Below are 70,969 nucleotides of genomic sequence, written 5' to 3'. Positions count from 1 at the left end.
TAATGTAACCCAGGGGTGGCCAAACCTGCTTAACATAAGACCCACACATACAATAAACATCAGATGTTTGAGAGCCACAAGTCATGAAAGTCAGATATTTGAGAGCCACAAGAGGAAGGAAGGAAGGAAGGAAGGAAGGAAGGAAGGAAGGAAGGAAGGAAGGAAGGAAGGAAGGAAGGAAGGAAGGAAGGAAGGAAGGAAGGAAGGAAGGAAGGAAGGAAGGAAGGAAGGAAGGAAGGAAGGAAGGAAGGAAGACAAATAGATGGTGAGAGGTGGAAAGAAAGCAACTTTAACTTTAAATGCATTCCCAAACTACTGGCTGGCTTGGCTTGGAGAAGTGATTTAAAGAGACAAATGCTCCTTTCTCCAAGTCAGCCAATGGGTCAGCCGCAGTGGGGGCTTTGAGAGCCACATACTATGTAAAAGAGCCACATGTGTCTCCCGAGCCGCAGTTTGGCCACCCCGATGTAATCCAACAACTCTGAAAATGTTCAACACTGTTCATATTTTGTTTATACTACAACACAGTTGGTTTCCTTTTTAAATATTAACGTTACAGGCAATTGATACAACTATAATATATGTTCACACTCAAGCTCAAAACAGTAAATACAAAATTGCCATTCATGTGAAACAACGCGAAAATATATACCAGGTTCCGCTCCAGCCTAAATATTCATTTCCAAAAGTCTCAAAAGATTTCCATAACGCACTCCATGTGTTGCAAACACGCCTCCCCACAAACTGAAAGGCTGAATGTGGTCCCACTCACAATTTCCATAAAGAGGCCACTAGTTTCGTGGGTGAACTTGATCACACCAGGGCTTCTTTTTTGTAGCAGGAACTCCTTTGCGTATTAGGCCACACATCCCCGATGTAGCCAATCCTCCTGGAGCTTACAGTAGCCTCTGTAAGAAGAGCCTTGTAAGCTCCAGAAGGATTGGCTACATCAGGTGGGTGTGGCCTAATATACAAAGGAGTTCCTGCTACAAAAAAAGCCCTGAGCTATTTTCTCTTCTCTCCAAAACTGCTGGCACATTTCTTCCCACTTACACTGGGACCAACTGCTTCAAATCTTTCTCCATACCCACAGCCCACATCATCATTTTCGTCGTCGATGTCCTCATTATTATCATTGTTCTAATCTCTGCTTCCACAAAGCAGCAGCATAATTAATGCATCTTAGAAACCCTTGGAAATTAAGGTTGTCTCCATGCCCGCATTCTAATTAACTGAAAGTAATTTGGGTGCCCCCCCACCTAGGGTTGCCAATCCCCAGGTGGGGGAAGGGGATCAATTTTGGTCACCACACCACAAAAAAGATATAGCACTGGTGCAGAAAAGGGCAACCAGAATTAAAGGGTTGGAACACTTTCCCTATGAAGAAAGGTTAAAATGCTTGAGGCTCTTTAGCTTGGAGAAACATCGACTGAGAGGTGACATGATAGAGGTTTACAAGATTATGCATGGGACAGAGAAGGCAGAGAAAGAAGTACTTTTTCCCCTTTCTCACAATACAAGAACTCAGAGACAATGAAATTGCTGAGCAGTCGGGTTAGAACAGATAAAAGGAAGTACTTCTTCACCCAAAGGGTGATTAACACATGGAATTCACGGCTGCAGGAAGTGCAGTCTCCATAGGGAATAATTGCCCAGTAGACATTTCCCTCCCCCCCCCCCCGTCACTTTCTGATGACCCTAAAGCTGAGGGGGGCTCCAAATCTGGGGATTGGCAACCCTCTCTGTCTCACACACTCAGACACTTACTGGGTCTAGTTCGCTGCTCCCTCCGTCCCTCCCTCCCCTCTCTCTCTCTCTCTCTCTCACACACACACACACAGAGTTGCTCTGAAATGAAAGCAAAACAAGCCGAGGGACTGTGTTGCTGACCCTTTCCATGAAGTACTTCCTGCTCAACTTTAAAGGCACACACACACACATTTTGAAACAGACCTGTTTGCAGGTTTCTAAACCTGCCCAAGACCTAGAGCTGCATGATGGCTGAGGGGGCGGGGGAAGCTTGTAAAACCGGGATTCCCCACTGGGACCTGGGGTTATGAAGACCTAGTTTCCAGGTCCCTGCTGGCCACTGGCAGGGAATAGGGAGGTAGGGTTATTCCAGATTAAGAAACTCCTGGAGATTTGTAGATGGAGCCTGGGGAGAACAGGGACCTCAGTGGGGTTCAATGCCACAGAGCCCACCCTCCAAAGTATGCCTTTTCTCCAGGGGAACTGATCTCTGTAGTCTGGAGATGAGCTGTAATTCCAGGGGATCCCCACGTCCTACCTGGAGTTTGAAATCCATAATGCAGCTCTCAGGAAAAAGAAGGAAACCCCCAGATAGCTCAGAAAGAAGAGGGAAACCCCCAGATATGAAGCCAACTAGAGCAAAGCAATCAGTAGTACAGTGGTTAGGGTGTTAGGCTAGGTCTGAGGAGGCTGAGACAAATTTTCTTTCTCTGGTGAAACTTCCCAGCGGTACAATACTATGCAGTGTTGTGAGGAAAATCCCCTTTACAGAACATCGGAATCACCAACTTGGTTGCCAGAGCACCTGGAGAACTAGCTCACACACGTCTGGCCAGAGAGTGTGAGTGAACCCATCCAGGGGCGAAAGGGACTTATGCAGTACTAGCAGCCATAACGCTACGAAGGCACTCAAGACCGGTCCAAGAATGTCTTCCAGGAGAACAGAGGACTTTCCGCCATTCTGTATGATGTCCATCTCGGCCGTGGAACGGAGGAGACTGCGCTGCCAGGAGCTATCCAGGCGAACGGTTTTGAAGCACCGACCATGGAATCCACTGTGGAGGGCTAACACCACACGCAGCCATCTTCCTACCAGGCCAGACTCCATTCCAGCTAAGCGAACGGCTCACGTACTCGCCAGATATTACCTGTGATTGTAGGCAATCTACCCACCTTAGGCATGCCTAATAGCCCAACCACCACTGTCTTTGTCCAGCGGAACCCAAGACAAAGACTGGTGCCAAGAAGAGGACAGAAGAAGAGGAAGACCATCTTCAGCCAGAGCCAAGTTCCTCTGTGTAAACCGGGTGTTACCTTAGATAACAATTTGGCCCTCTATTGTCACTTTTTTAGATAAGTGTGATAAACTCAAGCACACCTCCACCCAGTGATTTCCCCCATTCTTCTCTATACTGTCCCCTTGGAGCATCCCCACCCTGGTCCATTTCAACCTGAAAGTTCACTCAGGTATCCAGAATCCAAGCCTGTTCATTGGTCAGGAATGGGCACCCAATTAGGTGCCACCAATGAACTTTCTATTGGCTATCGCAGTAGTCCAGCCCTTATGGTCACTGCGAAACCTCCCCTTTTTGGGAGGTCATGCATCAGCTGACCACCTTCCTCCTCCCTCGTACCTCCCATCCCCTAAGGGCTCAAGATAGTCCTTATAACCTGTGGACTAGCTACCCACAGGTGTGCTTCTAGCAGTATTCCAATTCCGCTGTCTAGATCCATCCCCGATTCCTGATCAGTTTCGGGTCCCCTCTCCCACTTCCTCATCGCCATTGGAGCCTTCCTTGAAGACTACAATCGGTAAATATCACGCTGTTCATCTACCCATGTGTTTCCCTATTTCTCTCTCTATTTTTCTTAGGACTGTATGTATGATTTTATGAGTATTTGATCTTGTATGGAAGCCTATATTTTTTCTGGAATAAATTTTAATTGTTTTACTTAATTAGAGTCCCTAATATTTTTAAGCATTAATTTCTGGACGTGGAATCCTGTATACACAGGTAAAAGATTCTGATTAAACCAGGTGCCCACCTGACAATTCCCCAACCTCGTTTTGAGGGCATTTTGGTTTACAGTGTTACTTCTCCCATCTTGTGACCTGGATACAAGGGCTGATAGACTTGCATTCTTATTTGTATCTGACAGTTAGTTTTGACTCACAAAAGCTTATCTCCTGAAAAAAAATTGTTCACCTCTAAGGTGCTAACGAACTCAGATATTGTTCCACAGTTCCACTAAAATAATGGTCTCTGCATAGAATTGCATTCTGAGAGTGACCTTGGGCCAGTCATTCTTGCTCAGCATCACTTTCCTCACCGTGAGGATAAAATGCATTATGGGAGAATCGAGCGAACTATGTCACCCTGAGCTCCACTGAAAGAAATTGCACTTTAAAACCCCCAAACAAAAACATATTGCTCTAAACTGATAAATAATTTGAGTTACTGCAATCCTAAACAGAGTTTTTTGTGCATGTTATTAGCCATCAAGTTGCTTTAGATGTATAGCATCTCTAGGAATTCATGACATCCAAAACTTCCTATCATTAATAGGGTTGCCAAGTCCAATTCAAGAAATATCTGGAGTCTTTGGGGATGGACCCAGGAGCAAGGGTGTGACAAGCACGATTGAACTCTGAAGGGAGTTCTGGCCATCACATTTAAAGGGACTGCACTTCTTTTAAATGCCTTACCTCCATTGGAATAATGATGGATAGGAGCACCTCCTTTGGGGGCTCATAGAATTGGACTCCCTTTTTGAAATTTGGGGAGCATCTTGAGGAGAGGCACCAGATGCTATGCTGAAAATTTGGTGCCTCTACCTAAAAAAACCCCCAGCTGTCCCAGAGTCCCAGATACACACAGATCAATTCTCCATTATACTATAGGAATTGGTCTCCATAGGGAATAATGGAGTGCCCAGCAAACTTTCTAGCTGTATCTGAAGAAGTGAGCAGTGATTCATGGAAACTCCTACCCTGCCACAAATTTTGTTAGTCTTTACGGTGCCCATGGGCTCTTGCTCTTTTCTACTGCTATAAATGAAGTTGTTAAGAGTTGCCAATATTTAGGCAGGAACTGGCGATCTCCCAGAATTACAACCAATCTCCAGACTAGAGATCAGTTCCTCTGCAGAAAATAGTACAGTCCAGTAGCACTGTAGCACCCCGGGGAACCCCTCCCGGTCTCCCGGTGCTGCCGTCACCCCTCCCGGGCACTCTGGGGCGTTCCCCGGAGGTCTCAGAAACAGGGGTGGGAGCCAGGTTACTTCACCACAGGCCCCCGTTCCCCTCCTGGCTGTGCCGCGGCTCCTGTCACTCTCTCGCGCGAGGCAGCCTCAATAAGCACCGGCCAGCTTCCTCCCTGACCTCCTGCCTCCCTTCTTTTATCCTCCCGTCCCAGTCCTCCCCTTTCCTGTGTTCTGCCCCTCTCTGGCTCCTCCCCCCCTTCAAAGCCCCAGACGCCTGGGAGAGGCGTGCTGGGGCTGGGCTGCCTGGGCGTGCCTCGGGCGTCCTGGACCTCGGCAGCGCGCTGGGGTGCGGCGTCTCTCGCCGCCATGGGTCAGGCGGCTCTCCTTCTCTCTGCGCAGCGCTGGGCTTAGCTTCTCCCTCCTGCTCCACGACGTCTCACTCCGGCCAGGCTCCTCGGACCCGGAGACGGGCTCGTCGGCTGTGAGGCGTTGCTCGGGCGGCTGTCGGCGCCCCGTCAGCCCAGGTGAGGGGTGGGGCCACCGTGGGGGCTTGGGAAGGTGTCGGAGGCTCTCGGGGCGGCGCCGGGGGGTGGGAATGGCTGGCAGGCGCTGGGGGGTCTTCCTCGCGCAGTCCTCGCCCGGGTTGGGCGGGACACCCCCCCCTGTATCCCTTGCTTCTCAGCCTCCTCCTCAAAGATCCGAGAGAGGTAGTCAGCCACGCGATGGTCCGCCCCAGCTTGATGGTGCACTGTGAAGGAAAAGGGGAGAAGAGACATACCAGCGAAGGACACGGTCGTTGGAGTCCTTCATTCTCGACATCCACAGCAGGGGGGCGTGGTCCACCACCAACCGGAAGGGGTTGTTGGTGAGGTAGAACTTCAACGCCCCGACGGCCCACTTGACCTCCAGGGCCTCCTTCTCTACTGTGTAGTACGCCCGCTCAGCGGGCAGGAGCTTGCAGCTGATGAATAGCACCGGGGGTTCGTCCCCGGGGCTCCCCTGGAGCAGGGCCGCCCCGATACCGGTCCCCGACGCATCAGTGTGCAACACAAAGGGCTGCGAGAAGTCTGGGTTGTGCAGCAAAGGGTCGTGGGAGAGGCTAATGCGCAGCGTCTCAAACGCTGCGTCCTGGGTTGGCCCCCACTGGAGGACGTTCGGGCACATCTTCCGCAGGCTGTCCTTCAACGGGGTGGCCACCATCGCGAAGTTGGGGATAAACTTACTGTAGTAGCCCGCGAATCCCAAGAAGTGCCGCAACTGCTTCTTGGTGCGTGGGCGGGGCTGTTGTTCCAAGGTGACGATTTTCTCCGGCAGGGGTCGGAGTTGGCCCTTCCCCACTAGGAATCCTAGATATTTTAACTCCTGGAAGCCGAGGCGGCTCTTTTGTGGGTTGGCGTGGAGTCCGGCGGCCTGCAGGGCTTGGAGCACCCGGCGGAGGTGGAGCAGGTGGGCCTCCCAGGTGGGGCTACACACCACGATATCGTCGATATAGGCCCGAGCGAAACCCTTGCACTGGGCCAGGGCCCTGTCCACCAGCCGTTGGAACGTGGCCGCAGTCCCATTCAAGCCAAAGGGCATGCACTTGAATTGGAATAAACCTTGTGGGGTGGCGAAGGCGGTCTTTTCCCTGTCAGCTGGGTGCATGGGTACCTGCCAATAGCCCTTGGTGAGGTCCAAGGCGGAGAGGTAACGGGCCTCCCCCAGCTGGTCAATCAGGATATTCGCCCGTGGCATCGGGTAGACATCGAATTTGGCCAGTTTGTTCACCTCCCAATAGTCCACACAGAAGCGCACGCTGCCATTGGGCTTTGGCACCAGGACCACCGGACTGCGCCACTCGCTCTGTGATGGTTCGATGACGTCGAGGCGCAACATCTCCTCCACCTCCCGGGCGATGACGTCCCAGTGCTTCTGTGGCACTGGCCTCCAACGGGCGTGAGCCACCTGGCTTGCGGGGGTTACTACTCGATGCTTGACCAGGGTGGTCAAGCCCGGCTGGTCGGAGAACACCGTTGGGCACTTGGCCAGGACCTTCTGCAGATCGTGTCACTGGCTGGGGGTGAGAGCGGCATCCAACACCAGGCCTCCCCCGGCGCCCTCCGCGATCGTCCAGGGCAGAGTTCCATCCTGGAGCTCACCCGGATCTTCGGCCAAGAGCCCCTGCTCAGTCCCCGCCTCCCGCTGCACCCAGGCCTTTAGGCTGTTCACATGGAGGGTCTTCCTTTGGTGGGCCCGGGGCCCACATTGGATTTCGTATGTCAGGGGACCTAGGACTCGGGTGACTTGGAAGGGTTCCCACCACGGGTCCCCTTGGTTCTGGCCCATCGCTCCCCTGTGGACCAGGACATCGTCTCCCACCTGGAACCCACGAGCCATAGCGCTCTTGTCGTAACGCCTCTTCTGGGCTTCTTGGGCCTGTGTGAGGTTCTCCCGGGCCTCCCGCCACACATCTTCCAGGCGCTCCTGCAGCTGTCTGACGTACTCCTCCGGGGTCTCCTCTGGCCCTCCCCTGCCTTGTACCCACTGTTCCCTGAGCAGGCCCAGGATCCCCCGGGGTTGCCTCCCATACAGCAGCTCGAACGGGGAATACCCCAGGGACGCTTGGGGCGTCTCTTGGATGGCGAAGACCAGCGGGTCCACATAGAGATCCCAGGCTGTGGGGTGGTCGTATGCTGTTTTCCTCAGCATGGCCTTCAAGATCTGGTTCATCCGCTCCACCAGCCCGTCAGTTTGGGGGTGGTGGACGGAGGTGAAGAGCTGCTTGATGTGCAGCGTCTGGCACACCTGTCGCATGAGGCTCGCCGTGAAGGGCGTGCCCCGGTCTGTGAGTATCTCCCGGGGCAGCCCTACATGTGCGAAGTAATGCATCAAGGCCCTGGCCATACCAGCACTCTTCATGGTGGGCAGGGGGATAGCCTCAGGATATCGGGTGGCGTAGTCCATGAGGACCAGGATGTAGCGGGCCCCCTGAGGGGTGCGGGGTAGGGGCCCCACAAAGTCCATGGCCACCCGCTCGAACGGGACCCCCACTACCGGCAAGGGGGCTAGGGGGGCTCTGCCCTAGATGTGAGGCGTTGGCAGATGTTGCAGGAGCGACAGTAGGCCTGGACCTCCCGCACTACGGAAGGCCAGAAGAAGTTGGCTAACACCCGGGTCAGAGTACTCTTCAGCCCCTGGTGGCCCGCCCATTGGTGGTCGTGGGCGCCCTTCAGGACTTCGGGCCTGTACCGGTGAGGGACCAACAGCTGTTTCCCGGGGCCCAGCCGCCCTTTTACCTCTCTAAACCAAGCACCTTCTTCCCTGATGATCCGAGGCAGGTGCCGGCACCGGCGCTCATCCACGACCACCCCGTCCCGGACTGCTTCGTGCCGCCGCAACGCCTCCAACTCCTCGTCCTCGGCCTGAGCTTCCATGAACTGCGGGTCCGCCGGCCACGTCTCTCGGCCGCCCGTCATGAGACGTTCTGTGGTGGACGGGCCCTCCCCTGGGTCGGTATCCTCTGTCTCCCCAGCAGGAGCGACGGTGTCATAGCCGGCCCCGGCGGGCTGGCCCGGCTGGCCGGGGTTCGCTGCCTCTACTACATCGCCAAAACACAGAGCATCCCGCCCAAGTAGTACTGGGTAGGGCAGTCTGGTTACCTTGGCAACCGGCACGCTCCAGTAGCGACCCAAGTACTTCAGCGTGATGGACACCACTGGGCTCCTTTCGACATGCCCATGGACGCACTTGATGGCGGCGGTGCGGATGACAGGCAGCTGGGCGGTCACCAGGTGGGCCCGTATCATGGACAGTGAGCTGCCGTTGTCGACCATGGCCTGCAGTTGACGCCCTCCCAGGGACACCGGAATCGTCCAGGGGGGCGGGTGAGCCCCCGCCTCGGCAATCTGCCAGGACTCTTCCCAGCTCACGTCGCACTCCATCAGGGGGCACTCCCGCTTGAGATGGCCCCACTGGCCACAGGTGAAGCAGGGCCCTACATCCCCCACCGAGCGTCGGGCCTCCGGCGGCGGGCGTCCCTCCTTCTCCCCCTTGCGGCCTCCGGGGCGTAGACTCAGTCCGGGTAACGCCGGGCGTCCTCCGGGCCCCCACCACCCACGCAAGGCGCGGGCCGGAGGCAGTCGCGCCCGGCCTCCGCGTTCTCCGGTTCCAGGCGCCTTTCCTGGTGTTGCTCTTGGGGCGGCCCGTCTGCCGGGCTGGGGAAGGCCCTTCCCTGGCTTACCGCCCTCCATGCAGGGGGGGGCAGGCTGCGGTGGTCGGCGGCCTGAAAGTTCTCCCACAGCTCCTGGACCTGAGGCGAGTTGGCTTCCAAAAGGCCACCCAATGGCGGGTACGCGGTGGCAACACCTGCAGCAGCTGCTCCACTACCACCAGCTCCACGATGTGCCGCCCGTCGCTGGTGGTGGGGCTGAGCCAAAGGGTGGCGGCGTCCTTGAGGGTCGCTATCGCCGAGCGCGGTCGAGTCTTTGCCGTTGGAAGCCAGGAACAAAGCTTCTGGTGGTGGGCTTCGGGTGTGATCTCCAGGCGGTCTAGGATGGCTGCCTTGAGCACTGTATAGTCCGCAGCCTGGGCCCGCTCCAGGGCTTTCATGGCAACTTGGGCCTCCCCGGTCAGGTAGGGTCCCAAAATAAAGGCCCACTGCTCTCTGGGCCAACGAGCGGCCTCAGCCACTCGCTTGAATGACTCCAGGTAGGCCTCGACATCGTCCTCCGCTCCCAGCTTCGTCGGAGGGGGCCAGGGGCTCCTTCCGGCGCCAAAGGGCATTGGCCCTGCCGGCTCCGGGCGGGCCAGGAGCGCCTGGTGGAGGTCCCGCACGAGGGTGGCTTGAGCCGCCGTCTGCTGCTAGGTGACCTCCCGTAGGAGCTGCGACTGGTGGTCTGCGAGCCACTGCCCAAATTGGGCCAAATCCACAGGGGTGAGGTTGGTGTCCATAGTGGACGTCAGTTCCAGGTTTATCCCGGAGTCCTCACTTGTTTCATCCGTTGACGAGTCGCTGGACTCCGGCTCGATGGGTGGGGTCGCCACTCGACTCGAGTGCCACCTGGGCGGGGCCGGAATATGGGTGTGTGGCCGTCTTAGGCTCAGGAGAGTGCCCGCATCCTCCACCACGTTGTCGCACCCCGGGCACGGTCTCCCGGTGCTGCCGTCACCCCTTCCGGGCACTCTGGGGCGTTCCCCGGAGGTCTCAGAAACAGGGGTGGGAGCCAGGTTACTTCACCACAGGCCCCCGTTCCCCTCCTGGCTGTGCCGCAGCTCCTGTCACTCTCTCTCGCGAGGCAGCCTCAATAAGCACCGGCCAGCTTCCTCCCTGACCTCCTGCCTCCCTTCTTTTATCCTCCCGTCCCAGTCATCCCCTTTCCTGTGTTCCACCCCTCTCTGGCTCCTCCCCCCCTTCAAAGCCCCAGACGCCCGGGAGAGGCGTGCCGGGGCTGGGCTGCCTGGGCGTGCCTCGGGCGTCCTGGACCTTGCCGCCATGGGTCAGGCGGCTCTCCTCCTCTCTGCCCAGCGCTGGGCTTAGCTTCTCCCTCCTGCTCCCCGACGTCTCGCTCTGGCCAGGCTCCTCGGACCCGGAGATGGGCTCGTTGGCTGTGAGGCGTTGCTCGGGCGGCTGTCGGCGCCCTGTCAGCCCAGGTGAGGGGTGGGGCCGCCGTGGGAGCTTGGGAAGGTGTGGTAGGCTCTCGGAGCGGCGCCGGGGGGTGGGAACGGCTGGCAGGTGCCAGGGGCTCTTCCTCGCGCAGTCCTCGCCCAGGGTGGGTGGGACAAGCACCTTTAGGACTAATGAATTTTATTGTAGCATAAGCTTTTGAGAAACACAACTCTCTTCTTCAGAATGTCTAGAGGAGTAGCCATGTTAGTCTGTTGCTGCAAAATAGTAAAGAGTCCAGTAGCATTGGTTGTTGTCAATTTTCCAGGTTTTGTAGCTGTAGTCTTGGCATTGTGAAACCTGACGTTTCACCAGCAACTGTGACTGGCATCCTCAGAGGTGTAACCCAGAAAACTGGAGTCCTCTCTGGGTCAAATTTGAGAAGAAGTTATATCTACTCAGGCAGGCGGGGCAGGGCTGAGTCATTATCTTGTGGGAGCTTCCTGGGCTGTGACATGCTAATGGAGGAGCTTACCTGAGAATTGGCTATTGAAATTCTAATCTTATTTGTAGTGCTGTTGTAAATTGTAGAGCATTTTCAGGACTGGAAGCTATGTCCTATCCATTTTTAAACTTCCTTCCTATTGAAATTGTGTTTATGTTTATGGATTTTAATGGCTTCTCTGTGTAATTTAACATGGCAATTGGATGTGTCGTCCAGCATTACAGCATCTTGGAATAAGATACTCTGTCCTGTTTGAGTTAGGCTATGTTCAGCCACTGCTGATTTTTCAGGGTGGCCAAGTCTGCAGTCTTTCATGTTCATTTATCCTTGTCTGGATGCTACGTTGTGTGGTCTCAATGTAAACTTGTCCATAAGAACATAAGAGAAGCCATGCTGGATCAGACCAATGGCCCATCCAGTCCAACACTCTGTACAGTGGCCAAAAAACCAGGTGCCATCAGGAATTCCATCACTGGGCCAGGACACAACTGCAGGGTATGCAGTATACTCCTGCAGAAGTGAGGGGGTCTCTTCTGTCTTTTGCTGATCATAGCATCTGATGTACTTTTATAGTGGGTCTGAACACTGTTAGTCGGTTATGTTGCTTCATAAGTTTTCCCATATGATCAGTGATGACTTTAGGCTTCTTTTCCTGTTGTTCCCCAGGAAGCCTCCTTCTGGTAGGCATTCTGGGAAATCTCTAGCCCAATACCCTCTCCACTCTGTTTCCTGCCTAGAGGAAAAGAATGCCCATTGTCTCTTCAAGTAGCTGTTATTAGCATCTCTTAAGAGATGGCAAGAATACACAGAAGAATTATACAAGAAGGATCTCAATGTCCCGGACAACCATGACAGTGAAATCGATGACCTTGAGCTAGACATCCTGGAGTGTGAAGTCAAATGGGCTTTAGAAAGCATTACTAACAACAAAGCGAGTTGAGATGATGGTATCCCAGTTGAGCTATTCAAAGTCCTAAAAGATGATGCTGTTAAAGTGATGCACACATTATGTCAACAAATTTGGAAAACACAACAGTGGCCACAGGATTGGAAAAACTCAGTTTATATCCCAATCTCAAAGAAGGGTAATGCCAACGAATGTTCAAACTATCGCACCATTGCACTCATTTCACATGCCAGCAAGGTCATGTTAAAGATCCTACAAGCTAGGCTTCAGCAGTATGTAGATCAGGAACTACCAGAAGTTCAAGCTGGGTTTCGGAGAGGTAGAGGAACTAGAGATCAAATTGCCAACATTCGATGGATTATGGAGAAAGCATGGGAGTATAAGAAAAACGTCTATTTCCGCTTCATTGACTATGCTAAAGCCTTTGATTGTGTGGATCACAACAAACTGTGGCAAGTCCTTAAAGAGATGGCAGTACCAGACCACCTCACATGTCTCTTGAGAAACCTGTGTAAGGGTCAAGAAGCAACTGTCAGAACGGGATATGGAACAACTGGTTTAGAATAGGAAAAGGAGTTCGACAAGAATGAATATTGTCACCCTACTTATTTAATTTATATGCAGAGTACATCATGCGGAATGCTGGCCTTGATGAAGCAGAAGCCCGAATTAAGATTGGCAGGAAAAACAACAACAACCTCAGATATGCAGGTGATACCACTCTAATGGCAGAAGGTGAGCAGGACCTAAAGAACCTCTTGTTGAGGGTGAAAGAGGAGAGCACAAAAGTAAGCTTGAAACTCAAAATAAAAAAACCTAAGATCATGGCATCTGGCCCCATCACACCTTGGCAAATAGAAGGGGAAGACATGGAAGTAGTGACAGACTTCACATTTCTGGGATCCAAGATCACTGCAGATGGTGACTGTAGCCATGAAATTAAAAGATGTTTGCTCCTTGGGAGGACAGCTATGGCGAACCTGGGCAGTATAATAAAAAGTACAGACATCACCCTGCCAACAAAAGTCTGTATAGTCAAAGCGATGGTATTCCCAGTAGTAATGTATGGCTGTGTGAGCTGGACCATAAGGAAGGCCGAGTGCGGAAGAATAGATGCTTTTGAGATGTGGTGCTGGAAAAGACTCTTGAGAGTCCCTTGGACTGCAAGAAGATCAAATCAATCAGTCCTAAGGGAAATCAACCCAGACTGTTCCCTGGAAAGTCAGATGCTGAAGCTGAAGCTCAAATACTTTGGCCACCAAATGAGAAGGGAGCACTCCCTGGAGAAGATCCTGATGCTAGGAAAGACAGAAGGCAAAAGAAGAAGGGGACGGCAAAAGATGAGATGGCTGGACAGTGCTACTGATGTAACAAACACATATTTGAGCGGACTTTGGAGGATGGTGGGAAGACAGGAGGGCCTGGCGTGACTTTGTTCATGGGGTTGCAAAGAGTCAGACTCGACTGTGCGACTGAACAACAACAAGAGGTAGCCAGATGCCAGGGGCTACCTTTCCCCCTACCCTTCCTATTTGTCTCTGAGCTCAGACACAGAACCTTTTAACAAGCCAGCCAAGGCAAGGCATTTCTCCACAATGACTAACAATTTTTATTGTACCATAAGCTTTTGAGAAACACAACAGAAGACAGCTGTTTCTTAAACGTTTACATTACAATAAAAATGTTAGTCTTAAAGGTGCTACTGAACTCTTTAATATTTTGCCGCTACAGATTAACACAGCTACTCTTCTAGACCCGCAGAAAACGGGTGCTTTGGAGAGTGCACTCTATGCCGCTATACCAGGCATGGCCAAACTGTGGCGTGGGAGCCACATGTGGCTCTTTCACACGTTCTGTGGCTCTCCAAGCCCCCACCCACCCCATTGGCCAGCTTGGAGAAGGCACTTGTTTCATTAAATCACTTCTCCAACCCAAGTCAGCCAGCAGCTTGGAGAATGCATTTAAAGTTGCATTATTGCCACCTCTCCCTCCCCCCATCTATTGTCCTTCCTTCTTTCCTTGTTTCTTGTGACTCTCAAACATCTGAGATCTATTCTATGTGGCTCCTACGTTAAGCACGTTTGTTCACCCCTGCGCTATACCTTGTTGAAACCCTTCCCCTCTGCAAACCCAGGCTTCCTCATACTCCGCTCCTCCAGAAATTTCCCAACTGGATTTTTTTTGGGGGGTACTGTGTACGAATAGCAAAAATCCAGTTGAAAAATGCATTATTCATTGTAGTCTGAACACACCCTCAGAGCTGACAACTCCAGAACTGTTACTTATAACAATCATACAGGAAAGTGCTCGTTCTGTTTTAGGACTGGGCTGTAGCACACAGAGGTCGCGAAGCCCCGTCAAACGCCCGGGAGGCCTCGGCGTTGCCACGGTAACCAGGTAGGCCCAGCTAGGCCGCGCTTCCCCTCGGCCCTCCCGGGGGCGCTGTACGAGGAGGCCTCGGCTCGCCTCTTGGCCCACAGGCGGGCGGAGGATGCTTCCCTCCCAGCAGCCCGCGGAAGAGGAGGAGCCGAGGAGGGGCGGTCGGGTTTGCCTTCCTTCTGCTGCGGGCTTCGGCGGCCGTTTGGGGAGAGCGCAGAAGCTCGAGGCTGCGGCGGGGAAGGGAGCTCCGTGGAGCCTCGGGCGAGTGAGTGGCGGAACTCGGGGGAGGGGGACGGCGAATGTGTTCCCGCGGGTGTCGCTTAGGTAGTGTCTATTGGGGGGGGGGTAATGTTTAGGTGGGTCAGCTCGCAGGCGCCATTGAAGGGGGAAGGCCTTCCTTTTCTCCGCCTCGACTCCCAATCCTGTAGCATTTCAGGTACATTTTGTATCGGGGGCGAGACGCAGGAACCTTGAAATAGGCATTCCTTCTTTCCCTCGCCTTTTGTTTTACCTTTTTTTATGCTGAAACGTCTTTCCAAGTATATAACAATAACAGGAGGGGGTGGGGGGGGGAGATAATCAAAAATAGTATGATTTTTTTAATGTACGTTTTACCAATGCTCCCTCTAAGGTGCGGAGTCTTAAGCAAAAATTCTTCTTTGCGAGCTGCTGGCATTGAAGCGGTGAGCCGCTGCACAAATTGGTTTGCTCTGGGGCCGTTTTGCCTGAGCAGAGACAGAAATGTGTGAGCCGGAGGCTAAAAACGTGTGAGCTAGCTCGCTCTAACTCAGCGTATTGGGGGCATGGCTCTCTGCTCTCCCTCCCGGTTTGTAAGGCTGGAGCAAACAAGGACCCTGCCTTTTGAATAGAAATTTAGGTAGGCGAAGATCTTTCAGGGCACAGAGAGAGATCGCCGGGTAAATAATATCCCATCAAATCTGTATGAAGGAGGCAGGATACTTTTTTTTCCCCCCTCCAGGTTGTTGGCAAGCTGTACTCCCTCTAAGCCAAGGGTGGCCGAACTTGCTTCACTTAAGGGCGAAATAGAATAAAGGTCACATATTTGAGAGCTGCAGGATATGAACGTCAGATGTTTGACAGCCACAAAAAAGGGAGGAAGGCAAATAGATTCCGGGGGGAGAGGTGGAAAGAAAACAGCTTTAACTTTAAATGTGATGTCCCAAATTGCCAGTTGGTTTGGCTTGAAGGCGTGATTTAAATAGACAAATGCTTTCTCCAAGCTGGCCGATGGGATTGTGGGAGCTTCGAGAGCGACATAATGTGTGTGAAAGACCCACATGTAGCTCCTGAACGGCAGTTTGGCCACCCCTGCTCTAAGCTATGGAGTTTTGTGAGCAAAATCCTACTTAGTGAGCTATTGGCACTAAAGTTGTGATCTACTGCATAAATTTGTTAGCTCTGGGGCCATTTTCCCTGAGCAGCGAAGCCGCTGCCACTACAACCGCTCCCCCCTTCTACATACACCCCTCCTGCTTTTCCATTTTTATTCCTGACCCACCAGCCAGATGTGTCATTCTGGAGTAGCGCTAGTCCTCGTTTGTTGCTGCAAAATACAAAATTGCAAGAACCCCATCAAGTCTCTCCTTCAGAGGGGGCCAACCCATGTAAATTGCCACTTTCAGGACTTCTCACCGGTTGAAGAAGTGGAGCATGAATAACAACGTTTTATTTATTATTAGCAACAGAACGTCCTCAAGCCCTTCCCTTTTTGATTCACACTTGCAGTTAAAGGAAATACTAAAATGTCATGCACTGCTTCAGAATGTGGACACCTTGTGGGGGAGGGATTGCCTAAAGAGAACTCCCTGCGACTAGATTCAGTGGGGGTAACTGTGTAGGTATGTAATTGAGCACAGCTATATTTGAGTCCATAGGAGCACCTTAGAGGCCAGCAGGGTTTTTGGGGCATGAGTTTTTATAACAAAGAGATCTTTGAGTCTCAGAAGCGCATACCCCAAAAATAGTGCTTGTCTCTAAGGTGCTACTGGGCTCAAATGTAGCTGCTCTCCATGCAACTAGAAAACAAGTGCATGGGGAAGACATTTGCTTTTCTTAGCTTGCATCGCTGGCTTTTTCTCCGCCTGAAATCTGAAACAATACGGTCCATATTGCCATCTTAGAGTGGTTTGCCGCATTCTGCAGTATGTGTGAGCCTGGTTGAACTAGCCTGCTTTTCCCCTCCCAGTGCTGTGTGTTGTTGTGTTGAAAATTAGCAGCTTGTAATTATACGTTGTGCTTTCAGAGCTCAAGTTCCCCAGAGAAACTATGATATTTCTACCCTGTTGGGATGGAAACCACAGGCTGTCAGTCCCTGTTGGCTGCATGTTCCTTCTGGATTTTTAACTGTTTGCAAAGCCCAAATTAGGTGGGAAAGGTAGGGTTTTTAAAATAAATGACTGTGGGCCCTGACCTGGATAGCCCAGGCTAGCCCAGTCTCATCAGATCCCAGAAGCTAAGCAGGACCAGCTGGGTCAATATTTGGAAGGGAGACCACCAAGGAATACAAGGCAATAGCAAACCACCTCTGAATGTCTTTTGCTTGAAAACCCCACGGGGTCTCCATAACTCAGTATTGACTTGATGCCCCCTCCCCAGGAAAAAAAAAGCAGAGAGGAAAATAATTCTGGATAAGTGAAACAAGCTACATCCTGTAGAGAAATTGGAACATTAGCAAAAAATCTGCTCTAGATTCAGTCTTAACATGGAAACAGTCTTCCTGTGTCTCCTTAAAAGACACGGTTCCAGGGGTTTCCTGACCTCTTTCCTCATACCCTGGCATGTATGGTGCAGCATGACCGCAACAACATTACCTTTATAAAAAGATAATTTAATTCAAAACCATTCCCTTCAAAAAAAAAGGGAAAAATACATTTGAGGAAGTAGATAGAACTCCAGAGCAAGGGTGGGGGAAAAGAGTGATAAAGACCCTCTTCCCTCCCTATTTCCTTCTCTACTCCTAAAAGTTAGCCCTCTGTGATAGTGCATTAAGAAGTAGGTAGCACAATCTTAGTGACCAGATTTTGGTGTCCATCTTTTTGCCGTATTCTTGGGCTGCTTTTTGCCAGCTAAGCTGAGATGTGGCCTCCCTTCACCTGCTCCATCTTTGAGGACTGCTCCCCTGGAATTCTTGGCATTCGCAGGCAAGACAAAAACAACATACTACGGAGTTTCCTCCTTTAAGCACCACCAGACTTCCCATCTTAGCAGGCTGACAGATCGTTAACTTTGCCTTCGCCGTGCAGATAATCTCATGAAAGAGTTCATAAAACGTATGTTTTGGCAAAGCTTTCTTGCTTTTATCTCAAGGAAAATAATTCTCCAAGCAATTTGTTTTCTTGTTTCAATAGGTTTTATGGTTCTGTTTATTTTGTTTGCTTGTTGTATTTTTAAAGGTTGTAATATAAAGTTAAGGAGGCAGGGGTATAAATAATATTTTTTTAAAAAAATGGGATTTGTTTTTGTTCTTCTAGAATTGAAAATGGCTTCATGGGTCAAGGTAACCACGGATCAAGCGCCAACACCCATTTCAGAAAAGAGGTAAACACAATTGTATTATTCACATTTGTTTCCCACAGACTGTTTTTGTTTTAGTTAGAATTCTCATAATCTCAGCAGGACGCCTCATATTGATTTCTACACAATTCCACTTAGTGAAATGCTTTTAATTCTTTATTCCCCATTTAATGGTTCACTTCATTTGAAAAGCAATGCAGTGTATGCAGGTGGAGTTCATCTTGGAAGAGACAGAAATTTGTATTTAACTATATGGGTTATAAATCCTTTGACATCATGGAGCCTCCATATAAATGTCAGTGCCTGTATAAACCTTTTAAAATATAAACCCTTTAAAAGTTCCAGACCGGTTTTAATGTACTTCACTTCCTGCTCTCCTGTCCCGCTTCTTGTTATTGTCATTCAGTTCTTGTTTGTTTAAACAAAGAATTTTCATTATTGTAAAAGCTTGGTCACATTTGAATCGTTAGCAGCACAACAGATTAAGTAGGAGTGTTCATAAAATATAATGATCCCTGTAAGTGCACATAATGATTGTGGAATATCCCTTTCTGATCTGTTCACCTGGAATCAGCTTTGTTATGGATTTGGCCCTGAATTATTTACCATGGCATTTTTGAGAGGAGTATTTTTCCAGTAATTTGGAAGATGGTATTAGGGATGGGTGTGAACTGCATTTGTACAGTTTGGTTCATGGTTCGGCCAGTTATGATTCAAAGGGAGGTTGGTTCATATCAGCTTGTGGCCAGTTATGATTTGAAGGGAAGTTTGTGACCCGTTTTCTGCTCCTTGCCACCTTTCATGGGGAGCAGAAAGCAGGAGTTTAAATGGCTCTGAACCATTTAACCCCCTGCTTTCTGCTCCTCACAAAAAAACAGCTGAGCAGAGGAAAGAAGGGAGCAATTTACACCCCAGCTTTCTGCTCCCCACCACTTAGCTGTTTTTTGTGAAGAACAGAAAGGTGTTTAAATGGCTCAGAGCCATTTAAACCCCTGCTGCTCCTCACAAACTGCCGCAGATCGCCTTAAAATTTATGAAAGCTTGTGACGGCTCTTCAGTTCATGAGCATTGAACTGTGAGTCACAAGCTGGCCAAAATTCATCGCAAACTTTAGTTCATAAGCTGGTTTGTGCCCATCCCTAATGATAATAATAGTAGTTATTGTTATTATTTGTAGTGGATAGTTATGTTTTGCTTATATTGGCTGTTTTGTTACAAGCCACCTACGGAACCTGCATTCACTGAGCAGTACAAGATATAGATTACTAATGTAAGTGACCGACGGGGGTGGGGGAGCAGACTTGAGTACAGAGGAGGAACTGCTGACAACTTTCAGAACATGAGCATTTCAGTGCTGGACCGAACGAAAGGTCTGTATAATCCGTATGTTCTGTTTCTGACGTTGTCTACCAAGATGCTTACAACATGCTTTGAGACTGATGATTAGGGAGCATTGAAAAGAATTCTCCTTGACATGTAGAAAGCTTAGTTTATGATAGGGCAGGGTAGATTTTTTCCTTGGGATATCAATAATTCCCAGCAATGGCTAATATGTTTTCAGACTCCACTCAATGAGATGGACTTCCAAGGCTTAGCAAAGTGTTGTAGCTATCAGCTGCATAACAAAGCATTGATGTTTCTGTGAAATTGCATGAAAATGGGGAAAGGGGGGGGAAGACACAGCAATATCAGATTTCACTGCATGACCAGTTGCCGCAGATGACCAGTTCCCTCTATAGATGTTGCTCAGAGTTTTAAAACCACCATTATGAAGTGCTAAGAATATAATCCTACTCAAGGTTTGTCTCATTCTTTTCATTTGTCTTAGCTTCTGTTGGGTAGTTGTGTTGGTCTGCAGCAGAAGAGAGCAGATTTGGAGTCCACGAGCACCTTAAAGACCAGCAGAATTTCCAGGATTTAAACCTTCTGATGAAGGGAGCTTTGGCTTATACTCTGGAAATCTTTCTGGGCTTCAAGGTGTTTTTTATTGTTGTTCAGTCACACAGTCGAGTCTGACTCTTTGCGACCCCATAGACGAAGTCACGCCAGGCCCTCCTGGTGTTAATGGACTCCAATTTTAATGGACTCAAGGTGTTAATGGACTCCAATTTTGCTCTTCGTTTGCTGTAACGCAGTTCTGTATGGAGACACTTTGTCTTACCAGCCTTTTTGGAACTGAACTCTCCTGCTCCTTGGCCAAGTAGTTACCCACACTGGATGTCCCCTAATTAAGTGGGGGAATTAGCTTTCAGGAGACCGACGAGAGGGGATAACTAGGGGATCACCACCAACTTTTTTCAGGGATTGTTCCCTGAGAACTCAAATAAGCCAGGCTGGATAACTCAAGGGTTTTATTATTAAAAAGAATAAAGAGAAAGTGTACTTATAAAACACATGAGGGAAACACACATGCTATTTCAGAGGAAAAAATAAAAGGAAGGAACAGGAAGAGTCATTTGGCGAGGGTGATATTTACCAAGTCTTGGAGATCGAGGTCCACTAAAGGCTGCAGGGAAAATGATCAGCATTTCCCAGTGAGACAGAAGAAGGACCTACACACTAGTAAGGTTGTAATGTCTGACGTGTGGACCCCTAGCGTGTGCACCCTCTCCAAACTGGAGTGGTGTAGTGGTTAAGTATGCGGACTCTTTTCTGGGAGAACCGGGTTTGATTCCCCACTCCTCCACTTGCACCTGCTGGAATGGCCTTGGGTCAGCCATAGCTCTCGCAGAGGTTGTCCTTGAAAGGGCAGCTGCTGTGAGAGCCCTCTCAGCCCCACCCACTTGTGAGAGCCCTCTCAGCCCCATAGGGTGTCTGTTGTGGGGAGAGGAAGATAAAGGAACTTGTGAGCTGTTCTGAGATTTGAAGTGGAGGGCGGGATATAAATCCAACGTCATCGTCGTCTTCTTCTAGAACAAAAACTTGGTTAGATTTCCCAGGGTGGACAAAGTCTGAGGGAAACTTGTGACAGTTTGCATGGGCATTGCGAATGGCGCTTGATGAATTTGTCTGATGTAAACTGAAAGTGTTAATGTTCTTTGATGAGATGGCTGAGTAAACTAAAGGTGTTAAGTTTCCTCTGATGACCTCGGAGTACAGGATGGGAATTGAGTTGAACCTATGTGAACATAAGAAGCTGCCTTGTACTGAATCAGACCCTCAGTCCATCAAAGTCAGTATTGTCTACTCAGACTGGCAGTGGCTCTCTAGGGTCTCAGGTTGAGGTTTTTCACGCCTATTTGCCTGGACCCTTTTTAGTTGGAGATGCTGGGGATTGAACCTGGGACCTTCTGCTTAGCAAGCAGATGCACTACCACTGAGCCGCCTTCCCTCCCTGAGTTGTAGGATGACTAGCCTGCTATTTAGGGTGGATAGGCAGGGGACACGTAACCAGGTCTGATGAGGTCATCGAGGTGGGGTATTCTTTACTGAGAAGCCCAAGGTTGAGACTGATTATCTCTTTGGGGTTGGGGAGTTATCCTGAGTCACCCAAAATAGTTTCCCAGCCTTGTCTCCTGGGCAGCATTCATTTTGTTTGTTCCAGCTCCATCTTGGTTCCATTTCTAGGCCAGGCTCTGCAGTGCACATATTATTTGGGGGTTGAAAATTAAAAAGGGGTGTAAGACTGCCCTTCTTCAGGAGAGGGGCCTGGCTGCTAACAAAATGGGCTTTCAGAGCCAGTAAGGGAATCTCCCTGACCACTCTGGTCATCTTCGGAGGCCCTGCTTCGGGTGCCTCTGCCTTTTGAGATTAGGATGGTGAGGAGAGGGCCTTCTTGGTCATGGCACCAAATCTCTGGAACTTTCTTTTCAGGGGGATTTGTGTGTTCCCTTGTTGTTGCCACCTTCCACCAGCAGGCTGAAGCCTCTTTTGTTACACTTTGCATTTCCCATCAATGATCTCTCCTTCCTAATCAGTGTTAATATCCAGGGCTTTTTTTGTAGCAGGTACTCCTTTGCATATCAGGCTACACCCCCCTGATGTAGCCAGTACTCCCAAGAGCTTACAATAGGCCCTGTAAGAAAAGCCCTGTAAACTCTCAGGGGTGTGTGACCTAATATGCAAAGGAGCTCCTGCTACAAAAAAAGCCCTGTTAATATCTATCTAAACTCTGCTTAACTCTTCTTTTAAATATGTGTGTTGGGGGGGGGGTGATTTTAATTGTTTTAAAATGTGATTTTATCATGTATATTTTAAATTGTTAGCTACCTTGCTGGCCACTGTGAGATCTGAAAGGTGGAACACTCAATTTCATAAACAATAGTAATAATTTAAAAAGGTGTCCCCTCTCCTCCCATTGCCCCTTGGTGAGAAACATCAGAGGCTGATAGAAACTAGTTCTTGGCGAGCAGGAAAAGACCTTAAAACAGGGGTGTCAAACTTAAAGCCTGCAGGCTACCACTGGCCTGCCCAGGGCTTTAATCAGGCCCACAACTCTTTTCTCCCCCTCTTGTCTTCCCCCTTTCAGACTCCGCAGTTCCCAGCTCTTTCTGCCTTGTCTTTGCCTGTTTCAGCAGGAAGCTCTTCTGGGCTTGCAAAGCTGCAAAGAAAATGCGGAATTGATTTCTCACTAAGGTATCTGGGCTTAAACCGCTTGATTTAGCGAAGAAAAGAAAGGCTCATGATCCATTTTTTAGATGCTTTCTCAGTTGGCTGCTAGCAACTGTTGTGCTGTGCGGTACCCTGATGGATTGCAAAGATAGATCTTCGTAATTAGAGTCCTTAAACAGATTCCTTATCAGGAAGACAGGCGCCCTGCCAGCTGCCTAGCGCTGGCATTTGGCAAATGGCTGTCCTCGTTGAGGCATATTTGTTGGCAGCGTTGTTTATTCCAAAGGGAGGTTGCATCTTGTTTTCCGGTTGGTTTAGTTCGCTTTGATACTGCAAGGACAACTTACGGAGAACTCTACTTAACACCAAGCGGTTTGAGTTGATCGCTGTGTGCTGGATGCTGTATCCCACTGAACACAATTTTTGGTTCCTTAGTTGCAATACTAGGTGTGCCCATTTGTGTGCTTAGAAGGCTCTTTGTTTTAAGATTCTTCTGAGGCGTTTGACATGCTGCTTGCATCCGCTGCCTCTCGATTAGCAGAACTGAATGAGATCTCGTTTGTTGTTGAGGATACTTCCAGCAAATGAAGCAGGACCAAGCACCTGTCATCCTTATGCTGCCTCTGCTACTTGGCTGATCTTTTCCCAGACTGCACATCTGGCAGCGAGGAGCTTCTCCACGCACACCTGCACGTGCATCAAAGCTAGTGGTTCACGCAAAATATGCATCGAGTAATCAGACTGCTTAGTAGTGAACATTGTCAGGAAGAAAAAAGTTAAATAGGAAACAATCCTGCTGATCCCCCCCCCCCACTTGACTTTGGTGTCTCAAAAATTATCACATCATTGTACTTGGTGTGAGTACATCAAATAATTCATTTACATGATTTTGGAATCCCATACCTTCCTTTTTTGTCTTTTCTACCTGTTTACTCTTTTCTTAATATGGCAAAGTGTGTTAGAGTGTTGTTGGTTTATGCTGTTGTAAATCTAGTTTTTTGGGGTTGTTACAGTCATTCCATATTATTATTATTATTAATTGGCTGCCCTTCCCTGCAAACAGGACTCAGGGCAGTCTTCAACAATATATGTATACACTGCACAATTTAAATTAAAACCAACGTTAAAATTGAATCCAAATAAAAAGAAGTTCCCATTACAAGATGGTATTTTATTGATTTATTTGCTAATTTGTACTCCACCCTTTCCTGTGAGCGGGCTCAGGGCGGATAAGAACAGAAGTTAAAACAATTAAAAACTACAAGCTAAAACATAAAATACAATAGAACAAATAGCATATATGTCACAGGTGGCGGTTTCCATTGGGCGCATCTTATATATCAGTACAATTTTTTTAGTGGTGAAAAAGTTAGTTCCTGAGCCTCCAGGCGGTATTTCAGGTGGGGGAGAGTGTGAGAGTGCCAGATTGTACGGTGTCCCATCTCAGTCAAATGCCTGACGGAACATCTCTTGCCTTACATGCCCTGAAGAAAGGTAGTAAATCTTGCAGGGTACGGGTGTTGAGTTCCAGCAAGGCAGGGGGCCTTATGCTTGCCTTTGTATGCCGGGGGCATACTGAGAGAGGCGGTCCCAAAAGTATGTGGTGTTTTGCGTTCCATTTGTTAAGAACGCCTGTTTCTCTTTCTGGGAGAATAGGGAAGTTTGACATCATTTCTGCGAGCTATCACAAGAAGCAGTTTTGAAGTTGTTTCATTTCTCACTGAGCTTTCAAAATTTTATGTATTGAAGGAGTTAGGCTTTTTCTATGTAATAAATAGTCCCATTATTTAAAAAAAAAATTGTTCAGAGATTTTCTTCTTTAAAGCAATCAGCATTTAGCATGTCTTAGCCAGTCTGGGTTCCGACCCGGTTATGAGACTGAGACAGCTTTGGTCACCCTTACAGATGACCTTCAGAGACAGCTGGATTGAGGTGACTCAGCGATGCCATTACTTTTGGATCTTACAGCAGTATTTGACACGGCCGATCATGACCTGTTGACCCACCGCCTTGCGGACATAGGGATCCAGGGGACTGGTTTTCCTCCTTCCTTCAAGGTCGGGGACTGAGAATGGCTCTAGGGGAGTAGGTCTCCCCACAATTCCCACTGAGTTGTGGGGTCCCTTAGAGAGTGAACTTCTCCCCGATGGTTAACATTTACATATGCCCTCTCGCCCAGCTGCTCCAGGGATTTGGGCTTGGATGCCACCAGTATGCAGACGACACCCAGCTGTATCTGTTAATGGACAGCCAGCTGAACTCAGCCCCAGACATCTTGGACTGGGCATTGGGGTGTGTGTCTGGTTGGTTGAGGCAGATTTGGCTAAGCTAAATCCATTGGGCAGGATAGAAATCCCATAAATAGATAAATAAAATTATTTAACCGTTTTTAAGTATATAGAGCAGCCCCCCCCTCCCCCCGTGGCCCGGTTATTTTTACATTTCTCCTTTGTGGCCCATTAAAATTTGGGGGTGGAGCCAGGAGACGTTGGGGGGTGGAGCCAGGAGACAGGAAATGATGTACAAACATGCTTAAAACCCTTGCAATATTTTGTTTAGGAAAGGTAGGAGAATAGTGGGATTTTGCAAGGCAATTTTAAAAATAGAACAAAGAAAAAACACAAGGCTCACACAGCAGAAAACTAGAAATATAAAATGCTCTTAGGCTTGGGAAAGCATGAAATGGCAGGAAGGAAGGAAGGAGAGAGAGACAGGGGGAAAGAATGAGAGAGAGAGAGAGAGAGAAAGACAGCCAGAAAGAAAGGAAGGCAGCCAGAAGGAAGGAAGGCAGAAATAAAGGAAGAGAGGAAACAGGCAGTGGCAGCGAGCTGAGCCTTGTCGTGCTGGGTGTGTGTGTGTGACGGAGTGGCTCGTTGCGGTGCTGTGAGGGCAGGGCGATGGCAGCGGGGGGGGGGGAGGTGTCATAGCGCAGTGAGTGGCAGCCCGGTTGCAAACAGGCCCCGGAATGGGTTTTAGGAACCCCTGATAGAGCATTTTCATGGTTTACTTGTGGTAACTCGGGGGGACCCTTTGATGTATTTGATATATTGATATGCGTAGAGATATGTCATCCACGTCCTGTATTTCTAAGTAACATGTCGTAGGTGCAAATAGTTACCAGTATTCAGGTGGGTGGTCATGTTGGTTTGAAGAAACAGAACAGAGTTTGAGTCCAGTGTCTCCTTTAAGACCAGCAAAGTTTTATTTGTTTTATTCATTTATATTCCCCCCTTCCCCCCCCCCCCCCGTGGGCTCAGGGCAGACCACAACGTAAAATAAACATGTAAAAGCAATCAATATAAATAACAATTCAATTCAGTAAAACAACAAACATCATTAAAGCAGGGCTTCCAGCAGGGCTCAATTTGGCTTCAGCTTTGTGAACTGGGCTTATTCCTGGTATAAGCTTTTGTGTACATGACGTGTGCATACTCATGAAAGCTTATAAGCAGAATTAAACTTTGTTGGTCTTAAAGGTGCAGCCGGACTCAAACTTTATGCTTTTTACCATTATTATTGTTATTATTAGTATTATTTTGTGTTGTTGTTTTTCCAAGATTTATATCCTGCCTTTCTGCCCTTACAAGGGGCAGCCAAGGCTGCTAACAGTTTAAAGCAGGGGTGTCAACATGCGGCCCTCGGAGGAGTCCTATCAGGCCCCCGAGCAACTGGCTGTCATCTGCTTCCTTCTCGCTCTCTCTTGCTTCCATCTGCATCACAGCTTGCTTTGCCAGGCTTGCTCAATCACACATGAGCTACAGAGCAAAGCCTCTTATTTTCTCAGGCTCCTCCCTTGGGGAGGGAGAGTTTGCTTTGCCAGGCTCTCTCAGTTGCACAGCATAACTACTGAGCCAAGCCTCTCTCCACTTCTGTTGACCAAGGCTCCTCAGAACAAGAGTTGTCAGATATCAGAGGCTCTTAAATAAAGTATTGCCTGAGTGCTAATGTTTTAAGCATGTTTTATTTTAATTTTTTTTTAAAAAATCTTTAATTGTGTTTGTCTGTGTCCTTTAGAAAGTTTATATCTCTACTGTCTGGCATTGCATTTTATGACACACATGGTTTGGCCCCATTTATGTCCAGGGCCGGCTTGACCACTAGGCAAACTAGGCAAACTTCTGGGGTACCGAATTGAGTCCCCCCCCATGTGACTCAGTGTCATTATCAGTGCAGGGGGGTGCCAGAAGTTAGCTTGCCTAGGATGCCAGAAAGTCCAGGGCCGGCCCTGTTTATGTCAGATCCAGCCCTCGTAACAAATGAATTTGGCACCCCTGGTTTAAAACATACATTATTAATAGATGTATTTATATATACTTGGGTGTCTAATAAGAGTCTTTCCAACAGTAACTGGATTCTGTTCTGCAGTCAATTTTTCTGTATGCACAGAGGTGTCTTCCTGTTTTATGTTTTCAGTTTATTATGCCCTAATAAAGCATTGCTTAAATTTGTAAGAAGCCAGTCTGCAACATTTTTACCATAATTGATGTAGCAGCTGCTGCTTGCAGGTGCATCTTCCACACAAGTTAACCGTTGCTCTTTTCATTTTGGATCCAGGCAAAGACCCGGGTGGATCCCACGTCTTCTGGAGTAAGTAAATCACAATAGATGTGTTTCGGTTGTTAAATTCCTTTTAAGAATCTTCTTCCAGTCTTGCATGTTGTTGTGCCCTTCTGTATTCCTTTGACTAAACAAGAAACTATTTCAACTCGCTTTTCTGGGAAAGCGTTGCCCAAACTTTTATTTGAAATAACCAATACCCTTTCTTTTCAAAAGCGTTCCCTTCTGTGCCGAGTCCCTTGTCATTCAGCAACAGCATGAGTGAGTTATGAATGAGTCCGCATGTTGTGAAGAGTTCATGATGGACTGTTGACAGAAAACCTGCCTAAAAAGAAGTTTTACATTAATGTAAACTTTTACCTATTTCGAACTGGGGCTTGTTCCGGATGGAGAGCCCTTTTGCCCCCAGTGCTTCTTCTCCATTTTCACACAAGCTGCCACGGAGCTGCGAGATGGCGCACTGTTTGCCCACGGCAAGCAGAAACTACTCATAAGACGATCTTGCTTGCTGTGGGAAAGTGACACATCAACTCACAGCTCCACGGCAACTTTTCGAAAATGGAGAGAAGCGCCGGGAGCAAAAGGGCTCTCTATCTGGAACAAGCCCTAGTCTGAAATCGGTCTTTGTCTTCATATCTGGCGGGTAGGGCTGTGGATCGAATCATCCGCTTTGCATGCAGAAGGCCCAGGGTTTAACCCCTCGCTTATCCAGTTAAAAAGATCCGGTACTGGGCTGGCCAGACTTGCTTTACACAAGAGCCACATAGAATAAATGTCAGATGTTTGAGAGCGTAAGACTGGAGAGATGCGGGGGGCGGGGCGCTGTGGTGGTTTCCCTGGAGCTTTTCCAGGTAAGCCACAGAGTGGAAGCTGAAGGGAGGTCTGTGTGGGTTCTCTTGGAGCAGCTATAGGCAAGCCAGCGGAGACCCCCCCCCCCAATTCTCTTTGCGGGCCCACAATACTCACAGAGGGGGGGATTCCCCCCATTTTCTCAGCAAGCCCAGGATGACTCCTGGGTTGTGATGATTCTTACTGCATGCCCCTCAAGAAATATCTGGGGACTTTGGGGGTGGGGCCAGGAGACTTTGGAGGTGGAGCCAGGAACAAGGGTGTGACAAGCATCATTGAATTCCAAGGGAGTTCCGGCCATCACATTTAAAGGGACCACACACCTTTTTTAATGCCTTCCTTTCATAGGAAATAATGAAGGCTAGGGCACCTTCTTTTGGGGCTTATAGAATTGGACCCCCTGGTCCAATCTTTTGAAACTCAGGGGATATTTTGGAGAGATGCCCTGAATGCTATACTGAAAATTTGGTGCCTCGACCTCAAAAAAACAGCCCCCCCCCCCCCCCGCCCCAGAGCCGCAGATACTCCGGGATCAATTCTCCATTATTTCCTATAGGAATAAGTCTCCATAGGGAATAATGGAGTGCCCAGCAGACATTCCCCTCCCCCTCCCCGCTTTCTGATGACCCTGAAGCGGGGGGCGGGCCTCCAAAGTGGGGGATCCCCTGCCCCCATCTGGGATTGGCAACCCTATTTGAAGGCTGCACAGCTACCACAGTGGGCTCAACATGACTTAGGGACTGCACCGCTGCCAGCACATCTCTGACTGCCCAGAGCTGGCCAGCGGGGCCCCGCACGGTTCCTGGGCTGTGCCACCACCACTGGGTCCAGCTTGACTCAGGAACTGTAACAACTGCTGGAGGCAAGCGTGTTCTCTGAGCTTGCACTGAGAGCACCATTTTACTTTTCAGGGGATTTAACCCCCTTGTGTATTTTTTTTTTTTAAAGTTTAGATTTTTTGCAAATTTGGGCATGCCTCAAGTTTGTAGAAAAGTCTCTTTAGCTATCCACACAGCCCTGATCTGCAGATTTAGCTATCCACAGACCGGGGGGGGGGGGGGGGCCACGGGTGTCTATTAGAATGTACGGTCAGTTATGCTTGCTGCATGAAAGCCACCAAGGCACGATACGAAGGGGCAAAGGATGAAATCCAAGGTGCAGTGAAACAGACACTAAGCTTCCCATCGGCTTTGGCGTTCCTTTCCCCAAGGTTGATATTATACAGCACATACATGAATTATTTGCTCCCGTGATCTCCTCCTATTAGCTACACCTGCAAATGATTGTTTCTTCATGGTCTGCTTTTTTTAAAAGCCAAAACATTGAATGAATCCCCATCCAATCTGTGACTGATATGGGAATACAGCTAATTATTCTTCATTTCAAAGAATGCAGTCAGTTTGGCAGTCACCTTTTTAGGTAGGAAAACCAAGGAAAGTGGTATTGGTTGTGCTAAGAGGCAGCATCACAGAATAGCTGCCTCCCAGTAACAGAATATTTCCTCCCAGTAACCTGTCTTTGCTGTCCTAACTTGCAAGGAGTTAGAAACACACATCCATATGTGCCTTGTCTGCGGCTAGCAATTAGAAGCAGAAACAGCCTGGCACGTGACGCGAGGCATGGAAAGATTTGGCAATATCTTTTTAAAAGTTAATTAAAACTGTTACACCCTAACTTACCTATTGTGTCATGGCAGCATCGGTGCCATAAAGGTGCCATCACTATGCCATGTTGGCGTTTTTGAGCGTGCTGTGGTTCAAACTACAAGATTTCCCCTCCCTCCTTGTGGCCTTTTAGTTCCTCATTTGGAAATGAACCGGGCCACAGTGCTGCTGTTCTAGGGCAGTGTTTCCCAACATGTGGATCCTGACCCAGAAGCGGGTCGCGAAGCCTGTGAAGGCAGCTCCAGGCTTGTACAGTTTTAATAATGTGTGTTATTTTTTTGTGGGTTGTTTGTCCCAAGTGGGTCTTTATACCAAGTAAAAACCTGCCTAAGTTTCGCAGGGCCTGTAAGATGGAGCTCTTCTGCAGGGCTTTTAATTGATCCTAACAGATGCCGTCTGAAATCCTTGCTTCCCCCAGCACCTTGCCATCTATGTGCGTAGGCTGTGCCAATGCGGTTGGAGATGCTGTGTCAAAACACTGTACCAATTGAGCTGAAGCTTTTACCAACTGTTTGAACCTGCGGTCTTAGGCCAGGAGTGGCCAAACTTGCTTAATGTAAGAGCTACAAAGAATAAATGTCAGATGTTTGAAGAGCCACAAAACAAGAATGTCAGATGTTTGAGAGCCGCAAGACAGGAAGGAAGGAAAATGGGGAGGGAGAGATGGAAAGAAAGCAGCTTTAAATGCATTCTCCAATGCATTTAAGTCACTTGGAGAAGTGATTGAAAGAGAGAAATGTCTTCCCCAGGCTGACCTGTGGGATTGGGGGTCTTTGAGAGCCACACAGCATGCTTGAAAGAGCCTTATGTGGCTCCCGAGCTATGCCAGTCGTCTGAGTTATGGTCTTTTTGATTTGATTTATGTGTATTATACTTATGAGATAATTTACTCTTGATACGTTATTTATTGATATGTTTTGATATGTTTACTCGATGCCTTATATATTGTTATTGTAATATTTTAATGTTGCAAGCTGCCCTGAGCCCGCTTTACGGGATACGATGGGGTATAAATCACAAATTAAATTTTGACTTGTGGGTCACCATACCCAAAAGGCCGAGGACCACTGTTCTTGAGACCTTCCTTCAGGGATGGAGTGTGCTGATAAGCAGCGCTTTTTTGTAGCAGGAACTCCTTTGCTTATTAGGCCACACACCCCTGATGTAGTCAATCCTTTAGGACAGTGATGGCGAACCTTTTAGAGACCGAGTGTTTAAAATGCAACCGAAAACCCACTTATTTATCGCAAAGTGCAATTTAACCTGAATACTGAGGTTTTAGTTTAGAAAAAAACAACTCATAGTGAAATTAACAAACTGAAAGAACCTTTGGTCTGGATAGCATTTGCTTAGGAAACCAACAATATAGTAACATGTCTGAATGGGAGAATGATGGTGAGAGTGTCATAAATGGAGGCTTGTTCATTGCTCTGTTGCTTGCAGGTCTGGGTTAAACTGAGAACATGCCTTTCCCAGAGGTGTTCCTGTCCACCTAATTTACTTTTGAACATGTAATGTATATTGTAAACATCATTCTAGTTTGCCATTAAGAAAAAAGAATATATTAAAATACAGTGTGTTTAGTAGGAGCTGGTGGTTAGGGTGTCCAGATCAGCTCTGGGAGGTCCTAATTCATATACCCACTCTGCCCTGGCAGCTTGCTGGGAAACCTTGGACCAGTAATATACTCTGAGTTAACCCACCTCATAGGTTCGTTGTGAGGATAAAAGAGAAGGGGAGAGTGTGTCAAACTACTTCAGTGTCCTTTTGGGGGAGGAAGGCAGGGGATACATGACATTAGTTAATAAATTAAGTTGATGAAAGGAGTCCATTGATTTATATGGCTAAATCTGAGTCCAGCAGCATCTTAGAGTACAAGATTTTTGAGAGTCAAAGCTCCTTTTATCTAATCGAGGGAGCTCTAATGCTGGAGAGCTTGTGCCCCCTCCCCCAAATCTTGTTAGTCTCTAAGGTACCCTTGGACTCGAATCTAGTTGTTCTGCTATGGACCAGCATGGCTACCCTTGGAAACTTCAGGGATAATCTTAATTGTATTAACTAGAAAGTGATGTGAGAAAGGAGGGCCAGTTTGGTGTAGAGGTTAAGTGCGTGGGAGCGTGCGTGCCCACAGAGAGGGCTTCGAGTGCCGCCTCTGGCACCCGTGCCATAGGTTCGCCACCACTGCTCTAGGAGGATTGGCTACATCAGGGGAGTGTGGCCTAATATGCAAAGGAGTTCCTGCTACAGAAAAAGCCCTGCTGAATAAGCATTTATCGGCTAAGCATTTACCGCAGCACCTAAATCGCGAAAGGATGAGGCTTATTTTCCTTCCAAGTCTCTGCTGCTTGTCATGTGAAACATCAGCCGGAGGGTGCTCCTTTAAGAGCCATCATCCGGGAAAAGGAAAACGTCTGATGTGTTTTGGATGCTGATGGTGTCAGGTGCCCTTCCTCCTCTCCTGCACTGCTTCTGTGTTTCATGGCTCTTCAAGAGTTTTCTGCAACAGGCGTGAGGTATGGAGAAAAGAGCTTTGCTAGTACTGATTGGAGCTGAGAAGATAGGTCCTGAAGTCCTCTTATCAGTGCTCCACCAGAAGAAAGTTAAGAGTGCCAAGCCTTAGTGTGAACTAACTTGAAATAGGATTCAGGACTCCCTGGGGAGAATATCCTTTATACCATCAAATGAAGAGTTCTGCTCCAGTTAAACGAAAGGGTCTTCTGACACTCCTTGTATTTTTTCCCCTCCCTCCCTTTAGCATAAATCCCTACAAAACAGTTCAGAAGAGCTCTTACTCTCCTCCAGATGGGTATTCAAAGGACTACGAAGATATTAACAGGTTAGAACGTGGTTTCTTTCGTAGTATTTATTTTTAAATGACAATTTGTTCTCTCTTCCAAGGCTTAAGGGCAAGCAGCGGTAGGTTATTCTTTTGAACATAACTGGTAACACCAGGCTTTCGTGAATTCGCCTCTGCTTCCCCCCCAAAAAGAGACCCATCCAACTCTTGCATCTAAAGGCGGGTTTGACGCAAACCTTTGGGAGGCTTGGGAAATTAACCCGTGTGCAGCAACCAGCACCTAGCAGCGTGTGGTCCCATGCGGGTTTTGTCTTGCTAATTATATAGCTCCACTAATGAGCAGTTCTTCTTCGCATCAGTGTGCTCTGCTTCCAACCTAACACTGGGAGCCTTCGTCAGTATTATAGCATCACTTCAGTTAACCCCTCCCTCTTCTTTTTTTGTTGCTTGTTAAGTTTACCACATTCCTAAGGATCCTTAAATTAAAAAGGTAAAGGTAGTCCCCTGTGCAAGCACCAGTCGTTTCCGATTCTACTTCCCTCAGGTTTTCGCAGCAGACTTTTTTACGGGGTGGTTTGCCATTGCCTTCCCCAGTCGTCTACACTTTCCCCCCAGCAAGCTGGGAACTCATTTTGCCAACCTTGGAATGCTGAGTCAACCTCGAGCCGGCTACCTGAACCCAGCTTCAGCCGGGATCGAACTCAGGTCATGAGCAGAGAGTTTGACTGCAGTACTGCAGCTTACCACTCTGCGCCGCGGGGCTCCTTACATTAGCCCTAAATAATCAGCAGGGTCTGTTATTAAGACAGCCAGTGTGACAGTGGTTAGAGCTGAAGTGAGATAAAGGAGCATAGGTCCAAATGCCCCACTTGGCCGTGAAGTTCACGGAGTGATTGGGGGGGGGGGCAGTTATTCTTCTTTAGTTCGACCTACCTCAGGATTGTCATTCGGGGTGGGGACACTTTGCACTGCCCTGATGTCCTCAGAAGAAGACTGAGATAAAGATACGACAGATATATCAAGAGTAATGACTATGCGGCTGTTTGAGATCCTCCCCTGAAGCACTCCTGTAAGAAAATACGATAGATGTCTTGTTTAAACTTCAGGAAACTGCATTTGCCTGATTTCCTTCTGTTGTTCATGCTTAGCTTTGAAGAACTTTTTGGACAGCAGTATCACCCATCAACAGGGAGCGAAGATAAGTATGAGAGATACCAGTATTCCCAAAAAGGTAAGACGTGGTTTTTTCTGGTGATGAAGCTGTTCCCAGCTTTTATCAAAACAGGCATTTAATGCACCTGTATAAATTGATGGCGTAGTCTCATTTGGAATAATGTGTACAATTCTAGTCACCGCACCTCAAAAAAGATTATAGCATTGGGAAAAGTCCAGAAAAGGGCAACTGGAATGATTCAAGGGTTGGAACACTTTCCCTATGAACAAAGGTTAAAACGCTTGGGGCTCTTTAGCTTGCAGAAATGTCAACTGCAGGGTGACATGACAGAGGTTTACAAGATTATGCATGGGATAGAGAAGGTAGAGAAAGAAGTACTTTTCTCCCTTTCCCACAATACGAGAACTCGTGAGCATTCAATGAAAATGCTGAGCAGTCGGGTTTGAACGGATAAAAGGAAGTACTTCTTCACCCAAAGGGTGATTAACACGTGAAATTCACTGCCACAGGAGGTGGCGGCAGCTGCAAGCATAGACAGCTTGAAGAGGGGATTGGATAAGCATATGGAACAGAAGTCCATTAGTGGCTATTAGCCACAGCGTATTGTTGGAACTCTGCCTGGGGCAGTGTTGCTCTGTATTCTTGGTGCTTTGGGGGGGCACTGTTGGAGGGCGTCTAGTGTCCTGGCCCCACTGGTGGACCTCATGATGGCACTTGGTTTTTTTGGCCGCTGTGTGACACAGAGTGTTGGACTGGATGGGCCACTGGCCTGATCCAACATGGCTTCTCTTATGTTCTTATGTGACACAGAGTGTTGGACTGGATGGGCCATTGGCCTGATCCAACATGGCTTCTCTTATGTTCTTATGTAGTGTTTTGACTTTTACGGCAGTCACTTTCTTGCTCGTGACCCCTTCTCCTAGAAGTTGCTTTTCAATTGCCAGTCTTTTAGAATGAGCTGATAGATCCTGGTCAGACATTTTGGAGTCACTAAATATTTCATGTTGCTTGTAGTTAATTTTCCTCTTACCTGCACAGAGAGGAAGCTATGTACAGAGGCATAACTAGAATACAATTTTGTTAAACCGCAAAAGTGTAGGCTTCCTGATTACCCTGCACTCAGTGGGGGGGGAGGGGGGTTAATTCACCCGCCAGCCCGTTACTGGCTCCTAAGGAACTGAGGAACAACAGAAAAATGACGTCCATAGAATGACACTCTAGGAATTTATCCTAGTTCTTGTGGTAAAGACCGTAGAAACTACATGAGACATCCTAGAGCAGGGGTGGGGACGTCTGGCCCGAGGGCCGTTTATGGCCCTTGAGATCACTTGGTCTGGCCCTCGGGATTGCTGGGCCGAGCTGAGCCACATGGTGGCCTTCTTGAGGCTTGGCTGGCCAGCAGGGATCACAGGGCCCAGCCACACTGTGCAGCAGACTCCCTGGGCCTGGCCTGGCTGACCAGGATTGCTGTGGAGCCTGGAAAAAGTCTAATATGCTAATATTAGGGGATGTGGTCTAATATGCTATTGCATTCCTGCTGGGCTTTTTCTACAAAAAAAGAGCCCTGGACCTAGAATCATAGATCTGGAAGGGACCTCCAGGGTCATCTAGTCCAACCCCCTGCACAATGCAGGAAACCCACGAACACCTCCCCCTAAATCCACAGGATCTTCATCGCTGTCAGATGGCCATCTAGCCTCTGTTTAAAAACCTCCAAGGAAAGAGAGCCCACCACCTCCCAAGGAAGCCTGTTCCACTGATGAATCGCTCTAGCAGTCAGGAATTTCTTCCTAATGTTGAGCCGGAAACTCTTCTGATTTAATTTCAACCCATTGCTTCTGGTCCTACCTTGTGGGGCCACAGACTCGGCATTTGCCTAGAGCGGCGAGCCAGAGGTGTGTTTGTGTGCCAATTTAGGGTCTCCCCACATGATTCAAATAGAAAAACAATTATTTGGAATAATTTTGCCGACCTGAATTGTTCTCCCTTGGCGGAGGGAGTTAAGTTGATAATTTTGTATGGCCCGCAAATGATATTTTAAATATCCAAATGGCTCTTGACAGAAAAAAGGTTCCCCAACCCCCTCTCCTAGAGTGTCACCCAGACATCATACCCTTCCCTAAGCACCACCACTCAACTCTCCCAGCATTTGCCGAAGTAGTGTTGGGAACCCTTTAGAGGTTCCTTCAAGCTCCTGTTTGTGCAGGCATTTAAGCGTCATCACTGCTTTGCTAGCGGCATGACTTCAGTGTGTTTGGCTTTCTTCCCAGATGACGATTTCACCAAGGATGTCCAGCGGGAGAAGCTGTACTTGCAGTTCTACCAGCAGATAGAAAAGGAGTTCGATAAAGACAGACCTTCAGACTGCGTCATTGTTTCCATCAGCAAGGATCAAGCGTAGGTCTATTTCTTAAGGATGCTCTTAAAAGAGTCCATCTGAGCTAACCCAGACATTTAATTTTCTTGCCTTGAGCAAGCACACGCCACTGATGCTTGCAGGATTCTTGCGTTTCTTTACTAAAGCGTTTTCTAAAAACAGCACAAACCGGTGGTGATTGTCCCAGGCCCAAATTATGAGTGACAGCAGCAGACCCACTGTCATGCACAGCGCAGGTGGCAATAGGGACAGTTTTCCTCTCCTGCCTACAGCTTCTCCTCCTCTTCTCACACTTTTAACTTTTGATGTCGTCTGGGGAGAGTTCCTGGAAGGCTGGAGTAGAGGTGGGCAGGTAAGCATGGTGAGAGAGTTCAGAACCTGCCTTAATGGCCGCTGCAGAGACACACCTGAAGACTTAGGGTTTACCACTGTCAAATATCGTTTGGGCTTCAGTCTTGTTGATCATGGTAGGCCTTAACTCACACCCTTTACAACCCTTGGTATGATTTCTAATCCTTATGACCAGATTTTTAATAAGAGAGTCTCTTTAAATGAGCACTATAAAATCTAGGCACAATAACTCCAGATTTTCTGCCCTTTGGTTAACTACCTTATGAATTCGGAACCTTCATATAAAACCATTTGGATTCCACATACATGTTGCCCGACCGCTTCCTTGCATCTGTGAAGCGTACTAAGGATTCTCTCATTGCGTATTAATTACAAATCTCTGTATTAAATATTTGGCTATCTGGTGTTGAAATTTGGAACGTTCTTATCAGATGACCTTTCCTGGATGTCCCAAACCGTGTTGCTTGGATGTATGTTGTTGTTAATTTTTTTTTTTTGAAAGTATCTTTTAATATATTTTAAGGTGTTGAAATAATGATCCTACAGTTAAATGTTCCAAAATTCTGGTCTGGGTTGTTACAAGACCAGGAATAAATATGTAAAGATGACGTTTTGTGAGTTCACAAGATTACTTCCACCAGCAAGGCCTTGCCATTGTTGACTGGTCAGTAGGTTTGTATCCAGACTAAACTGGCAGTTTTTGTCCGTTTCCCCTTCCAGCTGCATATTCTGCGCATGAACATTCCTCAAGTTCCTTTTATCCCCCAGAAGTAGTATTTTGTGGAAATCAGGTGGGTGGGAGTTCCATTCTGCCCTTGAAAAATTTAGTCTGGGGTTCAACCGCATGTTTATATGCTAAACACACTAGGAACCTCAATCCTGGTTACGTTTTCAGCTGGTTACATTTTAACTTCCACTCCACAGTGCCTCTTAAATAGTTCTTTTTTTCCTGGCAGTCTTTCTAAAACGAAATGCAGGTGTGTAGTCTCTCATACCCACAGCACTGTGTTAGTCTTCCCATTTTAACTGTTGTTGTTTTTTTTTTACATCAAGATAACTGTGTTTTTCTTTGAAGATCTTACAGTACAAAACAGGTTGCCCATTCAAGGTGGATTTGACACTGCTGCTTTGGTTAAAGTAATGAAAGTTTTTGGGGAAAGTAACACAGGCCCTTCTCGCTTCGTTGTTTCTCTCCGACTCTTCAGTCTCCTGTGGTGCTGACATTAACCGCAGCCTTTTAATTTGCATTCTCAAGTTATTTCCTTCCCAAAAGCTCTTACTGATTCTCAGGTTCAGTACCTTCTGAAGCACACTTCCTGTTTGCTTGCAGTCTCAGCGAAAGCTCCGTACTTTTTGCTCTAGACCTTAGCTAAACAAGTCAGCAACCTAACCCAGCCAGTTAATTCACATAAAGATATACATGCTTGGTGACACAAGCTCCCTTTTTGTATTCTTTTTATTGACTGTTCCTCAGATTGTACACCACTAGAATAATACAGTATTGGAACAAGCATTTAAGGTATTTTGAGCAAATTATTTCCATGTTAACAGCCTCTTGCCACTTCCTGTCTTATAAGATGTGGAAGTAGTGCACCCCCCCCCCCATCCTTTTATTCATCTGCTTAACATCATATCCCGATCTTGGGTATCCATTTAGAGCTATATACACTGCAGGGGCCACCCATTAGACCTGGTTTCCTTCACTCTTCTGAGATGTGGCCCCTTTTTGCCCATCTTTCTTCCTGGCTGAGTGACCCCCTACGCTTTTTAATCTAGAACAGTCATTCCCATCATAAATCCCAGTAAATGCTTGTCCAAATGGTAATAAAACACATTGCAAATTCAGCTTTTTACCCTTTCAGAGCCGAGTAAGGGTAATGCACGGCTTTGAAGCCTTCAGGTAACCCTTTTGCCAATTTCAAAGCGACTGTCTAGTGTGATACTTCACACACATGGGATGTAGGATCTCGAACGCAAATTGTGAGCCCTCAGTTAAATTGCATTAATGCACAAGTGACATTGTTGTCCTGTGGATTAAATTGCTGCTTTTGTGTGCCATCTAACTAAACTAAACTCGGGGCATTTTTGCCTAATCAACTGTACTTTCACCTTCAGAGGTTAAAAGGATGCTTTTCACATTGGGTTAATGTTCATAGCTGATGGTGGGATGGCCCCAGTCATGGTCCTTCTACGTTACCAGTTGATAACACGAAACAAACCCACCCCATGTTTTAGTGCCTATATAAATTAAGAAGATTATGCAGTGTCATAATTTCTGTTGACCATTTTCTTCACTACTTTGACATGTAACTCTTCCTGCCCAAACCCCTTTGCTCATGCTCTTTGTGCTCTTATTTGTTTGTTTTACAAATGTATGCTACAGTGCTAGAAGGGAAAGGAAACGTGTAGTTGGTTCTATGGTACTTATGCTTCCTAAAAGAACCACAGTTGTGTTATTAGGATCCACACTTTAAAGTGTTTCCTACCTCTAGATAAACCTCATGTTAGTAGTTGCCAAACTGTTTTTCACCAAGTTCTCTTGGAGTTGCCACTGAAATGAAAATAAGAATTGGTGTGTACTGGTTAACCATGGTTTGTGGTGCAGAACTTCTTGCGATTAAACCCACCTCGCTACATCCAGAATTCCATAAAATGCCATTTCCAAGGATCTCTGAAGCCAGCAAGGCCTTCACCTTATGGGTTTTGGGGTTTTTTTTGTATAATGGATGCTTCTGCACTTGGAAACACAAAAAGGGGTGGTTTTCTATTTTAAAAGTTCTTTCATACTTTTTCACACATGCACTCCAGTTGGGGGAACTCTGGTTTTCCTCGAAGCCATATAATGCTCTGTGGATTCACAAGCACAACTGCTAGGTAGTTAAAAGCCTTGAAATTCTGAAAACCTGACACAAACATCCTATCATGGCTCCTGCCGTTTTGAAGGGATTGGCTGAATTCCAAAGTCACCTTGTTGTTAGAGCGATGCCACTTTGTTTAACACAACCAGCCCGGTACTCTGAAGTCTCCTCATTTCACGCAGAATAGTAGCAACTGAGAAGTTGCACATCTCTCTCTCTCTCCGTACTCTTTTAACTTGTGAAGTAACCTGCTTCTGTTTTTTTTCCTTCAAGGGAATACTCAACAGCCATAGGCCATCGGTTGCAGGATCATGGCCTTGTGGTGGAAATGATATACCTTACATCTGAATCAGGTCTCACGCGTGCCCTCCAAGAAGTTAAAAACGATGGTTCCCCATTTTGCGTTCTTGTTGAACCATCCAATGTAGCACTTTGCTCTTGCACCGTAATCATGCTTCATCAGTCTATCAAAAGTAAGTTTAGCTTCAAGACACCTCCCCATTCATAAAACGTTACCTAGGTCTTTTTTTTTTTAAATCATCGTCACAAAGATTAAAACTTAGCATTTGAGATAATATTTCTGACAGAAAATTAAAACTCCTTGAGAAATCCATGGCTTAGCCATCTGGCAAACACGTAGTGTTTTATTAAGATTCATGCAATCGTATATTTTTGCATAGAGAGAACTATTCAGTGAGCTTCCTTTTTTTTCCCTTTTCCAATTCCCAGAACTCACTTTTACACTGAATTCTTAATACTCTTCCTCTTCACTTTGGGAATGATTTATAAAATTGTTCCCAAGCACGAAATCAATGCTATAAATGAACAAGTCCACACATGAGGCTGATCGCTGAATGAGTTGTGTGTATTTTTTAAAAAAAAAAACAAAAGCACATGCTACACTACCCAGTGTTAAATACATTTGTACCGAATCATGAACATATAACATTCGGTTAAAACTGAAATATGTTAATGCCAGAGGAGGAGTATGGTTTTTAACATTGCAGTCGAATGGTGCAAAAAAAAAATCGCGGCTTTTTTTTTTACAAAACCTTTTGTTTTGATATAACGTTTTGAAAAGCAAAGGTGTTTCTCTTCTCCGTAGTACACCGTAATATGCCCATGGAGGATGCATTGGCTCTGATAGCTAAAGAGTTTGAGAAAATTTTTGCGGACCGCGAGCAGCAAGAACGCTCAGAGATCTCACACAAAGCAGCTGATCTGGCGGATGACTACCTAGAACGAGAGCTCTGTGAGAGTTACCACGTGCCGCTAGGGATTAGACATCTCCTCTTTCTGTTAAGTGAGGGCAAACATTTATTCCTGGAAGAACTGAATTCAATAAGTGACTACCTGAAGACCAGGAGAAATAAGCTCGAAGGTATTCATTATCCTCCCCCACCCCCCCACCTCCCACTTCTTCCTCTAGAACAGCCCCGTCAGTCCCACCATTCCAAAGCCGTGTTCTGTATATAAAAGTTGCAACACCCGTCATGTCAAATTAAAGTCCTTGCTAACCCATAAAATCTCACTTAAACGCAAACATTCCTTAAAAATCAGCCTAGGTGATGCTCATACGCACTTAGTCCCCGTAGGTAATATCTCCCCTAGGTCTAACCTGGGTATGTGGTATTTAAAGCGGAGCTACGGACCACATACGCACACGCCCTTCTGGGTTCTGAACACCACGTGCATGCCAACAGCCCGTCTCTACCCGGTAGTCCTTTCTCGAAAGAAGATTATGCATAGGGTCATTGGCCCGATTCCCACAGCAGTGTGGGGAAATAAAAAAAATGTCCTTTTTTGTATAAGTTTTATTTTTGCCTTGTGGGAGCACAAGCAGTTTCAGTCCCTGCGAAAACAAGCAGCAGAGCATTCCCACACTGCGCTGGCTCAGGGAAGCCACTACCGCAAAGTGGATTAGCCGGAAGCCCTGGTCCACACGCAGATCAGTAGCTGAAAATCCTTGGTGCGTCCAGATGTCCCGAAAAGCAGCTGCTTCCCCTTTTCCCTGCCTGTCTTCTGATAACAATCGCACGTCACGTCCCAAAAGCCAATGACATGCATATTTCTTTTAAAGTTAGATTAAGCAAAATCTTGCATTCGGGATTGCAGTGGCCGACGTTGGCGGCTCGATTGTCATATTTTTACAAACCGGAAACAAACGAAACAAAAAACCCTGGAAGTTTGCGTCTTAAAATCTTATTTCTTCTGTCCATCAAACTTGAGTCCTTTTAACAAGATCTTAAAATTAATATCGGCCCGGCCAAAGATGCCGCATGGCTTAAAAAGTACAAGACTCCCATAATAACACTGCAAAGCTGCCAGCCCTTGCCATTCATTGGTTGTTCTCCTCTGAACCCGTGCCGTTTGCTGACTCTCAGTTCTCCTAAACCAGGCTTCGTTGCAGAACCCGTTTCTTTAGTGCCCGCTGTCGAAGATGCCGTCTTCCCGCCAAGTGCCAGGCCGAGCACTAGCGCCCTCCCGCAGACCCTGAGCAAACCTCCACCTCTCCTTCCGACGCCCGGACGAAATTCGGTGATGGGCCAGTCTGCCGTGGTACCTCCAACTAAGCCTGCTTTGTTGGGTGAGAGGCCTTTGGGGGGTCGTCTCCCTGCACCAGGTTGGTAAAGCTGATTGTTTTGCAAACTTAGGTTTCCATTGATTTAAAAAAAAAAAAAGCTTTGAAGCAGAATGAGACGTCTGTGTTGTTGCAATGAGCCGTTTTAGTATTTAATCCTTTAGGGGTGGCTCAAACCGGAAGGCTGTCGCTGAATGACTCCCCATCATTAAAAGCCTTGATTTAATACCATACATACACACAAGACAGCCTTTGTTGGGCATATATAAGATAGAGGGATGGCCAGGTTACCTATTTAAAAAGTACAAAATCCATACAGAATAAAATTAGGATTACGAGATAGAAACAAAGTAGCAACATAGTAAAACCTGGTAGTACTACTTATCAGGACGAGTAACCATAGCTCTATAAAAAAAAAAAAAGCTTTGCTACTAATTCCGGATCAGAATTATCAAGCAAAGAAAGCACCTTAAAATCATCAGAGGTCTCTAAGAGTCGGGCCAGTATGGTGTATAAAAGATCCCGGCGGAACGCCAAATAGAGAGGACACTGAAGAAGAACATGAGCGACAGTCTCAACACAATCAGTCTTACAGGAACAGCACCTACTTGAATGGGGAGTCCCTTGGAATCTTCCAAATAAAACGGCTGATGGAAGGGCAAGAAAAAGGCTCTGCACAAATTTGGAGCTAGAGGTTGATAGAGGTACACAGCTGGAATATTTCCATTCGGAACAATCCCTAAGTTTAGGGGAGAAACTGGTTTTGTTGGCAAGACTATAAAGAGTTTGTAGCTCTGAGCTCAGTAGACAAGATTTTATTTTTTAAAAAGCCTCAGAAAGCAAGGATAAGAATTCTAAAGATAGATCCAGGGAACTTTCTTTAGCTTCAACGTAAGATTTAATACCAGCTGATTTCCCTTCTCATTTTTCTCCCCACCCCCCACGACAGGCCCAAAAGGCAAGCCACCGCCTCTTCTAACCCAGTCTGCTAAGAGACCAATCGTCTTGGGCCCTTCAGCACACCTGCCACCGAAGCGGCCACTGCTCGGGAGACCTGGCCTGCTGCCAACACCAGGTGAGGATAAAAATATGCATTCAACAGGTTCTGATGTGTCGATACGGAACTATACAATCAACACTGGAAATATAATTATCACACCAAAGTGTTTACAAACTTATATTTTTAGTGACAGAGACTTAACAACGTTTAAACATACGCTAATGCTTCCAGAAAAGCCAGGAGCAGAGCGAAAAAGGAAATGAGTCGATCCGAAAACAAAAGTATTTCTTTGTGGCTCGGCAGCATGATGGTTGCGGAGAGATCAGGCCGACGAAGGGACAAGAAACGAAACCGTAATTTGACCTAGGAGTACGGTGCCCTTTCTCCAGTGGAATTTTTTGGATTCCTTGGAAGCAGCACGGAAGATAACAAGACATAGAGACGTGTACAGGAAATGGGCTTTGCCCCATATATGGAGTTGTGTGGACTTTTTCACTGTTAGACTTCTTCCGTGATTGCGTTTTGTAACCAGCTGCTTTTCTGGAAGCATTACTGTACGTTTAAATGTTGTTAAGTCTTTGTCGCTAAACTATACGTTTGTACACACTTTGGTGTGATAATAACACCAGGTGAGGGGGCCGACCAAGCAGGGTCCCTGCAAGGAAGCAGAGACTAGGCCCATTCAGACGTTTGGACTTGGGGCAGCATCTCGTAGATCCTTTGTCACGAGGGCCGGAGCTGGCGTAAATGTCACTTCGTTGGGCCGGGCCATGTGCAGTGTTCCCTCCAAGCCGAGTCAGCGTGAGCTAGCTCACAGATTTTTAGCCTCCAGCTCGCACATTTTTGTCTCAGCTCAGGAAGGATGGCCCCAGAGCACACTTAATTCATGCCGTAGCTCACAACTTTAACGCCAGGAGCTCACAAAGTAGAATTTTTGCTCGCAAGACTCTGCAGCTTAGAGGGAACATTGGCCATGTGTGCCACCAAATGTAGTGCCAGGTATGGGAGATATAAACTTTATAAAGGGCAAAGGCAACCCCAGTTAACGATATTATTTTTGTTCCAGTCTGCGGGTCATATATTACACAACCCTGTTGTAGAGGATACTGACCAGATCCCCACATATTACATTTTGCTTCGCTTACCTGCTTGGTTCAGAAACAGGACATGCTTTTGAATCAGAAATACCCAAGTGGTTTATGTGCATGTGAAGTGACTGCAAATGATAACTGAAGTCACAAAATATTCTTAGTGTTATTTTTTTTTTGAGAAACAGTTGCAGCCCCTGAGTAAGATCCCTGTCCGTTCAAACGAATATTAGGAAGAACTCTGGTTCTCAAGCTTTGTAGCGAGAGAGGTGTTGGGACTGTTCGATTCTCTTTTCCATAGCCAGTGCAAAGGTGTCTCTACTGCTGATGAGAAGAGAAACTGCACACCCTGTGCTTGAACATTGCCTTTCAGAAGGCAGTGAGTTGAGAAGGTAAACCTTTCAGTGAGACGGAAGCCACAGCTTTGTCTGCTAAAGCAGTATCAGAAGCAGGGGTGGAATTCTAGCAAGAGCTCCTTTGCATATTAGGCCACACACCCCTGATGTAGCCAGTCTTCCAAGAGCTTACAAGGCTCTTTTTTTGAAAGCTCTTAGAGGATTGGCTGCATCACGGGTGTGTGGCCTGATATGCTCCTGCTAGAATTCCACCCCTGATCAAAAGTATGAAATTCTGACATGAGGATATGTTTGAATTCTGAAATATTGAAAGGACTGAGGTGTCCCGCATCGCAGATAACTCAAGAACCATTCATCCAGCGCTGAATCTGAGCATAACGGAACACACCCCAGTAATATTGGATAACCGGATTGCTCGCTTCTTAGCTGTTAGGGAAGTTAGTTGACTGAATGGTTCCTTTGTTCAAGGAAGATGCTTTGACATGAAGATGCAAAGTATTTTTTAGAATGCATTCACTTCATTTATACCCTGCCTTTGTCTCCTGCAAGGACTCAAAGCTGGAGCCAGTTTGGTGTAGCGGTTAAGAGCACAGGCTAATCTGGACGATCTCTGAGCTAATCTGGTTTGATTCCCCACTCCTCCACATGCACCTGCTGGTGTGACTGAGTCAGTCTCAAGTTCTCTCAGAGCTGTTCTCGAAAGAGCTCTCTCAGCCCCACCTTCCTTGCAGGGTGTTTTGTGGGGAAGGGAAGGAAAAAGAGATTATAAATCCAGTCTCCTCCTTCTCTCCATTTTATCCTCACAACAACACCGTTAGGTGGTTTAGGCTGAGAGCATCTGAGTGGCCCAAGGTCACCCACGGCAGAGCGCGGATTCGAACCTCCGCTCTCCCAGATTCATTTGGCCACGGTGTCATCCTAAGCAAAATGGCGTCCTTCTAACCTCATTGACTTCAGTGTGTAACTCTTAAGGAGTGAGTCACTCCACTTAGGGTGGCATTTCAGAAGTGTTTGAGATGTATCTTAGGAGCAGTGTTCCCTCTAAGCTGAGTTAGCGTGAGCTAGCTCACAGATGTTTTTTAGCCTTCAGCTCACACATTTTTGTCTTAGCTCAGGAAAGATGACCCCAGAGCACAATAATTTTGCAGTAGCTCACAACTTTAATGCCAGGAGCTCACCAAGTAGAATTTTTGCTCACAAGACTCTGCAGCTTAGAGGGAACATTGCTTAGGAGGCAGTCGGTTTCCTTGTGAAAACCTTTTGTTCATTGGAAACAAGTAGAAGTTACACAATCTCCTTTCCTTCCATGCGTCCCCCCTGAGATAGTCAGAGTTTTGGGACAGGGCGGCTTGATTCTCCAGGGGAAAGGATCTTTGGTCTGAACCTTGTTGCTTGTTTTGGGCATGGCGTTTGCATATCTTGGCCAGTCTTCACTGCAACAGGGCGTTTCAGAATTGGTCATCCCAGGTCTTTTCAGTGTGGGAGTACAAAGTTCCATCACGTCACAGCTGACTTACAGCAGCCCGTAGGGTTTTCGAGGCGAGAGATGGGCAAAGATGGTTTGCCATAGCCTGCTCTTATGTAGCAGCCCTGAACTTCCTTGATGGTCTCCCATCCAAGCGCTAACCTGGGCTGACCCTGCTTAGCTTCTGAGATGCAGTGAGATCAGGCCAGCCTGGGCCATCCAGGTCAGGTCAGGAATGGTAAGTACATTGCCATAGAAGGGAGTTGCGGTGCTCTCTTAACCACTACACCAAACTGGCGCTCTTTAAGTGTGCAGACTCTTATCTGGAATAACCGGGATTGATTCCTCACTTCTTCACTTGCAACTGTTGGAATGGCTTTAGGTCAGCCATAGCTCTCAAAAAAGTTGTCCTTGAAAGGGCAGGTTCTGTGTGAGCTCTCTCAACCCCACCCACCTCACAGGGTGTCTGTTGTAGGGGGAGAAGATATAGGAGATTGTAAGCCGCTCTGAGTCTCTGATTCAGGGAGAAGGGCGGGGTATAAATCTGCAGTTGTCTTCTCCTCCTCCTCCGTGCTGTTAAGCTCAGTTTCTCCCTAGCTCTTTTTTCGAGCATTGAAGGAAGGCCCCTTTCTGCTCTCGGAACTTCCTGCTGTCGATGGGAAAGGGCAACAGCCGCTGACTCCCTTTTGCATTGTTTCCTCTTGTCTTCCTTCCACAGCTCAGGCAAGATCAGCACAGCACCATTGGGTACCCAAGCCAAAGTTCCTGGCTTGACTGGACGTCCAGATTAATAACGCAATAAACAGCAAACCCCGATGGAGACTACCCTCTTCCAAGACAGCAGAGCTCAACAAAATGTGCGGTGTTAGTACGCCGGGCAAGTTTAAATACGTATCGTTTTCTGTTGTACACATTCCTAAGAACTTTTTTTTTTCTGAAGTGGAAGAGTGAAAATAGATGTTTGTGGAAAGCTCGAATATTGTAGATGCCCAATACTAACGTTTTAAATCGATGTCATCCCCAAATAAATGGTTTGTTTACAGCTCTTGCCACTGGTTTCTTTTGTAACTGGAGCTTCGCTTTGGTGTTTATCTTGGTGAGAGATCTCTTCCTTGATGTAGGCAGCTCTCTTAAAGAGGTATGAACTCTTTAAGCCAGTTTGGTGTAGTGGTTAAGTGCGTGGACTGTTATCTGGGAGAACTGGTTCCCCAGATAACAGATTCCCCACTCCTCCACTTGCACCTGCTGGAATGGCCTTGGGTCAGCCATAGCTCTTATAAAAGCTGTCCTTGAAAGGGCAGCTGCTGTGAGAGCTCTCTCGGCCCCACCCACCTCACAGGCAGTGTTCCTTCTAAGCTGAGTTAGTGTGAGCTAGCTCACAGATTTTTAGCCTCCAGCTCACACATTTTTCTCTTCGCTCAGGAAGGATGACCCCAGAGCACACTAATTTATGTAGTAACTCACAACTTTAATGCCAGTAGCTCACAAAGTAGATTTTTTGCTCACAAAACTCTGCAGCTTAGAGGGAGCATTGCTCACAGGGAGTCTGTTGTGGGGAAGGAAGGTAAAGGAGATTGTAAGCCACTCTGAGACTCTGATTCAGAGAGAAGGGTGGGGTATAACTCTACAGTCTTCTTCCTTGGGAATGCCGTGATAGCCTCTGGGGTAATAGCTTTCAAGCCCTCAGTAGGCTCAGGAGCTGATGTGAATTGCTGGAAAGTGCAGAAAGGCTACAAAACAGCTGCAAATTGGTGTCTCAAACATCTTGAACATTGTGGCCGCTTCCTTGCAGGAGAGGATTCTCTCTTGAAAGCCTGCCATCTAATCATTTGCTTTGTTCTTGTTTATTGGGCCACTGGTTAATTTTTTGTCATCATGCTCTTGAATTTTAAGACATCTGGGAAGTTAAACTTTTTGAATGATTTGATTTCCCCTTTGGACTTATTTTTCACAGCCTTTCACACACCCTGATGTTGTGCGTTACACAGGATGGTCGTGAATGGGGGTGGGGGGGAAGAGTGTTGCCTGAAAGAGTAAGATTTTGCTAAGAAACGAAAGGTCTGCCCCACTTCCCTGGTCCTTGGGTCTAGAATAGGTGGGGCCTGGGCTTCTGGAATTACACCTGACCTCTCCAGACTAGAGATGAGCTCTTCTGGAGAAAATGGCAGCTTCAGAAAGACAGTTTTTTTACAATAAACCGGAGGGTACCCTAACTAGATTGCTTTCTTTGGTGAACATGTCAACAGTATTTCGTTTTTAGACGTTTCTACCAGTGCAATCCTAAACAAGAATGACAATCTTACTAGTAACAATTCATATGGTAGGAAGGGAAATAGTGCCTTTCTTTACTGGGAAACTCCTTTAGACCAAGAATTCCCCCCAAAACCCACTAGTAATCCATTGCCACTACTCAGGACTTTCTGAGAACATCTAGGCTTGACCAGCCGACGTGATCATAAGAACACGAGACAAGTCATGCTGCATCAGGCCAACACACTCTTGTCACACAATGACCAAAACCCAGCTGCCATTAGGAGGCCCACCAGCACAGTACTAACGCAATAACAAAGTGACAGGGTACCAGTTTGGAGAAGGAGTTTGTCTTTTTAAATCACTTCTCCGAGCCAGCCAACAGCTTGGCGAATGTGTTTAAAGTTAAAGTTGCTTTCTTTCTACCTCTCTCCCTCCTCCCATTCCCCATCTGTTTTCCTTCCTTCCTGCTTTGTAGGCCACCCGTGGTCTAACACATGGGGAAGTGATTAAAAGAAGTAGCCCAGAGGAATGAATTTCACGAAGCAAAGCAAAAAAAAAAAGAAGTGGTTTGTTGTAAAAGAGAGGCTTATTATATACCATAGGAGTCTAGGTGAACTGAAATCCCCCACCCCTTCCACAAGCACACCCCGCCCCCCAATCTCCAAGCATTTCCCTGGCAGGAATTAATAATAATTTTTTAATTTATATTTTATTTATATCCCGCCCTCCTCGCCGAGGCAGGCTCAGGGCGGCTTACAGACATGGAAAGTGCCATGATTACAATAAATACATTATACAATAAAATACATTTAAATAATTTAATTAAAACCACAACAGTTAAGGTGCTATAATACAAAATAATAATAATTTTTTTAGTTGTCATTCCTACTCCAGAGCTACATAAAGGGCATGCAAATATTTGGTGAAGGTGAAGGAAGGACCACCGATATGTGGGATCACCACATTGGCATAGCTTCACTTCACCATCCCATACCTGCAGCATATCTCGTATGCATTAGCACTTCTTTGTGCAGCTCTGTGATGCCTTAACCTTGGACATCCGTGGGTGGAAGGGTGAGTTGCCATTCCGTCCTCAGCCAGAGTTATATACCCTTGTGCATCCATTGAATCTATGGACATAGAAGACTTAAAACTCTGCTTAGGATTGTATTGATAGAAATGCCTCATAACACTTCTATGGCGTCTAAGAGGAAGCAATCTAGGGAGGGTACCCTCTTCTCACTAGCAAGCCATCTTAATTGTCAACTGAGCTTAAAGTGTTAACATAAGAGAAGCTTTGTTGGATCAGGCCAATGGCCCATCCAGTCCAACACTCTGTGTCACACAGTGGCCAAAAAATAAATAAAAACCAGGCACCATCAGGAGGTCCATCAGTGGGGCCAAGACACTAGAAGCCCTCCCACTGGCCCCCCGCAAGCACAAAGAATACAGAACATCACTGCTGCAGATAGTTCCATCAATACGCTGTGGCTAATAGCCACTGATGGACCTCTGCTCCAGATGTTTATCCAGTCCCCTCTTGAAGCTGCCTATGCTTGTGGCTGCCACCACCTCCTGTGGCAGTGAATTCCATGTGTTAATCACTGTTGACTCATGTTCAGCGTATGATCCACCAAGACCCCTAGATCCTTTGTGCACATACTACTGCTAAGACAAGTTTCCCCCATTCTATAAACATGCATTGGATTTTTCCTACCTAAATGCAGAACTTTACATTTATCTCTGTTAAAATTCATTTTATTGGTTTTAGCCCAGTTTTCCAGCCTGTCAAGGTCATCTTGTATCCTGTTTCTGTCCTCTTCTGTGTTTGCAACCCCTCCCAATTTAGTATCATCTGCAAATTTAATAAGCATTCCCTCTATTCCTGCAGTACTGTGATCTGAACTCTCTGCTCATGACCTGAGTTCTATCCCAGTGAAAGCTGGTTCAGGTAGCCAGCCCAAGGTTGACTCAGCCTTCCATCCTTCCGAGGTCGTACCCAGCTTGCTGGGGGGAAAGTGTAAAAGACTGGGGAAGGCAATGGCAAACCACCCCGTAAAAAGTCTGCCGTGAAAACAATGTCACCCCAGAGTTGGAAACAACTGGTGCTTTCTCAGGGGACCTTTTCTTTCCTATTCCTTCATCCAAATCATTGATAAAGATGTTGAACAAAACAGGTCCCAGGACAGATCCCTGAGGCACTCCACTTGTCACTCCTCTCCAAGAGGATGAGGAACCATTCACAAGCACTCTTTGGGTGCAATCTGTCAACCAGTTACAGATCCACCTAATGGTAACCGGATCCAAACCACATTTTACCAACTTGTCAACAAGGATAGTACGTGGAACCTTATCAAAAGCCTTACTGAAATAAAGATAAACAATGTCTACAGCATTTCCCCAATCCAGGAAAGTAGTCACTTTCTCAAAAAAAGAGATCAGGTTAGTCTGACATGACTTGTTCTTGAGAAAACCATGCCAGCTCTTAGTAATCACATCCATTCTTTCTAAATGTTCCAGGACCGACTGTTTGATGATTTGTTCTGAAACTTTTCCAGGTATAGACGTCAAGCTGATGGGTCAGTAGTTACCTGGATCCTCTTTTTTTCCCTTCTTGAAGATGGGGACAATACTTGCCCGCCTCCAATCCTCCGGCACCTCTCCTGTTCTCCAAGAATTTTCAAAAATAATAGCCAGAGGCTCAGAAATTACATCCCCAAGCTCTGTTAGAACCCTTGGATGCAATTCATCTGACCCTGAGGACTTAGTTTCATTTATCCCCAGTTTCTGGCATCATACGAGGCTCTGAATTATTGTCTCACTCTAGTATCATACAAGGCTTTGAATTCTTGAACTTGGATGATGGATAATTTTTGTAGCAGAGTGTGCCTATCCTGAACCGTCCAGATTGCGACAGCAGTTGAGAGTATCACCTGGCTGCTTTTTAAAAATGTTCGACTGTGCACCTGTTAGATCACTTTGGATGCTGATCAATTTTAGATGCTTCCAGGTACCTCCCGGCTGTGGAATAGAAACTGGAAAATGAAGCCTGAAGTAAGTGCTGGAAGAGATGTCTCTTGATAAGGGGGGGTAGAGCCACCATAGCTGATCCCATGCACAGCTGATACTGTTTCCCTTTTCCTGTACATGTGGCATAGCAGCTTTTGGCGCAGTTAACATCTGGCTGATGCGTATCTGATGTTCTTTTGAGGATAACCGGCAGAATAGTTGGAAACTGTTGGAGGAAACCGAAGTTCGGAAAGCAGCCTTTTCAAAAAGAGTGGTGACGCTCTCCTTCCTATATAAATGCAAAACAGAACTCAAGAGTAGGTTTAATGGATTACTCCCTAACAGTGCCAACGATAGAAGGGCCTGAATTACCTGTCTCCTCTTGCACTGGAACTCTCAACTTGGCAAATCTCAGTGGAAAGAAATGCTGCATTTGGGGTTCTTAGAGCTGCTTTTGTGTGTCTAGAACAGCTTTGTACACCCATAAAAAGATAGTCCTCTGTGCAAGCACCAGTCGTTTCCGACTCCGGGGTGACGTCACATCACGACATTTTCACGGCAGACTTTTTACGGGGTGGTTTGCCATTGCCTTCCCAAGTCATCTACACTTTCCCCCCAGCAAGCTGGGGACTCATTTTCCCAACCTCGGAAGGATGGATGGCTGAGTCAACCTTGAGCCAACTACCTGAATCCAGCTTCCGCCAGGATCAAACTCAGGTCGTGAGCAGAGAGTTCGGACTGCAGTACTGCAGCTTTACCACTCTGTGCCACAGGGCTGCTTTGTACACCCATAGTTGCTTTTAAAAATAAAAACCTTCAGAGGAACAGTGCCTCATACACAGGGTCTTTTTCTTTGAGCAGAAACACACAGGAACGCAGTTCTGCCTGACTTGGTGTCGGGGGTGTGGACTAATATGCAAATGAGTTCCTGCTGGACTTTTTCTACAAAAAAGTCCCGCGCAAAACAATGGTGATATCAGAGGGCGTGGACTAATATGCAAATGAGTTCCTGCTGGGATTTTTTTTCCTCCCCCCCCCCCCTTCTTGTACATGAATACTCACCTTTAAGTTAGCCTAAATGAAGGTCCTTTTCTATGAAGATAAATTCAGCTGGGTAGCCATGTCGGCCCAAAGCAGCAGAACATAGTTCAGGTCCAGTAGTTCTTTTAAGACCCAAGTTTTGTTCAAGGTATGCTCGAGGGTCACATAACTAGCATACCAGAGTCTAGTTTGTTATCGGAATTAACCCGACAAATGGTGCTGCTTGGCTCTTCTTAGTGGAGCAGTTTGCCTGGTTAATTCCGATGATGAGACTCTTGTATGCTAACTCGTTGTGCAACCCCTGGGCATACCTTCAATGGAACTCTGTTGGTCTTAAAGGTGCCACTGGACTTTTCCATGTTCCTTCATACGAAGAAAATTGCAGTTCGCCAGAAGGGGGCAGCCTTTGACCAAAAGAAGCGGCTTTATTTTTATTGCACATGACAAAAGTACCAACGAGAAAAAAAGCCAACTGGGCAGCCTTATTGGTCTGAAGCAGAGGAACAAAGCAGGCGTCAAGTAGCACCTTTAAGACCAACAAACTTTTATTCAGTATGTAAGCTTTGCATTCTAAACCCCACCAGCTATATGTAGCTCCCCTTACTGCACCTCATTCCTCGTCTGAAGAAGTGTGCATGCACACGGAAGCTTAAATTCTGAATGAAAGTTTGTTGGTCTTAAAGGTGATGCTTGACTCCTGCTTTGTTCTAATGAGAGAAAAGGGTAATGGTTACCCCGGCCACTTTACAGAACGTTATGTGACCTTCCCAAGGGAGGAGTCTCAGCCAATGGATAAAATAGAGGCTTTGCTCTGTAGCTCCTGTGTGATTGGGGAAGCCCGGCAAAGCAAGCTGTGACGCAGAATGGAGTACGAGAGAGGGAGAAGGAAGCAAATGACAGCCAGTTGCTCAGGGGCCTGATAGGAGCCCTCCTGATATGGCCCCTGGGCTGCATGTTTGACACCCCTGTGTTAAACTGCCCATTTCAAATTTTATCTTAAAATCATGTTTTTCCCTTTTCCACTTAAATAGCTATTATGGCATCATAACACACAGTGGTTTGTTTCAGTGGCCTTTCCAGACTGAGAGGGGTACTGAATGGCTGTGAGCATGTGACAGGAAATGACATAAGAACATAAGAGAAGCCATGTTGGATCAGGCCAATGGCCCATACAGTCCAACACTCTGTGTCACACAGTGGCCAAAAAATTATATACACACACACACATATATACACACTGTGGCTAATAGCCACTGATGGACCTCTGCTCCGTATTTTTATCTAACCCCCTCTTGAAGCTGTCTGTGCTTGTAGTCGCCACCACCTTCTGTGGCAGTGAATTCCACATGTTAATCACCCTTTGGGTGAAGAAGTACTTCCTTTTATCCGTTTTAACCTGACTGCTCAGCAATTTCATCGAATGCCCATGAGTTCTTGTATTGTGAGAAAGGGAGAAAAGTACTTCTTTCTCTACTTTCTCCATCCCATGCATAATCTTGTAAACCTCTATCATGTCACCCCGCAGTCGACGTTTCTCCAAGCTAAAGAGCCCCAAGCGTTTTAACCTTTCTTCATAGGGAAAGTGTTCCAACCCTTTAAGCATTCTAGTTGCCCTTTTCTGGACTTTTTCCAATGCTATAATACCCTTTTTGAGGTGCGGTGACCAGAATTGCACACAGTATTCCAAATGAGACCGCACCATTGATTTATACAGGGGCATTATGATACTGGCTGATTTATTTTCAGTTCCCTTCCTAATAATTCCCAGCATGGCGTTGGCCTTTTTTATTGCAATCGCACACTGTCTTGACATTTTCAGTGAGTTATCTACCACGACCCCAAGATCTCTCTCTTGGTCAGTCTCTGCCAGTTCACACCCCATCAACTTGTATTTGTAGCTGGGATTTTTGGCCCCAATGTGCATTACTTTGCACTTGGCCACATTGAACCTCATCTGCCACGTCGACGCCCACTCACCCAATTTAGTGTCATCTGCAAACTTGGCCACTTCACTGCTCACTTCCAACTCCAATTTCCCGGATCTCCTCTGGAACCCTTTTTAAAGATGGGGGTGACATTTGCTACCTTCCAGTCCTCAGGAACAGAGGCAGAGTTCAATGTAAGATTACATATTTTTGTCAGAAGATCCACAAGTTCAACTTTGAGTTCTTTCAGAACTCTTGGATGTATGCCATCCAGACCTGGTGACTTATTAATTTTTAATTCGTCTATCAGTTGCAGGACCTCCTCTCTTGTCACCTCCATCTGACTCAGGCGACATGTTGGGAAGAGGAAGCAGACAGAGTTATGACCTCATTTCTGTCAAGGCTAGGACCAATACTCCCTCTAAGCTGTGTAGTCTTGTGAGAAAAATGTCTACTTCATGAGCTACTGGCATGAAAGCTGTAAACTCCTGCATCAATTAGTGTGCTCTGGGGCCATCCTTCCTGAGCAAAGACAAAAACGTGTGAGCCGGAGGCTAAAAAACTGTGAGCTAGCTCACACTAACACAGCTTAGAGGGAACACTGGCTAGGACTATGGGCAGCAAAGGAAGACCTAGGAACTGGAAACTCAAGTGGAACCCCAAGAGGTGTACAGCGAAGAGGCACAAGCTCTCTTCTGTCTTCCCCTCCCCCCCCCCCCCGAGAAAAATTGCAGGACCTCTTTGTGGTCCTACAAGCTCGCAAGTGAGGCTGTCCACTTAAATGCCGGTGCTTTATGTAGGCACCTGCCTCAAAGAATTTAGCTTCGATCGCAGAAGGGGATTGGAGGGATGCAAACAGCAAGGCTGACAACAGAAGCAGAGCAGGTAGAAAGTCAAGCGATGCTGCCATTGGGGCCAATAGTCACAGCTCAGTGGCAAAAAGCAACATTTCCAAGCATCGCAGGATTCAGGCTTGGGAAACAGCCCTTGCTGCGGCCTGGGCTGTATCAGGTGTCGATTTAACTCCGGATGAGACCGCGATGACCCTGTGCAAGCACTCCAGCATCTGTAGCAGGTGAAGGGCAAGGAAGTGACAGAGAAAAAAGCAGTAGACACATGGCACCTTTAAGACCAACCCAGTTTTATTCAGAATGTAAGCTTTCGTATGCTCTAAGCAGACTTCATCAGACAAAAATGGAATGGCAAGCAGTTCTTAATATAGAGAAAGTGGGCAGTGTGTTGGTATGTAGAGTCATGGGAATGTTTTTAGCAGATTAAAAGAATCACAAATTGGGGCCTGTGTTTGTTAGTTAGCGTCGAACTGGGCTGAAACAACGGTGGAGGGTGATAAAAAGCAGATGTGAAGTGCCATACATCTGGGTAGGGTTGCCAATCCCCAGGTGGCGGCAGGGGATCCCCCGGTTTGGAGGCCCTCCCCCCGCTTCAGGGTCATCAGAAAGCGGGGGGAGGGGAGGGAAATGTCTGCTGGGGACTCTATTATTCCCTAGGGAGATATATTCCCATAGGAAATAATGAAGAATGGGTCCACGGGTATCTGGGGATATGGGGGAGCTGTCTTTTGAGGTTGAGGCCCCAAATTCGGAGCGTAATATCTGGTGCCTCTCACCAAAATATCGTCCAAGTTTCAAAAAGATTGGACCAGAGGGTCCAATTCTATGTGCCCCAAAAGAAGGTGCCCCTATCCTTCATTATTTCCTATGGAAGGAAGGCATTTAAAAGGTATGTGGTCCCTTTAAATGTGATGGTCAGAACTCCCTTTGGAGTTCAATTATGCTTGTCACACCCTTGCTCCTGGCTCCACCCCCAAAGTCTCCTGGCTCCACCCCCTAATTCCCCAGATATTTCTTGAATTGGACTTGGCAACCCTACATCTGGGTATCATTCTGGCTTTGTTAGTTCTGGGTTTAAATAGAAGGCATCGTTCCTCAAGAGGTTATAACATCGTTCTAGTTGGCCATTTAGAAAAAAAGGAATACATTAAAATATAGTTGAAGATGGGTTAGTATATGTAATAAGATAAACAGCCAAGAATTGAGTATGTCGATACGACAAAAAACATTATTCTGATACACTGTTCAAAAAGAGAAAGACATTGGAATGCTGTGGATGTATAACTATCCTCGAAGAGAGCGTCTGCTGCTTTTTTCTATTGCATCAGACCAACACGGCTGCCCGCTTGGATCTATCTGTGAGGAAGTTACGTGTTTACCTGCCTCTTAAACATAGCAGTGGGTGTCATTTTAGTGCCTCGCCTCTGGTTCCTTTCGGGGAGCAGCCTGCAAAAATCTTTTTTATGATCGCAGGTGCCACTTTGTGGTTGCTTCCAGGCCGACGGGCTCGGATGCAGCACGAGCCCCATGTCGCAGGCTGCCTCTGGCACAGCCTTTTAGCCGTTTGGCAGCAATTCTGCTGCTGGAACTCTCTCATGTGTCTCCCCGCCCACCCAGGTTGCCATGCCCAGTTCAAGAAATATCTGGGCCCTTTGAGGGTGGGGCCAGGAGCAAGGTTGTGACATAAGAACATAAGAGAAGCCATGTTGGATCAGGCCAATGGCCCATCCAGTCCAACACTCTGTGTCACACAGTGGCAAAAAATTTTATATATACACACACTGTGGCTAATAGCCACTGATGGACCTGTGCTCCATATTTTTATCTAAACCCCTCTTAAAGCTGGCTATACTTGTGGCCGCCACCACCTCCTGTGGCAGTGAATTCCACATGTTAATCACCCTTTGCGTGAAGAAGTACTTCCTTTTATTCGTTTTAACCTGTCTGGCAAGCATGATTAAACTCCAAAGGGAGTTCTGGTCATCACATTTAAACGGGCCACACACCTTTTAAATGCCTTCCCTCCATTGGAAATAATGACAGATAGGGACACTTTCTTTTAGGGCTCATAGAATTGGACCCCTTGGTACTATCTTTTTGAAACATGGGGGATGTCTTCAGGAGAGGCACCAAATGCTGAAAATTGTGTGCCTCTACCTTAAAAACAGCCCCCCCCCAGAGCCCCATATACCCACAGATCAATTCTCCATTATACCCTGTGAGGATCAGTCTCCATAAAGTATAGACACCACTTGCTCTGAATTATTGCATTAAAATCTGGAGACCATGTCTGTGCTGTAGCAGTCTTGAGTATGCTGTTCAGATGTTGCTCAGATATGTGTTTGTAAGTTTCAAACCTACTTTTGATTTATTGACATTTGTAACAGCAATCTCATGGTCTATGAGCCTAAGACCCAGAGGGAAACATGAAATGGCTGGGCGTCGTGAGCTTTTATACGCAAGTTGGTTCACGTGCTGGTTAGCCAATGAAGAAAATAAAAGCTTTGCTCTGTAGCTCCTGTGTGATTGAGCAAGCCTGGCAAAGCAAGGTATGATGCAGAAGAATGTGAAACCAGAGAGCTCACGGGTATGAATAAGGTATATAGGAGAACACTCCGTGAGAGCTTTAACTAATATATATTGAAAACAATATTTTACACAATATTTTAAATCACAATATTTCCACACTAATTTGAAATTATTTCACAGTCCATTTTACAATAAACAGTGTTTTTCTTCGTTTGTAGGACACCCTGAAGTCCAGTTTACCAATGCAAGTGCGATTGTAGTTCCCAAACTGGCGTGGCTGCAACTGGACTGCTGCTTCCGTCCAGTTTCAGAGAATCCTTCTTCAGGCAACTCACCAAGGGATACAGTTTCAATTTGGCTCTGCTCTGCTTATCTCCAGGGATCAAACATGGCTCCACATTCCGCTTTGTCCTTAGCTTCTTTTGAAAGGCCCCTTGGTGAAACTGTATCCCTTGGTGAGCTGCCTGAAGAAGGATTCTCTGAAAGCGGACAGAAGCCGCAGTCCAGTTGCAGCCACACCAGTTTGGGAACTACAATCACACCTTCCTTGGTGAATTGGACTTCAGAAAGTCCTACAAACGAAGAAAAACGTTGTGTATTGTAAAATGGACTGTGAAATAATTTCAAATTAATGTGGAAATATTGTGATTTAAAATATTGTTTAAAATATTGTTTTCAATATATATTATTTAAAGCTCTCATGGAGTGTTCTCCTATATACCTTACATGATGCAGAAGGGAGCAAGAGAGACGGGAGAAGGAAGCAGATGACCGCCAGTGGCTCGGGGGCCTGATCCAGCCCTTGGGCTGCATGTTTGATGCCCCTGCTCTATGAAGTAAAAGGGTGGTTTGGGATGCCCCAATGTGCATCTTGGGACCTTAGGAGAGTATTAGATTATTCACCACATTTGAGTTTCCTTTTGGGGTAGAGGAGGAACTGCTTTTAAATGCATCTTAAGCAGGCCCGTACTAGGGTTCTCCCCCCCCCCCCGAGGGGCACTGGGGGGCACTAATCTAATTAACAAAACATAAACAAGAGTTGATGAGGGGTCAGGGGACTGGGAGAGGGTATATCTGGCAGATTTGGGAGGAGGCATTGCCCCCACAGCTCCTGCCTCGATACAGCCCTGATCTTAAGAGACTGCAACAATTAGAAAGCGGTTATCGTCTGTCTGTGGGTGTGGGTGAGAGTGAATGAATATTTTATTGAAATGTTGTAATAAACTGATAAAGAACAACATTTTGAGTAATTTTGCACATCAACAACAATAAAAATAAATAACTTGCATCAAATGCATAGCACGCATAAAGGCACAGAGAATGAATACTTGAACTTAGACATTAATTGTGACTGAAAAGGTTAGTTGTCCTTTTTTTTAAAAAAATGTGTTTTTGTTTTATGCGTTTTTTCCCCCTTTCTCCGGATAAGACACTTGAAAAGGTATTTCATAAAGAATCTATTTTGTGAATGGCTATATTGCAGTGATCGAAATGGAGACGCAATCCATTTTATTGTCACTGGGTTGTGCTTTTCAAAACTAGGAAATGTGCTTTTATGAGTGAAATAACACCATTCTTCTAAATGGATTGCCTGAATCATGTAAATATCCACAGACCCCCCTCCATTGAAATCATAATTCAAATGAAGACATCTATACAGGCTGTCCTATACAAATGTATAGATTCACAGGCAATCTGCAGTCAAAATTATAGTTTTAAACATCAAAATGTACTTAAATATTTATTTATTTACTTACTTTCTTTTATTACCTGCCTTTCTTGCTGAGATTTAAGGTGGATTAACAATCAAATCACACTTGATCAGCATACTGACAGATCCTTCCTGGCAGCCGTGATGAAATTACCAGGAATTTGCTGTTCGGTATGAAAATATACAGTTCTGCTTCGTTGATGTGAATGTGGCAGAGGGCATGGCCAGGGGTAGAACTCTAGCAGGAGCTCCTTTGCATATTAGGCCACACAGCCCTGATGTAGCCAATCCTCCAAGAGCTTACAAAAAAAGAGCCTTGTAAGCTCTTGGAGGATTGCAGGATTGCAACTATTGCAGCAGCATCGCCATGCCAACATTTCAGCTATACAAGAAAGGACAGGAGATTTTTTTAGGAGTATTTTTGTATTTCTTTTGTGTGTGGTTGCACCTGGAGGTCATGGTGACCTCTGGTGACTGACCCTTACTGGGGGCCTGGAGGATATTCAGAGAGGTGGCTGACTAATTCCTGCCTCTGCCTCCCAGACCTGGTATTCCTCGGAGGTCTCCCATCCAAGTACTTGCCAGAGTCTGACCCTGCTTAGCTTCCAAGATCTGACAAGATCAGGCTTGCCTGGGCTATCCAGGTCGGGACAAAGAACAGAAAATCTAAGTCTGGACAAAAAACAAACAAACTAGAGGGGAAGATTAGAGAGCTGATGTGATCCTTGAACAAAGGCTCTTCCCCCTGCCCCCAGAGTATACAAATGTTGGTAAAATAAAATATTCATCAAACTGTATGGGAAAAAACCCCACCCTTGAGGATCATGGTCTTTTCAGGGGTGACACCCTAATTCTGGAATAACCTCCCCAGGCAGACTTTGATATTCCACTGTGAGAGAATGGCTGAGATCCTAAGTATGGTTACTTGAAAATAAGACTCACGAACTCTGTGGAGCTTGTTTCTGACTCAGGAAACATGCACAGTATTGTTTTAAGACATTTTCGTTCTCCGTTGCCATTGATTAAGTTGTGTGTGCTGATGGATTGGCATTTTCTTATTACTATGCTGCCTGTGTTTTGTTTCCTGTTTTATGTTAGACAGATAATACCTGAATTCTGAAACTCACTGCCTCTCCACAGAGCACTGGTTTAGATGGATCTCAGAGAGGAGTGGACAAGCTTCATTGTGTAAGTGAGTGAGAAGAGGTCCATAGAATCAGAGAGCCAGTTTGGTGTAGTGGTTAAGTGTGCGGACTCTTATTTGTGAGAAGCAGGTTTGATTCCCCAGAATCCCCACTCCTCCACTTGCAGCTGCTGGAGTGACCTTGGGTCAGCCACACGTTCTCAGCTGTTCTGCTCAAGAGCAGTTTCTGTCAGAGCTCTCTCAGCTCCAACTACCTCATAGGGTGTCTGTTGTGGGGAGGGGAAGGGAAGGGAGATTGTAAGCTGCCCTGAGACTTTTTCAGGTAGCAAAGGGTGGGATATAAATCCAACCTCTTCTTCTTCATGAGTGGAGTGGAAAGATTTCATTTTAAGTCAGAAAGAAATTGGAAATGGAGAGGAATCTCCCATGCTTTTGTGCCTCTTGGCCCTTGTTAAGCTGCAAAGCGAATTTGCAGAAATCAGATCACACACCACAAAGGTATAATTGAATTATCAGCAATTTATTCTCATCCAGATAATTTGATACCACCCACGGAGATCATATATTTGGCTTTGTGAGCTTCAGCTAATTGAACGTTATTTCTCACTCTCTCTCTTTTTTGTCAAAAAATAATGGAAAGTTCTAATTCAACTGAAATTTTGGAACACCACTGAAAACACCTTCAATGAGAACTCTCCCATTGGGAGGGCATTTTTTGTAGCAGGAATGCCTTTGCATATTAGGTCACACACCCCTGCTGTAGCCAATCCTCCGAGAGCTTACAGCAGGTCCTGTACTAAGAGCCCTGTAAGCTCTTGGAGGATTGGCTACATCAGGGGTGTGGCCTAATAATTAGCAAAGGAGTTCCTGCTACAAAAAAAGACCTACCCCTTGGAATCCTTGGTGTTGTAGTTTCAGGAGGGAGATTGGAATCCTGCTTTTATCTTTCCACCTTCCAGCAGTGCCCCAAATCTTTGCTTGGGAATTGACTATTGAGTGAATTAGGGTTGCCAATCTAGGGACAGGGGATGCCCCGGTTTGGAGCCCCCCCCCCCGCTTCAGGGTCATTAGAAAGCGGGAGTGAGGAGGGAAATGTCTGCTGGGCACTCCATTTTTCCCTGTGGAAACTGATTCCCATACAGTATAATGGAGAATTTATCTGTGGTATCTGGGGCTCTGGGGGGCTGTTTTTTGAGGTAGAGGCACCAAATTTGCAGCATAGCATCCAATGCCTCTCCTTGAAACACCCTACAAGTTTCAAAAAGATTGGACCGAAAGAGGGTGCCCCATCCATTATTTCCAACGGAGGGAAGGCATTTAAAAGGCGTGCAGTCATTTTAAATGTGATAGCCAGAACTCCCTTTGGCAATTATGCTTGTCACAACCTTGCTTCTGGCTCCACCCACAATGTCTCCTGGCTCCACCCCCAAAGCCCCCAGATACTTCTTTAATTGGACCTGGAAACCCTAGATTGAATGATTAAGAGTCAAACTAGATACAATATGGAAAGAGCCGTGAATGGATCTGAAGTCTAAGAAGGAAATTATATCCATTTGAGGTTGCGTTGTGTGGGGTTGGAGCTTTGTCTGCCTTTATTTCCATTGCAGGGCTAATAACAGGAAGACGGGGTAATTTTTTTTTATGGAGGAGCAGCATTAAATCTTGCCTTTCCTTTCATCCCCGGCCCTGTTATTTTTCCTTCTTTAAAAAAGAGTTCACGAATCTCTCATCATATCTTGTTTGTCCCCCTAGTGGTATGGAATTATCCTGCTTAATGTTTAGTGTAAGATCCACGTGGAAGACCTGTATATTCTGGCATGAATGCAACTGCAAGTTCCAGTTTGAAAGCCTTTTCCAAAATGCGAAGAGTTTCTCTCCAAAGCTGCCACAACGGAATCAGGTGGAGACTCTCAGCAATCAGGCCTGCTCGACTCATTCCTAGCATTCTTAGTAGTCTATCCACAAGCCTCCGGGTCATTTGGGGGCAGAGGTCTTTCGTATGTCTGCCCTCCCCCTGCATTTTTCCACTGGTGGGTTGGTTTAAAGCAGAGGTGTCTAACTCATTTGTTATGAGGGCTGGATCTGACGTAAATGAGACCTTTTTCGGCCGGGACAGGTGTGTATGTATTTAAGAATAGGAAGCAGAGAGATGAACTTTATAAAGGACACAGACAAACACAATTAATTTTAAAATAAAATTAAATGAAACATGCTTAAAAACATTAGCACTCATTGGTCTTAAAGGTGCTTTCTTTGTATCTCGCCCATGGGATCCAGGGAACTGGGCAAAGGAAGCTCTGACTCTTTCCTTCCTCCCTTAGGGGACCAGGAGGGGGAGGAGCCTCAGCCAACAGAAGGAAGAGAGGCTTGGCTTAGTAGCTCTGCTGTGTGTTTGAGAGAGCCTGGCAAAGCAAGCTCTCCCTCCCCAAGGGCGGAGCCTCAGCCAATGGAGAAAATAGAGGCTTTGCTTTGTAGCTGCTGTGCCATTGAGCAAGCCTGGCAAAGCAAGCTGTGATGCAGAAGTTTCAAGTTTATTTCAATTTATATCCCGCCCTTCTCACCGAAGTGGCTCAGGGCGGCTCACAACACATAAAACATAAATAAATTTTAAATTTTGAATTTAAAACATCTTACACAGTTAAAACAGTAAAATAATAAAAACATATAACAGTGATCTATCAAAACTACACTCAGTTTCCAATGCCAGTTAGTTATAAGCCAGCCAGAAGAGGGCTGTCTTACAGGCCCTGCGGAACTGGCCAAGGTCCCGCAGGGCCCTCACCTCTTCCGGCAGCTGGTTCCACCAGAAAGGAGCCGTTACAGAGGAAGGAAGCCGTTACAGAAGGAAGCAAGAGAGAGGGAGAAGGAAGCAGAGAACAGCCAGTTGCTCGGGGGCCTCATAGGAGCCCTCCGGGGGCCTAATTCGGCCCCCGGGCTGCATGTTTGACACCCCTGCCTTAAATGATCAGGATTTTCAAATAAGGCAGGGGTGGCCAACGGTAGCTCTCCAGATGTTTTTTGCCTACAGCTCCCATCAGCCCCAGCCATTGGCCATGCTGGTGGGGCTGATGGGAGTTATAGGCAAAAAACCATCTGGAGGGCTACTGTTGGTCACCCATGAAATAAGGGAACAGTCATCACAGCACTGCCCCCCTCTTTAATTTATTGCACATGCACTATATCAATAGAATAATAGATTAAATATTTCTTTTTAATTTATGGAGGAAGAAGAAGGAATTGCTTTAAAAGCTGTGCAGTCCAGAAGTAACCAGAGAGAAGGAAGGCTAGCTGTCTGGTTGGTGCACAATAGAGAGATAGACATTGCCTGCAGACCACAGGAAAGTTGGCTCCACTTGTTGCGGGTACTGTTGGGAGAGGAGTTTCCTCCGCAAACATGGCTGGCCCTGCCACTAGGCAAACTAGGCGATTACCTAGAGTGCCAGCATTCTGGGGATGCCAAATTGGGCACCCCCGTGTGACAGTGATGTTATCAGTACAAGGGTGGGGCGCCAGAAGTTAGTCAGTCTAGGGCCAACCCTTTCTGAGAAACCCAGGATATCAATAACTGGGGAACAGGACTGTGCTGAATCTAGCATAGTGTTCCGGTTTGGTGCAGTGGTTAATTATGTGGGCTCTTATATGGGAGAACCGGGTTTGACTCCCCGCTCCTCCACTTGCACCTGCTGGAATGGCCTTGGGTCAGCCATAGCTCTCGCAGGAGTTGTCCTTGAAAGGGCAGCTGCTGTGAGAGCCCTCTCAGCCCCACCCACCTCACAGGGTGTCTGTTGTGGGGGGAGAAGATATAGGAGATTGTAAGCCGCTCTGAGTCTCTGATTCAGGGAGAAGGGCGGGGTATAAATCTGTGGTGGTCTTCTTCTTCTCACTGCCCCCCACCCCAAACACTTTCCAGGCTTCCTACTTTCATAGCATCGATATTGTGATATTGCTTATAAGACCAGTAATTTTTTCAAGTTTGAAAATGAAACCACACATTTCCCAGGGCAGAGAACGTGGGTGGAGGGAGGAAAGGGCGTAATATGTTGACAAAAGTCCATTCTGTGAAAAGTAGGTGGGAGGGGGCAGAACATTCGAAACTGAAGGAAACATTATGCCAGGGGTGGCCAAACTTGCTTAATGTGAGCATCTTGTAGAATAAACATCAGATGTTTGAGAACCACAAGGAAGGAAGGCAGGCAGGCAGGCAGGCGAGGGAGGGAGAGGGAGGGAGGGAGAGGGAAAGAAAGAGATGGGAATAAGACAAAAAAAAATGGGGTGAGGGAGAGGTGGAAAGAAAGCAACTTTAACTTTAAATGCATTCTCCAAGCCACTGGCTAGCTTGGCTCTGAGAAGTGATTTAAGGAGAGAAAGGCCTTCTCCAAGCCAGTGGTGGGGGCTTCGAGAGCCACACAATATGTATGAAAGAACCACATGTGGTTCCTGAGCTGTGGTTTGGGCCCCCCCCCTGCATTATGCAGAAGGAACAAAGGTGACTCAACATCCATTCACGGAACAGATTGGGGGTAAAAATGGTCTCAAAAGAACCAGAAATAACACAGGGGGGGCGGGGAGACTTTAGATTTAGGCAAAATCTAAATGCAGAAGAAAATGTGTGGAAATTGGGATAAACTGAAGCAGTAGGGGACCAGAAGCCCCGTGGTGCAGAGTGGTAAAGCTGCAGTACTGCAGTTTAAGCTCTCTGCTCACAACTTGAGTTCAATCCCAGCAGAAGCTGGGTTCAGGTAGCTGGCTTGAGGTTGACTCAGCCTTCCATCCTTTCAAAGTTTGCAAAATGAGTACCCAGGGGACTACTTTTACCTTTTAATGGAGACCGGAGCCGACAAAAAAACCTAGTGCACAAAAAACACCCCATGCTTCTGAATGCCTGCAGGTATTAGAAATACAACATCATCCAGAGGACGAAGTGGTTAGGCTCAGGGCTTTTTTTGTAGCAGGAACTCATCTGCATATTAGGTCACACACACACGATGTAGCCAATCCTCCAAGAGCTTACAGTAGGCCCTGTAAGAAGAGCCCTGTAAGCTCTTGGAGAATTGGCTACATCAGGGGTGTGTGGCCTGATATGCCAAGAAGTTCCTGCTACAAAAAAAGCCCTGGGCTTGTTACCTGCAGAATGAATATTGTTAGCCAAACGTCATCAGAAGTGTGCGGTAAGCGCTAGTCTCTTGAAGGTTAACACAGTTGGATTCGCAGGTGTTTGCTGGGGCCGTTGATTGCTCAGCTCTGTTGGCTTCTTTGAGGAAATCTATAAAATGGGAGAGCCCAATCCTCTGTTGTCTGTTTTTCTCTGTTCTTAATGAAGCAAGTGCTGAGGGAATGGTCGACAAGAGGAGGGAGGGAAAGAAAATATCGCTTTTCGAGTTTTGAAAATATCACTTTTTGAGTGCCGACCTTTCTCCGAGGGCATCTTGCAGCTGGCGTACCGTGAGCCTTGCTCTGAGCCGGGTTGGCCGTGGGCGACGTCTTCCTTGACGGCGAGCCCTGTGGTCATGGAAGAGGCCACCATTAGTTCTCTCCTTCAGCACTCTCAGCTGTCTGAAACTTCTTGGCTATTCAGCGGGGACTGCTTCTCCCAGAATACTTCTTCCCTCAAGAGCCGTAGTTCCTTCATTAAAGCGTCCTCTCCCTCCTCCTAAGCTGCCCTCAGAAACCTCTCTCTCCTAGACCAAAGCCAGCTAAGATCTTACTGGAATCACCTTCTGCTATGCTTCAAAGGATCTGCCTGGTAGAGACGCCATCACTTAGACAATCCGAGGCATTGCTGAGAAGCAGGCGATGAGGGTGTCTTGGTACAAGGAAATGCTTCGCCCCTGTCCCAGGCATAACTGCCTCGCCCGTTTGTAACGAGTTGCAAATTGAGCAAAATGAAAATGTTAGGCGAACGAAGAGGCCGAGCGAGAGATTGCAGTTCCCGGCATGCATAAAACATGACGAGAAGATGTTACTTTGAAGCAGTGGTTTGTGGGAGCGAATCGCGTTGGATCGGTTTAATCTGAGGGCCGACAGTGCAAATAATGTCACTAAAAGCTAGTAGTGTTTCAGGGGCCTGTGGTAGTGAAGGCTCAGCTCTCTGCACGCTGGAAATATAATTAATTTGTTCGGAAGATGTTCGACAGAATGCTGAAAGACCAAAAGAAAAAACTGAGGCCAGCCTCAGATTTTGGAGGGCAATAGACAAGATATTTTTCAGTGTGCTTCTACTAAGAGAGCTGGTTTGGTGTCGTAGTTAAAGAGCGGCAGATTCTAATCTGGAGAACCGGGTTTGATTCCCCACTCCTCCTCCATATGCAGCCAGCTGGGTGACCTTGGGTCAGTCACAGTTCTCTCAGAGCTCTCTCAGCCCCACCTACATTAACGTTGTGAGCTACTGTATCAATTAGTGTGCTCTGGGGTCATCCTTCCTAAGCTAAGACAAAAATGTGTGAGCTGGAGGCAAAAATCTGCGAGCTAGCTCAAGCTAACTCAGCTTAGAGGGAACGCTGCTCACAGGGTGTCTGTGGTGGGGAGAGGAAGGGGAGGGGATTGCAAGCCACTCCAAGACTCGAGTAGTGAAAGGTGGGATATAAAACCAACTCTTCTGCAGTATGATTTCATCCAGGGCTTTTTTTGTAGCAGGAACTCCTTCGCCTATTAGGCCACACACCCCTGGTGTAGCCAATCCTCCAAGAGCTTACAGGGCTCTTCATAGTTCAAGTCTACTGTAGGCTCCAGGAGGCTTGGTGACCTCAGGGGTGTGTGGCCTAATATGCAAAGGAGTTCCTGTTACAAAAAAGCCCTGAGCTTAGTAGAAGGCAATTTTTAACTTTCATTTCCTAATATTTTCTGGCAAGTCAATACATATCCATAATGTTTCTGTTGTCTTGGCCCCACCCGCCTAAAGCCCACTTTTATAATCATTTTATACAGAGCTTTTCTTGGTAGAAAAAGCCCAGCAGGGACTCATTTGCGTATTAGGCCACATCCTCTGACATCACCATTGTTTCACGCAGGGCTTTTTTGTAGAAATGGCCCAGCAGGGACTCATTTGTGTATTAGGCCACAGCATCGACATCACCATTGCGTCACCATCTTTTGTAGAAAAAGCCCAACAGGAACTCATTTGCATATTAGGCCACACACCCTGATGCCCAGCCAGCTGGGACTGTCTTCCTGTGTGTTCCTGCCAGAAAAGAGCCCCGATTTTATCAAACATGGGTGGCCAGACTTGCTTAACATAAGAGCCACATAGAAGAAACATCAGATGTTTGAGAGCCACAAGACTAGGGTTGCCATGTCTTACCTGGCTCTGACTGGGGGTTTGTTTTTGCATGCAGGAAGCATGTGCGGTGAGATGACATCAACCAGAAGGGATGTTATCGCACTGGGCACATTGTGCATGTGCCACTCTAGCAGTTGGGTAAAAACTCTTATCATACCACCGCATTTTTTACCCAGTTGCTAGAGCGTTGCATGCACAGTGTGCCCAGTGCAATGATGTCACTTCTGGATGATGTCATCACACCAGGCATGTCATGGCACCACCGGAGCTCTTCAGGGGCCGAGCTCTTCAGAACTTCTAAGACAGGGGTGTCAAACATGCAGCCTGAGGGCTGAATCAGGCCCCCGGAGGGCTCCTATCAGGGTCGCAAGCAACTCACTGTCATCTGCTTCCTTCTCCCTCTCTCTTGCTTCCTTCTGCATCACAGTTTGCTTTGCCAGGGTTGCTCAACTGCACAGGAGCTACAGAGCAAAGCCTCTATTTTCTCCATTGGCTGAGGCTCCTCCCTTGGGGAGGAAGGGGAGGAGGGATAGCTTGCTTTGCCAGACTCTCTCAATTGCACAGCAGAGCTACTGAGCCAAACCTCTCTTCCTTCTATTGGCTGGTACCCTGGGGAAGGAAGGAAAGAGCCAGAGCTTCCTTTGCCCGGCACCCTGGATTGCACGGGAGAGATACAAAGAAAGCACCTTTAATTGTGTTTTACCAATTTATTGATAGCATATGGTTACAGAACTTAATTTCCCTTCGTTGTTTCAATACTAACCCATATGACTTTTCAATCCCCCCTCCCTCCAATATAGACTTCCCCGAGGTTATAGATTCTAATTCAATACTAAAGATACATCTGACTAATCAAAATTCGTTATATATATATTTCCCCCCCCTTCTTGCTTCTTCGGTTTTTTTTTTGCCCCGTTATTACTAAAAAATTGTCCAATGTCTTCTTACATTTGACTCTTTTTCTATGTATTCTTTAAACTTCCTCCACTCTTTTTTAAATATCTCCAAATCATAGTCTCTTAATGTTCTAGTTAATTTATCCATTTCACTCCACGATAGAACTTTCATAGTCCAATCCCATTTATCCGGTATTTTTTCTTGCTTCCAAAGCTGCGCATACAATGTCCTAGCAGCTGATAGCAGGTACCAAATTAGAGTCCTATCTTCCTTTGGATATTTTTCTAATTGTAATCCAAGCAAAAATGTCTCTGCAATTTTCTTAAAGTCGTAACCCAATATTTTGGAGATTTCTTGTTGTATCATCTTCCAATACTCTTTCGCTTTTTCACATGTCCACCACATATGGAAGAAAGAACCTTCATGTTTTTTACACTTCCAACAACTATCCGACATTTTCTTGCTCATCTTAGCCAATTTTTTCGGGGTCATATACCACCTGTACATCATCTTAAAACAATTTTCTTTTATGCTCTGACAAGTTGATATCTTCATTGAGTTCTTCCAAAGGTATTCCCATGCATCCATTTGTATTTCTCTATTCACATTGATTACCCATTTGACCATTTGAGATTTTACTACTTCTTCTTCTGTAGACCATTTCAATAATAACTTATATACTTTTAATATCAATTTTTCATTATCACCAAGCAGGACCCTTTCCAATTCTGTTTGTTCTCGTCTAATTCCTTCCAATTTTATATCATTTTCCAACAAGCTTTTAATTTGTTGCATTTGAAACCAATCATATTTATTGTCTAGCTCTTCCGAAGATTTTAATTCAATTTTATCTCCTCGAATCTTGAGCAGTTGGTTATATGACATTTCTCTTTTATCGTCGGATTCAGCTGTTATTTTTATTACTTCTGCTGGCACTATCCACAGCGGTTTTCTCTCGTCCCCATATTTCTTATATTTTATCCAAGTACTTAGTAAAGTGTTTCTAACATAGTGGTGAGAGAAAAGACCATCCATTTTATTCTTCCCATAATACATATACGCATGCCAGCCGAATTTATTTCCGTGAGCTTCTAACCATAAAGGTTTTTTGTCCAACAGCATTATCCAATCTTTAATCCATGTCAAACAAACTGCATCATGATACAATCTTAGATCAGGAAGTTGAAAACCTCCTCTCTCTTTAGCATCTGTTAAAATCTTCATCTTTATTCTTGGTTTCTTTCCGGCCCATATAAAGTCGGAGATTTTCCTTTGCCATTTGTTAAATTGTTTTGCATCTTTTACAATCGGGATGGTTTGAAATAAATACATTATTCTTGGCAAAATATTCATTTTGATTGCAGCTATCCTACCCAATAAAGACAAATTAAGCCTATTCCATTTCATCAAATCTTTGTCCATTTTGCACCACAGTTTTTCATAATTGTTTTTGAATAAATCAATATTCTTCATTGTTATCTCTATTCCAAGGTATATAACTTTGGTTGTGACTTCACAACCCGTCACCTCTTGTAGTTCTTTTATTTTATTTGGTTGCATATTTTTACATAAGAATTTTGATTTCTCTTTGTTTATATACAATCCTGCTAATTCTCCATACTCTTTTATCTTGGCTAACAACAATGGTGACACTTGAATCGGATTCTCCAGTATAAACACTATATCGTCTGCAAAAGCTTTGTATTTATAAGAGAATCTTCTAATTTTTAAACCTTCTATTTCTTCATCTTTTTGAATTTGTTGTAGCAATATTTCCAAGGTCATTATAAACAACAGTGGTGATAACGGACATCCTTGCCTTGTTCCTATACTCACTTTCAGTTCTTTAGTAAGACCTGCATTTATACACAATTTTGCATATTGATCTGTATATATTGCTCTTGTCATTTTTATAAATTGTTCCCCTAAATTAATTTTTTTCGTGTTTTACCAATTTATTGATAGCATATGGTTACAGAACTTAATTTCCCTTCGTTGTTTCAATACTAACCCATATGACTTTTCAATCCCCCCTCCCTCCAATATAGACTTCCCCGAGGTTATAGATTCAATTCAATACTAAAGATACATCTGACTAATCAAAATTCGTTATATATATATTTCCCCCCCTTCTTGCTTCTTCGTTTTTTTTTCCGCCCCATTATTACTAAAAAATTGTCCAATGTCTTCTTACATTCGACTCTTTCTCTATGTATTCTTTAAACTTCCTCCACTCTTTTTTAAATATCTCCAAATCATAGTCTCTTAATGTTCTAGTTAACCTAAATTAATTTTTTCCATTACCGCAAACATAAAGTCCCAGTTCAAGTTGTCAAAGGCTTTCTCTGCGTCAACAAAAAATAAGGCCGCTTCCTTTTCTGGATGCTTCTCATAGTATTCCACAACATTAATGACAGCTCTCACATTGTCTTTTATTTGTCTTTTAGGAAGAAATCCGGCTTGGTCTTTATTTATAAAATTGATCAAATATTGTTTCAATCGCTCTGCTAAGATTCTTGAGTAAATCTTATAGTCGTTGTTCAACAATGAAATTGGTCTATAATTCTTTACATTTGTGATGTCTTTATCTTCCTTAGGAGTCAAAGAAATTGCAGCTTCCCTCCATGTCTTTGGGATCTTCCCTTCTTCTCTTATTGTATTTAACAGTTTCAACAGTTTGGGTGTTATTTCATCCTTAAGAGTTTTATAAAATTTTGATGTGAATCCATCTGGCCCAGGGGCTTTACCCTCTTTCATTGCTTTTATTGCTGCTTCTACTTCAATTTTCTCTATTGGGTCATTTAAT

The 70,969-nt window shown here is 46.3% G+C and overlaps 1 protein-coding gene across 3 annotated transcripts; it reads left to right on the top strand.

The window, feature by feature from the left end:
* Nucleotides 1-14,374: 14,374 nt before the first annotated feature.
* LOC132582223 (nuclear receptor coactivator 5-like) lies at nucleotides 14,375-46,570 on the top strand. 3 transcript variants are annotated; one of them, XM_060253758.1, is made up of 11 exons: nucleotides 14,375-14,590; nucleotides 17,817-17,883; nucleotides 26,965-26,997; nucleotides 32,236-32,316; nucleotides 33,426-33,508; nucleotides 35,722-35,848; nucleotides 39,311-39,510; nucleotides 40,143-40,418; nucleotides 41,448-41,660; nucleotides 42,568-42,693; nucleotides 46,246-46,570. In XM_060253758.1, exons 2-11 carry the CDS (start codon nucleotides 17,825-17,827, stop codon nucleotides 46,299-46,301), a joined length of 1,254 nt encoding a protein of 417 aa, XP_060109741.1. In that variant the 5' UTR covers nucleotides 14,375-14,590; nucleotides 17,817-17,824; the 3' UTR covers nucleotides 46,302-46,570. The 3 variants fall into 3 exon arrangements, with proteins under 3 accessions (XP_060109741.1, XP_060109742.1, XP_060109740.1); XM_060253759.1 differs by having other exon boundaries at nucleotides 41,436-41,624; XM_060253757.1 differs by having other exon boundaries at nucleotides 41,436-41,660.
* Nucleotides 46,571-70,969: the final 24,399 nt, after the last annotated feature.

The sequence above is a fragment of the Heteronotia binoei genome, chromosome 14, assembly GCF_032191835.1.
Source record: "Heteronotia binoei isolate CCM8104 ecotype False Entrance Well chromosome 14, APGP_CSIRO_Hbin_v1, whole genome shotgun sequence".
Taxonomy (NCBI): Eukaryota; Metazoa; Chordata; class Lepidosauria; order Squamata; family Gekkonidae; genus Heteronotia; species Heteronotia binoei.
This window is presented reverse-complemented; position numbering and strand designations above follow the sequence as displayed.

Bases quoted from the DNA above. Each gene is read 5' to 3' on its own strand.
- LOC132582223 (XM_060253757.1), top strand. From the start codon at position 17,825: ATGGCTTCATGGGTCAAGGTAACCACGGATCAAGCGCCAACACCCATT. The intron at 33,509-35,721 runs GTAAGACGTGGT...CTTTCTTCCCAG, and splicing joins ATACCAGTATTCCCAAAAAG to ATGACGATTTCACCAAGGAT. The intron at 39,511-40,142 runs GTAAGTTTAGCT...TCTTCTCCGTAG, and splicing joins GCTTCATCAGTCTATCAAAA to TACACCGTAATATGCCCATG.